This window comes from Lactuca saligna, chromosome 1, assembly GCF_052625555.1.
Source record: "Lactuca saligna cultivar CGN05327 chromosome 1, ASM5262555v1, whole genome shotgun sequence".
Lineage (NCBI taxonomy): Eukaryota > Viridiplantae > Streptophyta > Magnoliopsida > Asterales > Asteraceae > Lactuca > Lactuca saligna.
The window spans coordinates 36,477,482-36,549,570 of NC_136417.1; the positions used below are offsets into that span (position 1 = coordinate 36,477,482).

Below are 72,089 nucleotides of genomic sequence, written 5' to 3' on the forward strand. Positions count from 1 at the left end.
CTAAGGATCTATAATTTTTTTTAAGAACTTAACAAAGAAATGAAGGCTTTTACAGGAGAAAAACCCAGAGAAGCAGTATGTACAATCAACCAGCGCTCGAGTGGTAGTTTCCCAAAATACGTCAATTTATATTATGAGTAATGCAAAACATATATATCTATATAAAGTTGCATCCTGGTTAGTGATAGGCTAAGGAATGTTGCAGGAATAATGTGGTAATGTTGCCTGATTTGTGATGCCTTAGCCTAGGAGTTCATTCTTATGAGATTGAATATGCCTTCACCATTTGCTTAGTGTATTCTACACAGTAGTATATAGTTAGGATTTTATAGCCTTAGAATGTCTGATTTAGTCTTTCCTCCTGTTCCTTATTTGGTTGTGGATTTAAAGTATGATCATTTATCCGGATGTCTATTGAGTCTCGTATCATGTATAATTGGCATACGCGAAGCAAATAGCGAGGATAGTAGTGTGGGTAGGTGGGGTTTTTATATATATATATATATATATATATATATATATATATATATATATATATATATATATATATATATATATATATATATATATATATATATATATATATAATGTTGTTTTATTTTAACTAAATAAATTGTAAAGTAATTAAAAAGAAAAGGTAAAAAGAAATTGAATGGGCAAAAATGTCATTTCACACATTTAATTATGAAATAGACCAAAAAATGAAACAAAAATGAAATTGAAAGGGCAAAAATGTCATTTCACAAAGAAAAAGAAAAAAAATTTGAAAGGGCAATATTGTCATATTACACACATTTAAATATAAAATAGACCAAAAAACGCAACAAAAAACTTATTTTGAACCCCACACACACGTTAGCACAATATGCTCTTCTCTCTCTCTCTCTCTCTCTCTCTCTCTCTCTATATATATATATATATATATATATATATATATATATATATATATATTGTCATTTTACACACATTTAAATATAAAATAGACCAAAAAACGCAACAAAAAACTTATTTTGGACCCCACACACACGGTAGCACAATATGCTCTTCTCTCTCTCTCTCTCTCTCTCTCTCTCTATATATATATATATATTGTCATTTTACACACATTTAAATATAAAATAGACCAAAAAACGCAACAAAAAACTTATTTTGGACCCCACACACACGGTAGCACAATATGCTCTTCTCTCTCTCTCTCTCTCTATATATATATATATATATATATATATATATATATATATATATATATATATATATATATATATATATATATATATATATATATATATATATATATAGAGAGAGAGAGAGAGAGAGAAATGAAAACAGTAGCATCTTTTACTGGCGTTCTCCCACAAATAGCCAAGAAAATAAAAAATGACCAAAATATCAATAATTTTAGTAAGCTGTCTTTACGAAAATCTATGTGGATTTTTGCTGTAAAAATCTATGACCTTCATAACTTTTTTCATATGAAATCCATTTTGGTTGAATTTGTTTTTCATTATGTTCTTTGTAACAAGGTCCATCAATTGACATATTACACTTATTTAAAGATGAGGAAGTCATACATTTTTTGGTCTAAAGTAGAGTTTGTTGAAAAATATTTTTAAGAAAAAAACTAAAATTTGAACATTCATAACTCTTTAATATGCAATCCATTTGATGTAAAAAAAAGTCATTGTGTTCTATGTAACAAGATGTTATTTATGGACATATCACACTATAAATTTGGAGGTCGGACGGTCATGCTTGTTTTGCTACAAAGTAGAGTACTTTTTTAAAATTTTAAATTTCTAAATATAACTATTATCATGGATTGATATTTTTACTATGAATTCATACACTTTGATTATGATATCCTTGAATTTATTATAAATTGTCATTTTTAAGAAGAAAGAGATAAATAAATAAATTTTTTATCTGAGTTTTCAGATTTTTCAATGATAGATCTAATACCCCACCTCCGACTATCACTAAACCTTTGTATATACAAACATAAAACCATCACAATTTCATATTTTGGTGTCAGGTTTCATTTGTAAGTAAATTTTATATGTATCTTTACAAAATGTTTTATGTTTAATTATATTTTATTGAACATTATCATTTCTAATATTGTAGCGGCCTTCAAGGTAAGTGGTGTGGTACGTTTGACAACGGAAAATAACTTGGATCGCCTTGTTGTTAGACAATAGACTCTTGTTGATTGCACTGCGTTGCAGTTTATACGTAAGTATCGCTACATGTTCCAATTTTCAGTCTATAAACAAAAAAACGTAGATATGGATAAATAACTAATCGATTGAGTTAATACTCTCGTCGTTTCCTGTCATTGTTTTAAGAGATAATTTGTTTACCTTTTGCGAACATGTTGGGTTAAAATGACGATAAAATTCTTTTAGGTTTATATGTGCTTAGAAACAGAATTGGGCCTTAGGCCCGTGATAGTTTCGCATGCCACAAGATTTCTTTAGTCAACGCTAGTCAAGGATGTTGTTTTGCAAAATAAAAATCGCAAACAACATTGATTTTCGCAGATATGGCCTGCAGAAATTATGACTATTTTACGTATTTTCCATTTTTTTTTTTTTTTTTTTTTGGCTCTTGATGAAAAATCTTAGAAAAAAAAAATTATTATGGTTATTAGGTTATTACGTTCTTTTTTATTTTACGTACTTTCGAGTAATTTTCTTACCTATATGCATTAGTAACATTACTATTTATTCAACCGTAGTTTTCGTAAAACTGATTGCTTGACTAATAAAAACGAATCACCAAATGATATTTAATTGGACAAAACTTTAAAAATCTTTTTTTTTTTTTTTTTTTTGAACAGCAGAAAAACTTTAAAAATCATTAATTTAAATCAAAATCACAAATAGTTATAATACTTATTTTATTAATATAACTATAACTTTAGTGGTTAAAAAGAATTTTGAGAAAACTGTAAATTTGATGTGTATGGTTTTTGATTTTTTTGGATTATGTATAAAACGTTTTCAACTTTTATCATTGGTGCAAAACAATTTCTTTTTGTTGCATTTGGTTATGACCAATTTGAAATGACTATTAAATATTTTTAATTAGTATTTTATATTTTCTATATTTTTTATATTTATTTAAATACTTTTTATAATTAAGTAACAAAAAGGGCCATATACCTTAAAGAAAATAATAAAAATAATAATATGAAAGGTAAATTTATCATTTCAAATTTATCAAAAATTAAGTTTGGCAAACCAAATCCACAAAAACAAAAAGTACCACTCGTTCAATTTAAACTTGGACCAAATCTAAAAAAACACAAACCAAAGGGACAATTTTTTTAGTTTTCTCCAAAACTATTATTATAAAATTATAAACACTTCAAAATTTTGATAAGAAGCTTTTATTTATAAGGGATAATTGTAGCACCTGGTTCCTGGTATGTAAAATTTATCTAAGTCTTTGTCATTTTAACCTTGGACTCGGCGAGTTGTAGGTCCGACTCGCCGAGTAGGGACGCGGTCCGAGGGTACGTTTAAGTTGACGACTCGGCGAGTCCACATTCTGGACTCGGCGAGTCACCGCTGTTTGTTGAAACCCTAAATTTCAAGGGTTTGCACCCTATTTAAACCCTCATTTCCGCCCCAACCTCGCCCCCATTCACCCTCAGAGCCCCCAACATCGTTTTTGCCCTTATTCCTTGTGAGATTGTAGTGTTTTGGGAGTGTTCTTAAAGTTTTTGAGGAGAAAGAAGAGTAGATCAAGAAGAGGAGAAGGAGGCCAAGCATTTTTGTGTCATCCCAACATTTTCCTTGAGGTAAAGCTCGTTTCCCCTCTGTATTCAAGCTTGTAGTCCCTAATAGCTTCATGAAAGTCCTTTTTGAGCCATTCTTCAAGCTTGTTTGTGCTTTGTGGGTTGAAATAAGTTGTTAGCCTTTAGATCTAGGCATGATTTAGTCCCTGAAGCTTGGATCTACTGCCTTTATGGAGTCATATTGGATGAAAGTCCAAGATCTACCCCTTTTGGTGCACTTTGAGCCCTAAAACCTTCATTGGTGATTATCTACACGTAAAGTTGGAAACTTTACGTGTAAATCAGGCCCTAGGAACCCAAATCTATGAATGGCATGGACTGGATTCAAGCAAAATCGCATGTATAGTTTTTGCATGAGGCAGACTCGGCGAGTCATTCATCTGACTCGGCGAGTCGGGTCGCGAGTCCCCGGGTTGTTCCCCTTTTGTGTTTGCGAGTTGGAGTGGTGAGTCATAGGGTATGACTCAGTGGGTTGGAAGCCAGACTCACTCATGAAGCCACTCGGCGAGTCAATGCCATGGCTCGGCGAGTGCATGGCAATCTTCTTGTCTCAAGAACAACTCGGCGAGTTGTTCATACAACTCGGCGAGTCACAGCTTAGAGTGTTCTTCGGATGAAGGCGAACTTGGCGAGTTGTTCATATAACTCGGCGAGTAGGATGAAGGACTATTGGACTTAGGTATAGAGAAAGGCTCGGCAAGTTGGCAAGCCAACTTGGCGAGTCTGGTCAACTGGCAGTTGACTGTGACTTGACTCATGACTTGACTCATGACTTGTTAAGGGTAAATGGACAATTTACCCTGAGTGCGGTTATCCGTATTTGACTAAGTGTTTGGTGGGAATTACAGTCGGAGGATTTCCGAAGCAGCAGCAGCAGACAGACCATTCCCACACAGATCAGCAACTACTACGAGGTGAGTTACCTTCCAGTAGCGGTGGGTCTAAGGCCACAATGCCGGCCCACCAGTAGCAGATGTATGATAGATGATTGTCTTTGTGATATCATCTAAGTTTGCTACTACGTGATATGTTATATGCTAGCATGATATGTTATGTATGATAGTAGTAGAGTTCGGTTGTTAGAACCGAAGGGTAGTCAGACACCCCATATACGTCTGATAGTATATGATGATATGTTTGCATGCTAGCTTTTTACGTTATATGTGATAGAGGTAGGAGGAGGGGACTAGTCCCCGAGTTCGGTTGCTAGGACCGAAGGATAGTTCAGGCACCCCAGATATGTATGATAATATGTTATGTTATGATATATGTGATAGTAGAAGTAGGGGGTGAAATAGTCCCCGAGGTTCGGTCGTCAGGACCGAAGGGTAGTCAGCACCCCAGAACGGCTTGACATGGGTAGTCAGCACCCCAGAATGGCTTGACACGGGTAGGTCGGCACCCCAGAATGGTCGTACCGGGTAAGCCGGGCACCCCAGAAATGCCTGGCAATATGTATGATATGTGATTGTATGTTATGCGGTACGATGGGGGAACTCACTAAACTTCGTGCTTACCGTTTTCAGTTTTGGTTTCAGGTACCTCTTCTTCGAAGGGGAAAGAGCTGACGCGGTAGCGGTCTATCACACACATGCTTCGTATTCCGCATCATGAGATCTTCCTGGGGATTTGTACTCTGACATTATTATGTTTTATGAGATGTTTTCCAGACATGTGATATCTTTATAAAATGTTATGATCAGTAAACGTTTTAATTCGAATGTTTTGTTAAATATATGTTTTCAAAAATGAAAATTTTGGCTCGTATTTTTGGGGTGTTACAATAATGAATTGAAAGGGTAACGAACTTTCGATTTTGTTCACATTTACTCACTAAACTTTTTTTATTTGTCTATTGCCACTAAACCATTGAAATTGTTCACATTTTACCTTTATGACCAGTTGTTACCGGTCATAAAGGGTAAAATGTGAACATTTTCAATAGTTCATTGACAAATAAATACTGAAAAAAAGTTTAGTAACTAAATGTGAACAAAGTCGAAAGTTTGTTTCCATCTAAAAAAATTCAATGACTAAATGTGAACAAACTTCTGCTTGTATTATGTATTAGCAAATTATTTATTTTTGTTAAATTCTAGCAACATTTGATGATGAATAAATCTATGAAATTAAAAAAAAAAATACCCGAAAAATATATTAAAAAATGAAAAACCGATACCGAAATAAAAAACCAATGGTTTGGTATTTTCCAAAATAAAAAATCAAAATTTCCAATCTGATTTTGGTTTTACAATAAAATGAATCATTTTCACTGATGTGAATGATCACCATTGGTTTGACATACAGAATTAAATAACACACAAAGAACACGATGATTTGGGTGTTTAAAATATGCATTTGATTATGAAAAGGTGTTTATAAAAAAAGATCTAGATCTAAATCTACATACTCTCATTCTCCAAAAATTACCCAAAATTTAAGCATTTATGCACACTCAAAAAATCTTCAATAACTCTAAACCCATCATGAACCGAAATCACTTACGAATCTCCAATCAAATCATTTCATAAACTTCAAATACTCAAGGTCACTTGGGTCTTCAAGTCTGCATAATATGAAAAATTCAACTTTTGAATTTCTATATCTAAATCTCTTTCTTTTTTTTATAATCCAAAAATGATTATAAAACCAAAAAGGAAATGAAAAAGTGCTCAATTCGGAATTTTTCTATCCAAAACTCACCTTAACACATGGCATAAACATTTTGCTTTAATCCGTTAAATCCAAAAATCTTCAATTTTTAGTTTCGTTCACAGGCTGCTTTTGACAGAATTTTGAAATCGACAATTTCTACCCAAATTTTTATCAAAGGCGGTCCGTGAACGAAACTAAAAATTGAAGATTTTTTGGATTTTCCGGATTAAAGCAAAATATTTATGACATGTGTTATGGGGGAGTTTTGGATAGAAAAATTCAGAATTAAACGTTTTCTTATTCCCTTTTTGGTTTATAATTATTTTTCTATTATAAAAAGATGGAAAGATTTAGATATGAAAATTCGAAAGTTAAATTTTGTAAAACCAAAATCATATTGAAAACTTCGATTTTTTATTTTGGAAAATATCAAACCATTGATTTTTTATTTCGGTTTTGGTTTTTCGTTTTTTAATATATTTTTAGGGATTTTTTTTATTTCATAGATTTATTCATCAACAAATTCTGCTAGAATTTAACAAAAATAAATAATTTGCTAAAACATAATAAAAGAGGAAGTTTGTTCATATTTAATCATTAAACCTTTTTAAAAGGAAATGAATTTTCGATTTATAGAAGGGTAAAATATAAACAGTTTCAATAGTTCAGTGAAAAATATATAATAAAAAAAATTAATAACTAAATATAAATAAAATTAAAAATTCCTTATCATTTCGGTCATTATCACTATTTATAAAATAAACAAAAGAGTACAACGTTATTCTTGCCATAACTCTTTTCTTTTAAAAACTAAAAATTACAAAACTCCACAAATCGCTACAGCCATTTGCAAGAACAAAATTCCACAATTCGCCAATCAAAACCCCATTCCAGTAATAATTTAATCAAAGTAAAACTGAACAAGTAGATCCATGCCATCTCTCTCTCCTCTCGAATTGGCAGAGAGGGGAGCAGACGCAACTGAACCACTGCAATAGAGCAAGAATTTGCACAACATATAAAGAAAAGCAACTACCTTTTGCTCTTTAATGCTCTCTTTAAAATCATTTCAGGTGATTCTCTTTCACCTTTTCTGACAATCGTGCTCTCATACTCTTCACTTTTTCTTTTTTGGGTCTCGATGGTTATGACGATGAGAAGAGGGTTTAGATGAGATTATGGCTGCTGTGCTGTTGTCAAACACTATGGCTCAAAACCACAACAGCAATGTAAATAATGATGTGAAACCCACAATTTTTCATGACTTTCTCGGCCGCGATTGTCCTCCGGTGCCCAACTGTGCCGCCGCCGGCGATGCTCCCGCTGCCGGTTCCCCTTCTGCTTCCGCATCCCGTGCTGGTGGCCCAATTTCCACTACTTCTGATCTTGGCTCTGGTATGTAACACCGCGGTGCCCTGTGCCCACCAACCGTTTGATAAAATTCCTGCTATTGTTCGTCTTTCCTTTTCAGTTTTTCTTAGTTTTATAATAACGAGTCTTGAATCTAATCCTTATTAGATGTTCCAATTTCATCATATTCCAACTCTTAGATGCATGTTTGTGATCGATTAGTTTAAAAGCTGAATTCATATATACATCACATATTCACATGATGCTTTAATGGTGATCATGGTGTGACAAATTGTCACATAAGTACATAATTTGATAATTTTCTCATTTTAACCATGGTAGACAGACAGGTTGGATCTCATCTTGAAGGGGTGCCATTCTATGGACAAAAAAGTGATTTTTCAGGCTCAGATATTGGGAATAGATATGCTGGGAATAAACGCAGTAACTCAGATTCTGTATTCTTGAGTTCATCAAAAGATAGCTCACATTTAATGAAGGTTTTTATTTTTATTTTTTTTAGTATCATGATTATTATATACAATTTTGTTTGAATATATTCTAATGGAAGACCAATTTTATGGTTTAGATGCTGAGAAATGTAGGGCAAGAGCAACAACCAATGAGACCAATAGTGCAACAAACCACAGTTGCAAATGGAAAGCCTGATTCCAATCCTTCCAATTCCAAATGGGAAAGAGCAATTCCGGTCAACGTGGGACCAGTACTGCAGTACCCTTCACGTACTGGTCAACCTGTACCTTACCCATATCAACAAACACTTTCAAACAGATTCAAAGATCCCACCATGGGCACATCTGTCATTTCCCAATCAGCTGCTGATGAAGGATCAAGGACTGGAATCAAAGGGTCTGGAATCTTGAATTCTGTTAGTGGTGTTGGTGAACCAAAACACAAGTCTGGAATCAGTGTTCCTGAGCCAGGCTCTTCTACTCCTCTTCGGTAAACGCTATATGATTAAACACTGGATTTTTATTTTATTTTTAAATAAATTTTAGTTAAATATTGTGATGGGATATGAGTTTTAGTTCTTATTTTGCAGGCGATTAGGTTCAACGTCTGTAAGTCGTCAGATGACTATATTTTATGGTGGTCAAGCTCATGTTTTTGATGATGTTCATCCAAACAAGGTGAGCTCTAAGGTTGTGTTTCGTATGATGGAATCAGGGAAAGAATGGAATGGAATGGTTCATTCCGTAGGAATAAAAAAAAAAAAAAAAACCTGCTTGTTTTGCTCTGTGGAATGGAATGTATTATGTATCATTCCTCTTTGCATATTTTTAATTTTCATTCCTTATTCACGGAGTGTTTTTTTTTTTCTGACATGGGGGAGGCTGTGTGTGTGTGTGTGTGTTTTTAAATTTTTTTTATTCTTCTTTCAGGGAAAGGAATGTTATATTACACTTATAAATTACTTTTATTTTTTTAATCTTAATAATACTATTCTTTATTCTCCAAAAAATAAGAAATTTTTTTAATCATATATTAAGATTTCGTAATATTTATTATTTAGTTATATATTTTGGCAAACATTTTTTTAAAGCGATATTTTTTTATGACTATTTGAAATACATATAATATATATTTCAAACGGCATGAAATATGTGAATATGCATGCAATTTATGTAGCAATATATCTTTATTTGATTAAAGTTTATTTTCTCAAAATATCATTTTTTTTTTCTTCTTTATATACCAATTCAATTTCATGTACTTTTCTACCTTTTCTAATTATACATAACAAAACAACATGTTTGAATAACTCATTCCATTCATTCAAGTCAACCAAACAAAGGCAATAATAGAATGTCATTAATGACCCACTCCATTACCTTCCTCATTCCATTCCATTCCTTTATGATTCCATTCCATCATACAAAACAGACTCATGAGTCCAATGGTTTGGTTTCTTTGTAGGCGTGACAATTTATTATTATTTTATTATTTTTTGGTTTGTTGCAGGCGGATGCGATAATGGCTATGGCCGGATCTAGTGGTGGATCATGGTCAACAAATTACTCACAAAATCCATCCATTAAACCATTTATTGGTATTGGTGATAACAACACATTGTCACGTGAGAGATTGAATTCAACTCATGGGACTGGTTTAAGTGATAGAATTCCATCGATTCATGGTAAGTCTTTCATAATGTCAAATGTCATAGTTTTTGATCTTGAATTTGACATTTGTTGTTAAACCTTTTTTTCGATTTTTCTATAACTATTTTATGTTTTCACTATCAACGGTATTCATATATAAAGTTGAAGCTAAATCCAAGTCAAATATTGAATTAAAAATTTAGTTTGTTTGACCTTAGAAGTTAAAATAAAACATTTTATCTTCTATGTTACGTTATATATAGGGAATACTTAAGCTGTTTGATAGTTGCTGATTGAGTCAGATAACATTGCAGGAGGACATAGTGGTGTTTTAATGACAGATGCGAGACGACCATCAAGAGCTACCGAAGAGAAACCATGAGGCATATATATTTTTGTGTCATGAATTCATGCCTTTTTTTAAAATTGTATTGTTTAGGAAGTTGTTTAGTTTAATCTATTTGTTTCATTTGGATTAAAAAACAAGTTTTAACTTGTGAAGCATGTGGTTAAATTGCTAGAAACTCTTTGGAGTTGGTATATCATATACGGTGCTCAACTTAAACAAGATTTCTTTTGTATTTTGTGATTTGATAAATGAGAGTGGTAGAGCAATTGCTTCACATAAATGACCTCAAGTATAGGAAACACGAACATGTGAAGGAGGGCTTACAAATGGACGAATAAGTAGATGCAAGTTAAAGAACATATGCCAAAAAAAAAAAAAAAAAAAAAAAAAAAAAAAAAAAAATTAGACACCACAATTTCATGTATTTTTCAAATTCGGCTTGAGTTAAAGCTATTAAGCTAAGAAAACAAACACATGCAAGTGACTAAGCAAACATGACACAAAATGCATAAGCTAGTGATGAAGGGGCCTAGGCTATCTACATTTGATTATATATTTACTAAATTTAATCTATATTTGTTCTATACTTATAATATTTTTATATTACTCAATTGATTTTGTTGTTAAGTTACATTCACTAATCAGTATATTATATGTGAGTAAATGTCTATTTATATAATTTTATTATAAATTTTAGAAAACTTGAGGATGATTTAAATTTGGTGTTTTTTCACAATGGTAAAATTTAAATTTTCAGTTGTGATTGCAATTGTAAACAACACAAATGAATAAGGTTGTCATTAGAAAATGAATTATGAAGCAAACGATAATGAAAGAAAGTTTGAAATTTACTGTCAACTATTTAAGATATGTTTTGAATTTATATAAAGATAGTTAATTATATAAAGCACAAAAAAAAAAAAAAAAAAAAAAAAAAAAACACCTCACCTCTAACATTATATCAGAAAAACATCTCCAACGTTTGAAGCCCTAATTCTCCATCGCTCACTCACTTCACTCCCGCGCTACAAATTGAAGCTTCGATCAGGTAATCTATTCCCTCACTCGTTATACCACCTGCTTATGACGATAATTTCTCCAAATTCCGCGTTTCTTATGGTTGCATTTGTCTATAATTTTTCGCCAAATTCTTGTATCATTTGGGAATCATCTGAACAACTGATCAAAATTGGCCCTCACATCATTTCTAATCTACATTAGATCATTACTCCGTCTCCCGTAAAACCTATAATTTGAATTTGCGTTTCATTCGGGAGAGATTTGAATTTCAAAATTGATGTAGCTATAAAGTTTTTTCCTTTTTTTTTTGGTTTCTTTATGGTCCGATTCGCATGTATCTATACTGTATCTGACCCGTTGGCAGTTTGTTTTAATGATAATTGTGAACTGTGAAGTCTCAATTTGATCAATCTCCATTATACATTTATACTTCCCGTTTGTTTTTGTCTTTTTGAACATTATACTTCCAGAGTTCCTCTTTTTTGGAGTATGAACTTGAATTAAGATTTTATCTTTGCCACTTTTATCATTTTATGTTTAAAGTCTGTACCATTATCCGATTATAATTGCTATAAACACGTCTTCAAAACTACAAGTGATTAACTTATTTAGCTACTAGTATCATGGTTTGTTTGCTTGTTTGTGGGTTATAATTGCTATAATACTAATAGTTGAACTTAATAGATATCAGCACATGTAATTGTTTTGATATTCTTTTCCTTCAAAGTTGGTTGGTATTAAGGTTTGCAGTTATTTCCATAAGTTTCAGGTTGATCCATGGATCCAGAAGCTGCCCGAACTGCCCGGGAATCCCTGGAGTTAGTTTTTCAGATGTCAAATATTGTTGACACAGGATTAGATCGCCACACACTTTCTGTGTTGATTGCCCTGTGTGACCTTGGTTTAAACCCTGAAGCACTTGCTGCTGTTGTCAAGGAGTTCCGCTGGGACCCACCATTAACCACCACAACACCACCATCTCCACCGCTTCCTTGATCATATAATTCTTCTTTTCTTTCAACTTTTTCTGCTTCATCTTTCCGTTTTTAAATGACTTTTACCCCATGAAAATATCTGCAATTTCTATGTTATGAAGAGCTTATGCTTAACACAAAAGGGTAAATTTGTAATTTTGGCCTTTTGTTTCTTGTTTGAACATTGAGGAAAAAAGGATCTTTTCTCACTTTGGTCAAACACTTGCAATGATGAGTAATCTTGAATGGTTCACTTTAAACTAAATCAATTTAAGTTTCAAGTCAAAGATGTGGATAAATGCTTCCCTTGAATTTATAGAGATGAGTAGTAAGAATTTAAAACTTTTATTGGGTTTTAAAAATGATTACTTGGTTATAAGAGTTTAAAACGATGATTACTTGGTTATAAGAATTTAAAACTTTTATTCGGTTTTAAAAATAAAAAATAAGAAAAAGTATCCAAGGTTTGTAGACATTATTCCCTTCAAGCTAGGGATCGATATGAAAATAAAAATAGGATAACAAATGAAAACAAGAATGATTTGATTTAGAGCTTATCTTCATGGAGTCATGGTTATGATCAACTTGACAAATCCTTTGATGTGAAATTTGTAAATCTAAAAAGCTTCATAACACTTGTGCATGTGATATTCTACTTCGACATCAATTCCAAAGAACAAACCAACTTCATATGAATGATACATCTCATCTATTTTGTTTCAAAAGTTGTAGCCAAGATCTCAACAATACAACTAAGGGTTAAAGAATAGATTTTGGATTGTTTCATAGCTATAAAAGAATAGATTTTGGATGAAGATGAATTAGATAAAATGATGTCGAGCATATTGAAGACCTAATAGAAGCCTACATGGAGAAATGTGTGAAGGACAAACGAGGAATGGAAATACACATCTTTGAAAATACAAAAAATATACAATGTGGTTAGGAAAAATGGTGTGGCTAGAAAATAAGTAATAAAGTTCAAATAATGTAGCTCGAAAATATGTAAAAAGAGTAAATGTTTGTCTATTATATACACATGCTAATATGCTATTGATTCATTAATGTTTTCTAAGCCACACTCCATTTGTACATACAATATTGGGAATATTTGTCTATTATATACATATTACTCAATTATATGATAAGTGTAGTATGGTACGACACTTTGCAAAGACTTTAAAAAACTCAGGGATGATTTCTTGAATTGTGTAACATTAATTTTAAACCCTAATCCATTTTTAGTTATGATCTTTGCTAATGTAGGCTTATTTAAAAGAATGTCATCAGAAATGACTAAACCGATAGTAAGACATTTCGTGAGGCATTCCAGGATTGCATGAGATGTGTATCAAAGCTTCATTCGATGTTAAGTGAGATTACAAATTACTTACTTGCAACACTTCTATTTATTCATTTGGAACGATGTAACAAAATAGTGGCAAATGATTTTATAAAGTATGGGCTCCGTTCGTCTTTCTTCTCACGAATCTCTAGGTGGAACTCGTGGGCCATATGATCATTTTCTATATATGTGATGGAATGCTTCATAAAATATGCATTATTTTAAGGGGGGGGGGGGGGGTGTCAATTTAAAACTACAATTCTATTTTTCGAACGGCAACTACCAATCTATATATTCATTACATGTATTTAAATTGTACCAAACTTTGTACAATAAAAATAATTATAATAACTTTTTTAAGGAACGTTACATGAAACTATAAATATTTTTAAATAAAACTCAAAAAACAATCTATATATTTTTTCTGAGATTTAATCAAGATTTTGATTTTTTTTTTTGGTTTTCATGATCATTTTAAGATAATTTTTTTTTTTTTTTGTGGAATTGGTCCTCGTTATATTTGAAAAGACAAATCTACCATTTCAATTTGTTTTTCTATTTACTTAAACATTTTTCGTTGTTATTTAAAATTTAAAAGTAAAAGCAAATAAACACACACACACACTCTCTCTCTCTCTCTTTCTCTCTCTCTCTCTCTCTCTATATATATATATATATATATATATATATATATATATATATATATATATATATATATATATATATATACACACACATGAAGTAATCTCCACCAGGACTACTCCCAAGCTTCAAGTTCTTTTTCTACTTGAACACGATCTGAGTTTTGAACAACACCTAATGACTTGCAACGTTCTAGTTTTTCATCTTCCCTATATGTAGATTTCAGTTCCTATTCAACCTCTTCATATTAGAGCCAGTCTAATTTTAATTTGATTTCAATAGCACGGAGGTGGTATATGGCTCTCGAAAAGAAAAATAAAGGCTCCTAAATCGGAGACAACATATTTGATTTCCGACCACTACCACCATTAATTGCTCTTAAATTAATCATAAAATTCCAACATTTGCTCAAGCTTAATGTGAATTCACCCAATATGATACCAACGACGAAAAAGCCAGGGATGAGTTTGAATCTATATCCAAGTCCATCTTGTTTCTTGAACAAGGATCAAAAACCCATAAATCATTTTAAAAACCTAGAAATTATGTTAACCAAATACCCATAAATGATGTGCGTGTTCGACCTTGAACAGTAAGATATAAACACTGGAGAAATAAATAAACGAAACTTGTTTTGGGATTTGGGTATATGGAAGGGATGAAGAAAGGAACAATGTAACATTCATAAAATTCTTGAAAATTTTAAACTTTTTAAACAAACACAAAACCATCATTGATTATAAATTGTTTTCGAAATAAGTTTCACATCAGAGAAATCTCAAAATTGTAAGACAAAACATAAGGAGGTACACGATTACGCATTATCCTTCCCGCGATCCTCTGAGGTACCTAAAACACAATCCAAAACTGTAAGCCCAAAGTTTAGTGAGTTTCCTCCAAAATATCGATACAATACGACTAGCACAAACATAATAACAACATATTATAGGTCCAATCAACCATCGAGTTGGTATACCCCGGACCCTTTAACCATCGGGTTGGTATACCCCATGCCCCTCAACCATCGGGTTGGAATGCCAACATACTATGAGTTCAATCATCATCGGGATGGAATACTCTGGTCCCTCAACCATCAAGTTGGAATGCCCCGGCCTGTTAGCTTACGTACAAAGTAGTGAAGCCTTAGCTACCAACCAAACATGTGCACATATAACAGATAATCATATAACAGACTACATCCAGTCAAACAGATCTACATATCATCATCCTATATACCAGGACACCGTTCTAACAGATCCTAACAACATAGTAACATCCTATCTACCAGGATACCGATCTAACAGATCATAACATCATACAAGCATGCATAACAATATATTAATCTAATGAGCCGACATTGGTGCCTTCGACCCACAAGTTCAGTGAGGAAAACTCACCTCACAATGTCGAACTGCACTGAACCTTCGACTGCAAGCCCACAGACTGAGTACGTAGGCCGTACCCAGCTGTACGCTTAGCGTACATGCAATGAGGCTTATACGATGCGTGTACCGGCTGGTACGCCTAACATACTCCCTTGTTAAGCCCATTCTCCCATTAAGTCCATAATACCTTAAGATAATACACCAAAACGGAGATCTGACCCTATTGAGCTGAGAAAACACGTAGAGTTGCTAACTTTACATTCATACAACGCTAAACAAGGCTCTTTAGCTTTAAAAGGTCTTAATACATGACTTAATGCTCACATAAGACTCTTAGGCCCCGTTTGATACGCATCTTTCCAGGTCCAAACAAATCTTTTTGGCTGAATGGACCGGAAAGATTGTTTGATTTGCACAAAAGAAGGGGTCTTTCCCGGTAAGATATGTCTTTCCCAGAAAGCCCCATAATCATATCTTTCTAGCTGGATGGGCTGGAAAGACAATTATACAACAAACCTCGCCTCTTTCTTTCTTTATTAGATTATTAATTATTTTAAATAACCTTTTTTAAATTTATTTTTTATTGAATTATTACTTTTTTCATCATTCAGCACAGTCAATCAGATGTACAATCAAACAACATGGTTTCTTTCCAAGTCAGAAAACTTTCCCAGATAGCACTTTAGCACTTTCCCAGAAAGAAACCATCAAACGGGACCTTAACTTCATAAAGATGGCACATTTATGCATGAAGGGACCATCGAAAGCCTAGATCTGAAAGGATAAGTCTTTTGGGACGTCCTAGTCCAATCATCCACCCAACAATGGCTTAAAACATAACAAATTGGCCCCAAAAGAGATATAAGAAACTAGTAGTCAAGATAAGAACTTGAAACCTGAAAATCCTTGCAAAATGGGCAGAGGTTCTGGATCTCCAATATTCCACCAAGTTATAAACATCACTTCCTTCTAGGGTTCTTTAAAGATGGATCAAAACACACCAACTTTACTTCAAAAACTCAAGATGCAAGATGGGAGGCTAAAATGGACGTTTATGGTTTTCTGGAGGGTGAGGGACATGGAATGAGGCCAAGTCTAAAAGTTAAGGATGAATTTATATGGTGCAACAACCCACATTAGGGTTTTCTAAATCCACGCGTACGCCCAATGTACCATAGCGTACGTCCATTGTACGCTCCTGAAGTCCCGATCCGCTCTCTAGCCATTACGCTAAGCGTACCATATGGGTACGCCCCGCGTACTAGCTGTAAGGGTCAAAATGCACAAATCAAAGGTTTGAGGGGAAAAAGGGAAACTTGCCAAAAATCGAGGTGTTACAAACAAAGGCAGGAACGAAGCTTGTTATGTTATCTTTCTTTGATATATATCATATTTTCTTTCAATTAATTGGGAAGAAAGGAACGAAGGCATCCAACGGGAAACTTTGGTGGTGGCTGAGAAATCGTGACGAAGGGAGGGGAAGTTGATCTTTGGCAAGCCCTCCTTCATTCATTTGCTTCGTTACCGGTAGCAACACACGAAAGGGAGGTGGAGAATAGAAGCCATTAATCAAAGGGGTGTTTTTGGATTTGTTATGGACGACGGAAAGGAGCGAAGAAGAAAGAGAGGTGGTTGATGGTGGTTGTTGTCGCCAACAGTGGTGGCGAAAGGGGTTGTTATGGCAGCTCTTTATCGTTTCTTATTTCCTGATTCGTCATAAAACGCGACGAACAAGGGGTCAGGAAGGAACGACGATCTTTAGGAGTGTTTGGGTGGCGTTGCTCGGCAGGAAGAGGAAGAAAATGTAGCTCTGGTGGTCAGTAACCTCTTCCTTGACTGGTGGTTAAGAAAATGGGAAGGAATAGGGGGGGGGGGGAGAGAGAGAGAGAGAGAGAGAGAGAGAGAGAGAGAGAGAGAGAGAGAGAGAGAGAGAGAGAGAGAGAGAGAGAGAAAGAGAGAGAGAGAGAGAGAGAGAGGGAGGAAGGTGGGCCCCCTTTTTATTTGTTTTTATTTTTACAACTTTAAATAAAAGGAAAACATATTTAAGAAAATAGAAAAACAAATTAAAAGGGTAGATTAGTCTTTTTCAAGTTTAATAGAGACTAATTCCACAAATAAACTACTTCAAAATGACCATGAAGCCAAAAAAAAGTTGAGGTTTAGACTAAACTTCAGAAAAAGACATATCACAAGAACCATTTTTATAGTTTTGTCATATTATTATAATAGAAGAGTTTAAACAGATAGTCCTCCTTTGTTTTCCCTTCACTATCATATATAAAATAAATTATTCATATAAGTTTTCAAAGACAAATAGCCCTTGTTTTTGTTACCAATTAATGGGAAAATGAATGAATCCATACTTAGAAATAAAAATCTTTTTGCCACATGTCATATTTTCATATATTTTGACACTTTTAATTTTGTGGTTAATTCTTAGAAATAATTTCCACTTGTCATTTTGTGGTAATTTTTGATTTTTTAACTAACTATTCTAATTTTTAGGTTATAGAAAGTAATTAATGTGTCATTAATTTGTTTCCTTGTATTTTCAAATTTTAATATGTTTCTTTCAATATATATAATTTGAAATTGGTATGTTTCTTTCATAGTTCATTGTTATTTTAGGAAAAATGATTTATATAGAAAAAATAATCAAACTTTGTTGTTTTTTATTGACAAACTAAAAAAAGGTTATATGATCAAAATATAATTATTTTTTTGTAGTTTGTTTTATTAGTATAAATTGAATTATTTATTTAGTCATCATTTTGTTTGTATATATTTTGAAATTTTATTGTAAAAAATATTTAATGTCTACATTTTGATATTTAATGTTTTTTTTTTAAATACTTAATTTTTATATCGTCATATATAATTTTTTTAATCAACCCATATACTACATAGATTTCACACATAATGTGTTAATGTTTAAAAATGCTAATATTATTTCAATCTTAATAAATAACTTTTTTTTGTATAATAATATATTTGCCTACTTTGTCTTACAGTCACATGAGAAAAAAATATTGAAAGCCACACACATCCATTATATGTCATAGAATATATAGGCGTTCATTTATATCTTATATATTTCATCATTGATTCATATATATGATATATCAATACAATGTATAACACATTAACACCTAGCTAGCTACTTAGTATATTACTATATTATAAATTAAAAAAATCACATACGCAACACCGGTTGTGCATCATATTCCATATTTTATGATCTGTTGTTGACTTGTATTTCATATATTAATTAATGCTTACATCACTAATGAATTTGTTTACTTGATGGATATTGTAGTGACACAATAGATGATTACCATGTTTGTTATCTTAAAATGGTTTGTAAAACACCAATATCAGGGTTCATGTTTGTTATCTTAAAATGGTGGAATTGGATGGAAAAAACATCAAAGATGTGAATAAATACTTCCCTTTAATTTATAGAGATGAGTTGTAAAAGATGGATTACTTTTGGTTCACACCCTATATAGGTTAGGAGTTGGAGAAATTACATAGTATAAAGGTTTTTAAAAGAGACGTACGAACAAATCTTTAACACGATACTACCTTACCTACTTTTATCAAAGTTGATATTTGGTGCAAAGTCTATGTTATTAAAAAAAATGTAGATATCCAACGAATTTTCACCGAGCTGATCCAAATGGTTTCTATAATATTTGAAACCAGTCTTGGAATCGACTATAATGACTCTTTAGATCGTACAACCAATAGAATAAGATGTAATCAATTTCAACAATGATTACTTGGTTATAAGAACTTAAAACTAACTTTTTATTCGGTTTTAAAAATAAAACTAAGAAAAAGAATCCAAGGTTTGTAGACACTATTTCTTCAAGCTAAGAATCGATATGAAAATAAAAATAGGATAACAAATGAAAACAAGCATGATTTGATTTACAGCACAACCTATCTTCACGGAGTCACTGTTGGAATCAACTTAACAAAATCCTCCTAATTTGAAATTTGTAGATCTAAAGAGCATCATAAAGAGTCAGTTGTAGGATAAACAGATTGGATTAAAAGATAATGATTATGTATGAGTGGTCTGTTAGGGAATCAAACTATCTCAAGGCAATAGATTTCAGACGAAGTGGATGTGTTCTTGTGGTGAGGAATTAGTTCACCTGCGGATTCTAGGGCTTTACGAGGATGGGTCATGGCTACCCTGGGAAGGCTAGGGCGTGCCCAGGTTGGTGACCATGCTACTAGAGGGGTTGCGCGAGTAATAAATGGTAAAGAATAATTTCGAGGACGAAATCTAATTTAAGTAGGGGAGAGTTGTAACACCCGTTTATTATTAAATAAATAAATAAATTAATGAAGGACTCAGTAAAATAAATAGTTATGTATAAAAGGATCGTCTCGAAGAGCTAATTGTTATCATTTTAGAAGTCGGGGGTTAAAAGTGTAAGTTTCGAATCGGATTCATAAATATTTATGAAGGCATGGACTAAATGATAACTTCTGAGACTTCATTTGAAGAGAATTTGGGGACTAAGGGGCTGTTAGTAAATATTGAACCTAAATTGTAAAAAATTATAATGCTGAGGGCTAAAAGGGTAAAATTAGGACTCATTTTGTAAGAAATGGGAGGAGGAGGGGCCGGTTATGTCAATATGGGAATATGTTTCATATGAGCCAAGTATATATGCATTACGAGGAATCATTTGTGACCTAACCCTAACATGAAGGCAGTCGCCATCATCGGAAGACCTCCAGCAGCCACCTTCACCTTGTGCCCTCCTCCAGCCGCCACCCACTTCCCTCTCATTTTCGACCGATGATGTGCCAAACAACCAGCGTCTGCGGTGTTGTTATCGCACCACCGTGTTATCTTCCTATCGGACGTCGTGGATCGTCGGGAGAGCCACCGAGACCCGTAGCAGTATCCGTTCCGTCATCCTCCTCCTCCCGTCTCTTCTTATTTTGCCTTCTGATGTCGTTCGTTGTTATCGTTGTTACACCGCTGCCGGTGATGGCGGATTCTCATCGTCACCTGCCGCCTGCAGTTCCCAACGAAGTGCCGCCATTCCCGTGGCTGTTGGCTGTTGGTGTTGTCGTGAACGAAGATCGAAAATAGGCTATCTTCAGTTGTTGCTGCTGTTGCCATTAGCGAAGTCTCAACCCTTCCTCCCTATTTCTCCGGTGTAGCACCATAGTCACGAATGCCACCGCCCGTAGGGCTTGTTCTTGTTGCTCCGGCCAACAGCCACCGCCGTGAGGAAGGTTGCAGTGGGCTTTTCAGTTTGTGGGTTGCATGTATGTGTGTAATATGATGTTGTTGTTCGTTTTGTTGGTGTTTGTGTGGCTAGAAAACCTAGAAGGCCACCACCACCACCGTAAGGTGGTGGTTGCCACCATACACCGCCATGTATGTCTGTGTTTAGTGGGCGTGTGCATTTTTAGTTGAGATTTAGCATTGTAAAGTGTACTACAAATTGGAATAATGAAAAGAGAACTGAAAACCACCACCGTATGGTGGTGGCTGCTGCCACCGGCCGCCGTGTCGGGTGGCGGTGTGCCTTGCCGAATTGTGTTGACTCATTTGGGGTGCTTGAAACCCTAATGGGCCCAAAGAAGCCCTAATGGGGTCAATGAATCCTAATGGGCTTAGTGAAAACCCTAATGGGCTCAATGATATTCCAATGGGCCTGATAGGCCCAATAAAGCCCTAATTGACATAAAAGGCCAACAAATTGATAAATGGGCTAATATTGGATTGGAAAAACCCTAATTCCAATGAAACCCTAACTTTAAGAATTAATCGGGTCACACACTCGAGAATTATTTAATAACTTGAGATATTAAATATTAATCATTGGCAAAGATTAATCTAAGCGATATTGGACTTAATGGATTAAGTCCTTAGAGGATTAGGTCCTTAATGGGTTAAGTAGGAAACTTAACCCTAATCGGCATTTTATGTGAAACCCTAACTTCACTTGGGTTTGCTGTTGGGCCTTTATATTGGGCCTTGATGATTGGATTATTAATGGGCCATCTAAGAATAATTATATGGACTAAAATAAACTAATGGGCCTAGGGTAACTCCCATGTAAGGGGTTTGGGCCCAATTTGGAAAATTGGGCCATAGTTTCGGCCTTAATGATTATATGATGTTGGGCCTTATAGTAAGACCATGCATAGTCCTGGGCCCAATTTGGAAAATTGGGCTATATGTTGGGCTTTTATTCCTAATTGGATTTGGGCCTATGGATTGGGCCTTGGGCTTATATAAGCCAAGCCTGGGGTAATGAAGTAATTATCCAAGTATGTATTATGGTTATGTGTTGGGACCTAATTATTATTTGGGTGTTATTTTGGTATTGACAGTTTAGGAATCTATCATCTAACAGGTGAGGTTGAGTCTACGGGACTTCATCACCGTGGGATTGAGTCTTCGGGACTTCAGTACCCCAGAAATGCCTGACTGTATGATTATATCATGATATTATATGATAGTGATAGGGGTGAAATAGTCCCCGATTATAGGTTGAAAGATACCGATGGCGGATACCAGTTGAAAGATACCGATGACAGATACCGGTCGAAAGATACTGATGGCAATTACCGGTTGGAAGATACCGAAGGGGTATACAGAACCCATGCAATGTTTATCTGTCTATTTATGATATGATGTTAGTATGTGATCAGTATGATACAATGTTAGTATGTGATCAGTATGTTATGATGTTAGTATGTTGTCAGTATGTTATGATGTTAGTATGTGATCAATATGTTATGATGTTAGTATGTTATCAGTATGTTATGATGTTAGTATGTGATCACTATGTTTATAATGTTAGTATGCGATCAGTATGATCAGGATACATATTATGTCGTAGTGGTATGGGTGAAATAGTCCCCGACTACGGGTTGAAAGATGCCGATGGTAGATACCGGTTGAAAGATACTGATGACAGTTACCGGTTGAAAGATACTGATGGTATTATGTGGTATGTGGTATGATTGGGTAACTCACTAAGCTTCGTGCTTACGGTTTATAGTTTTGATTTTAGGTACTTTGTTTCAAAGGAAAGGAGCTGACTTGGTCGTAGCGCATCACACTATGTTTTCCGCACACGAGATCCTTGGGATGATACTCTGATATGGTTTCATAATGTTATATTTTGGATTATTAACACTTGGGTTTTATGTAATAACCTACTTAAAAATGAAATTTTTGGCCTTGAATTTTGGGATGTTACACCATCCTACTTAGCAATTTTTTATTTTCACCTCATATTCAAATAGATTAATTTAGTCCATGTCATTGCCACGTGTGCATAGGAGTTAATGAGAGATACTATACGTTTAAACCCCTCAACTGTCCCTTTCTAAAACTTTCTTCTTTAACTTCCCCGCGTCGAAATTTGTTGTTGATATGTTCTTCGATCCTATCCTTTTCTTCAAGTGTTAGTCACTCAAATCAGGGAACTTTGTTGTTGCTATGGCCGTTTTCATGAAGATTGATCTACATTTTGCTGGAATTTTTACTAGGTACCCCTCTATTACTTACGCAGATGGAGCAGAGCAAAGGTTTGATGATGTTGCTTTTTCTGGAATAGACAAGAAGGAATTTGTTGAGTTCCTTGAAAGATTCACATGTGAGATATGTATGAATGTGTACTTTTGCATGCCAGATATTGTTTTTCCTGATGGATTAAGGTTAATCGTGAATGATATGGATTACATGGAACTAATCAAATTAGGGTATGCTTCTGATTGTGTAATCGATGTATGTATGGACCATCTTGGTGTTAATGTACATCAATGGATTCTTGAAGAGCAAGCAGAAGTTGGCAGTTTTTTAGACCAATTATCTGGTGCAAATGAAGATCATGAAGAAGTTCACAATCGTATGGATATAGATGATGGAATTGACATGTAAGATTTACATGGTGGTATGGATGATATCCTAGTTCCAAACGAGGATTTGCAAGGTGAGCAAGATGATGGCATTCACATGGAAGTGGACAGTGAACTTGATGAGTTCATTCCTATGAACAAGACAAATGATGAGGAGTTTTTAAGTAAGTTGTGCCCAAAGGAGCAAGTCACCCCCCACAGTCCACCTCGTGAAGATACATATGATCCACCACAAGAAGATGAAGTAATTTCTACTGACCAGACTATTTACAATGAGAATGTTCATTGGAAAAAGCAAAAACCTATATTAGGTATGAGATTTGTGAGTCCTAAACAACTGAAACATATGATGTGTAACTATGTTGTAGCAAATGGTTATTAGTTATGTTACAAAAAAAATGATAGTATGAGACTATTAGTGAAATGTTGTTCTGGGCAGTGCAAATTTAGGACGTAGGCTTCTTGGATGAGTAAGGAAAAGTCTTTTTAGATAAAGAGTCTCATAAATGAGCATAATTGTGCAAGAAACTTCAAGTTAGGTTTAATTTTGAATTATTCATGGGTAGGTATCCATTACACAACACAATTCTTACAGAAACAAAAGGTTAGTGTGAGGCTACTTAGGGATGAGGTTAAAGAGAAATTTGGTATAGATGTGAGTATGAGACAGTGTAGAAGAGAAAAGACGTATGCAATTGAATTGACTGAAGGAACACTAGTGGAGCACTATGCAAAGTTGTGGTCATATGGTGAGGAGATTAGAAGATCAAATCCAGGATCAACAGTCAAAATTGATGTCAAATCTATGCCAGATGGTAAGAATTATTTTAGCAAACTTTACTTGTGTTTTGATGGGCTTAAGCAAGGGTGAAAAAGGAGTTGCAAAATGGTTATAAATTTAGATGGATGTTTCTTAAAGGGCTTATGTAGTGGAGAGATAATATGTGCTATAGGAAGTGATGCCAATAATCACATATTTCCAATTATATGGGCAGTTGTCTGTGTAGAGAACAAAGAAAATTGGAAATGGTTTTTGGAAAACCTTAGAGATGACCTTCAACTGGATAATGGTTTTGGTATAATATTAATGTCAGATCAGCATAAGGTAAGTTGTTTTACTTCCTAATTTAATTATTTATAATCTCATTTTATATAACATGTTATCATTGTTGCAAGGGGCTGTTAGAGGCTGTGAAGGAAATACTGCCTACTGTTGAACATAGGCAGTCTGCAGGGCATATTTTTGCCAACTTTAGGAAAAGATTCAGTGGTGTGCATTATGAAACCATGTTTTGGAAGGTAATCAAGGCATCCACCGAGCCTTTATTCAATGCTGCCATGAAGGAGATTGAAGTGCTTAACCCTACAACCTTTGCTTATCTTATGGAAACAAACCCCAAATCTTGGAGTAGAGCATTTTTTCAAGAGGGAAAGATATGTGATGCCGTGGAGAATGGCCTATCTGAGAGCTTCAACAGTATGATAAGGGATGCTAGGAAAAATCCAATCATCACCATGTTAGAGGAGATTAGATTGTATGTTATGGAGAGAATATACAATTTAAAGATTAAAGGTAGTTCATGGCCTGATTACATGCCTTGCCTAGCAATTACACTCCTACTGAATTAATTAAAAAAAAGCTCAAAGGTACTTTCTAATCTTTAAACTCATAATTGTATGTAATTACTTATGTTATGTCTACATTAGGTATTAGCATGATTTACCAAGTGGTCTAAACCAATTTGAAACAAGAAACATGGCTGAGTCCTATGCTATTGACCTGGACAAGAAGACTTGCACTTGTAGAGTGTGGCAACTTAATGAGTATGGATGCGTGCATTCAGTTGAAAATATATCATTTCTCAATAGAGATGTTGGTGGTTATGTTGATACAATGTTCTATGGAGCAATCTACAAGAACACCTATAAGTATCTAATTCAGGGGATGGTAGCAATATGTGGCCACCTACTGACTTCTGCCACCTCTTACACCAATGAAGAGAAGAATGCCAGGTAGACCAAAGGTTAACAGAAGAAGAGATGCATCAGAGAAGCTACCAAGGCATATTGTGTCTAAGTCAGGGAAAAAAATATCATGCAGTGTTTGTAAAAATGTAGGGCATAACAAGGTCACATGTCCTCAAGTTGAAAGACCTCAAGTGCAAAAACCTGAAGTTGGTAGGAGGCCTAAACTAAATGTTAAAAAAAGGATAACATGTGTCAATGAAAAAGGTGAAAGAGCAGGAGGTGTCAATGAAAAAGGTGAAGGAGTAGGAGGTGTCAACGAAGGGCAAAAGGGTCAAGGAGCAAAATCAGTGCATGAAGGGAAAAAGGGTCAAGGAGCAGAAGGTGTTGCTTCTGGAAGGAGATGTAAAAGAAAGAAATCAGAGAGAATCATAAAGATGAAACTTGCTAAGAGGGTGAAGGGCAAAGATAGGAAAGGAGATATCAGTGTAAACCCATTGGAGCTTAATGATTAAGATCTTATTTCGTTTAAGTTGTTATCTTTTAACTTGGTTGTGTTTGGTTGGATTTAAGTGTTAAGTTTGGAATTGGGTTGTAGTAGGTTATCAAGTTTGGATTTGGACAAGTTGTTATGTTTTAACTTGGTTGTGTTGTAACTGAATTTGTTTAATTTGCTTGTTCATATTTCATGCATACAAAACACATCAAAGCTAAAAGATAACAACTTAAACAAAATAAAGGACATTACAAGTTACATAACAACTTAAACGAAATAAAGTACATTACAAGTTTCACAACACATCAAAGTGCATTACAAGTTACATAACAAGTGGTCCAATTGACCTTCATTACAACTTGTACATGATTAAACAGAAAAAAATACCCAACTACATATTAGGTAAACCTTCAACTTAAAGACCTCAACTTGAAGCTTTTTGTTCGACTTAAACAACCCATTTATGATCACACCTTCATTGTTGCACTACATTTCATCAACCCAAGCTATAAAACCTAAACGAGCATCTTGATTCAAACTATTTGCTTGAATTAATACATCTTAGAAAAAAATAGGGTTAACATCAGAATTTGAATAAATGGTAAATTACCTTTTTCGGGCATGCATAAAAGGGCCTTCATGGGTTATTAGTAGTACGAGATGTTCTTATTATAGCCTCAACTCCACATCCACATTCCATGTTCTTCATTATGTACCTTCAAAGTGGAGATTATTTGAAGAAGAAAACAATGTGCTAAAATGAAACAACTTGGTATATATGAAAGGGTAGTACATGTAAAAGACTATATACCCCCACTATGCAAGGCAATTGGGGTCCATAACATCCCCACTTTTTCCTTCTTTGTAATTCTATTACACTTTCAACAGATTATTCAATGAAAATTAACAACTAATTAAGATAAAAAAAAAAAAACAATCAGCAAAGAACATCACCCAACTTTACAAAATGCCTACTATTTAGATAGGTCTTTCATTAATTATTTGATTTCACTTACAAAATGCTTGTCATTTAAAGAGGTCTTTTACATATTTCAGCAAAAAAAACATAAATACCAAAAAAAAAAAAAAACACGAACACTACATACTAATAGCCTTCTTAACCATGAATTGCCTTAGCTGCAAATCAACCCATCACCAAGCTTAACAAGGAAATGGAGCACAACCACCAGCAACAAAAGGATCCCCACCATCATGCCACCCATAGCAACACCAACGACTTTAAACTTCTGATCATGGTCATCCAGCTTGTGCTAGAAACTGATGTGGTCGATCCTACAAACGATATACTCCTATCCATGCTGCTCCTTCAACCTTTTCATTTTAGTTTGGTTTTCTGTAATCTTCGGACCACAATCACAGAAGATTGAGTGGAGCACATTGTAGTTGATGTCTTCACCAGAATTTAAAGAGTCGGGTGAAGGTGGTGGAGCCGACATTGTTGCTTTTTAAGGGTTCTTCCAGAGGATTGTTTGCCCGAATATGGTAAACAAGTTTCAGATTTGTTTTACTTCAAACCCCACATGCATATGTCCCCTTATAATTCGAGACTTGTGCCTGAGACTCAATTGAATCGACAGTGTAAGGTTGTTGAGGTGTTGGTGGAAATTAAAGACGGTAATTAGTCTTTGCATGTGTCAGCTTCTGTGTCATCGAGTCAACTCGGTATTGACTCAGTGGGTTACCTCATATGTATATATGGCAAGTAACGAGGTAGGTTAACCTGCTAAAATGGGTAAGATGACTTTCCCAATCGGTAAAAAATAAGTTTATGCCCTTAAAATGCAAAAAATAGTCACAACGGACCATTTAAACGATTATACGTAACTTTGTTGGGCTATAGTGACAATAACCCTTTTGAAAATACATAAAATGTAACATGTGGATAGAAAAAATGACGTGGCTAGAAAATAAGTTACTAAATTTAAAACATGTGCCTTGAAAATATGTAAAAAGAGTTAATAAAGACACCTTGTGAAATTTTTTAAAAACATCCTTATATGCTATTGATTCATTAATGTTTCCTATTTATCTATTATATACATATTACTCGTGATAAGTGTAGTATGGTAGACAATACTTGAACACGACACTTCGCAAAGACTTTAAACAACCCATAAATAATTTCTTGAATCGTGTAACATTAATTTTAAACCCTAATATGTTTTTATTTATGATCTAGCTAATGTAGGCTTATTTAAAAGAAGCCACAATGTCATTAGAAATGACTAAACTGATAGTATGACATTTCGCGAGGCATTTTTAGGATCGCGTGAGATGTGTATCCAAGCTTTATATGATGTTAAGTGAGATTACAAATTACTTACTTGCAACGCTTCCATTTACTCACTTGAATCATTCATAATAAAAGTTTCACAGATGTTGTAGAGATAGAGATGTTTCGATCGATGGTAGAACAGTGTACCAAAACAGTGAAAAATGATTTTATAAGTATGAACTCAGTTCGTCTTCTTCTCACGAGCCTCTATGTGGAACTTTTGGGCCATATACTCAACTTGTATACAAAATATTCAGTAAAATCCAAATATTTCAACTTAATTTATGAAAAATCTCAAATTAAATTTTATGTATAGTAAAACACAAAATACCGGATAAAACATAGAAAAAACCATTTTGGCCAATTTTGTTAATTTAGGCGGTGTCTCTAATTTTTTTGCGTTAATTTGGTAAAAAAAATTGGGATTTTTTTTATGATTACCCTGTTTTTTAACCAATAACCAAAATATTGAGACTTTTCTAAGATTATCCTTGAATTAGTATATATTACTAGGATAAATGTCACTGTAACGCAATCAACTATCGGGTTTTGTTTTAAAAGGTCCTTAATGTTATTATTATTATTATTTTTTTTTTGTAGTTTAGAGGCATAAAATCAATTTTTACCTGCTAAAAAAGGAACTTGACATGCAATTGCCGGTCTACTTAATGATTTAGCATTTTTCAATAAAAAGAAAATTAAACTATAATACACGTCACTCGCATCCTCACCCACCACATAAGACTTTATGTTCATGTTCAAGCAAGACACCCACCTTCCTGATTTGCTCTCATCGACCTTCTCCTTAGAGATTAGCCTTATTCTTATTAGTTTTCTCTCTTTACTTGGTATCCTCGGTTTAAATCTATTCTTCATTCTAATTTACATGGATGTACAACTCAGTGAAGCATCACAACAACCCAACAAGGATGTTACGCAAAGGCTGAAGAAACTGATGGTCGGTCTGCAATCGGAGTTCATAGGGCATGAGTCCGCAATAGGTTCGACTATCTTGTTCATTCCGTTTTCACGTGTTTTTGTTTTTGTTCATTGATAATCTTGCTTGGAAGCCATATGGAATCGTTTTTCTCAAACCTAGAATTGTTTTTCAGGTATGTGGACGATTGTGGTGGAAGACGATGGTGATTGGTGGCGGTGTTAGAGGTTGAAGATGGCAGACGGTTTCCAAATCGCTTGGAGGTTGGAAGCCATCTTGCTTGGAAGCCAGCGATTGAAGGGGCGAAGTGAGAGACACGCACAACAACAACAAATAGCTCTGTTCATGACTCAAAGGGGAATAGACCATCGAAACCCCTATATCTCGATTTCCAATTTCTTTTGGGCCATACACACAGGATACATATTGCATCTATTTTCAGCCAATTTAGCACAACACATAACTATTCGAAGAAAACTTTGATCTTCTATAGAGGCAAAGCCCCAAAACGGGTCTAAAACCAATTGGATCATGCATAAGTACAAGCTTGCTAATTCTATTAAGGTAAGATCGAAAAGAAAATCCACATTATTTACAGCTTGTTTTCTGAAAATTATGACGATTAACCTCATTTTGAATTCATTTTTGTCCGAAGCATGGAGGATTTCGTGATTTTAGGATGTTTTTGAAGAAAAATGGAAGAAAATGGTGAGAACAATGTTAGATGAATGTGATCTCTCATCGCAGATGAAGGTGAAGAGAGCAATAAATATATGCACAACAAGGAATTTAAGAATTTGTTGCTGAGTTTACTTACATAGTTTAAGTAGTAATGTAAAGTTTGTTTGTTTTTGTTTTTTTTTTAACTCAAAAAACTAGTTGAAGTGTTTAATCGGAAGTTTTTTTTACGTTGTGTTCTTGAACTTGAATCTAAACATGAAGACAGATAGAGAAGAATGAGATAAAGATTTAAGAGATGACAAGTTTCATTAAATGACGTGGCACTTTGCATTATTAAATTGGAAGGGGTTCATCGGGTGATCTCTTCATTTTCTTAAAAGGGACCTTGTAAAACCGTAAAAATCAAGATTATACCCCTAGAGAACCAAAAAAAAAAAGACGAGGGAGCTTTTAAAACAAAACTTGATAGTTGATTGAGTTACAATGATATTTACCCATATTACTATTATCAAAACATATGCAAACATATCCTTTTTTTTTTATTATGAACAAATGAAAATATAGTTGTTGATTTCTAGTAATGGAAAGGTAAACTAAGTACTCCGTTTTTGCTTCATATGCATCGTTGTTAGTTTCATGGTTGCACACTATATGCATCGTTGTTAGTTTCATGGTTGCACACTATATGTGTTTATCTGATGTTGGTGTTTCTCGTATGTTCTTTTAATATAACTACTCCTAATCGTTCATACATGCTAACAATCATTGACTGACACATATCCATTGAGAGTGAAAAGTGACTATTCATAAAAGTCTTAGTATTTTGATCATTGGTTAAAATAAGATAATCTTCAGAAAAGTCATAAAATTTTGATAAATTTAATGAAACAAGACGAAATAACAGTTAAATATGCAAAACCGACCAAAAGATTTTTTCAAAGTTTAACCGATATACCATGTTTTTCTATAAATAAAATTTAGTTTAAGATTTTTCATAAACTATATTAAAATATATATTAAAATATAAGATTTTTTTTTATAGAAATTTTCATTCCAAAACGTAGTCATGTGGTAAACACACTAGCGTACCGATATGGTATTTTATTGAATAGTTCTATTTTTAATATATCATTGATGATTGTGTCCGTCTGACAAAAAGTCACAGATGTCACTGCAAAAAGGAATATATGTAATTAATATTCATAACAAAATTACAATGCATATTTAAATCAACGGATAACATATATAATAATAAAATTGTTTTTGATATTCACAATCAACAAGTGTAGATGTAGTGATGAGTATACAGTCATTCTTTTTAAACGAGATTTTGTACTTCTAGATTGCATACAACAAATAATAATATTTTAAAATTCCCAATTACAAATAATTATATTATATTTTGCATCTGTTGACGAATCTTTTACTATTTTGTTAATGTCCAAAGAGAACTCCCCAAAATTGTAGCATAATAAAAGTCCCCCAATTCAGTTTTAGTTTGTCATATTTTGTTCTTAGTTTCGTTATCTCCTCCATTGTTTACAAGTGGCTTCAAAACCATCCAAATTCACATCAAGACATCACTCGATCCAAAAATTGCCAACTACAAATCCACATGCATTATTAACTTAATTTATGTTTATTTTTGTTTATAATATGACCATCAGGGTTTTAAAGTATTTTAGGTGACAGAAAAAAACAATTATAACACCGTCAACAAAAATGTCTTTTTCATATTATTTATTAAGGTGGTATTTTACTTATTACTTTTATTTAATATATAACACAGTTATATTTATTTATGTGTTTTAAATTCTATTTTCATTGCTTTGAATTGCAATATCATATTTCTAAATCTTTTACCCATTTATATTAGTAAAAAATATTTTGTAGTTAGACGATATTATTGTAACTTCAGTCCCTTCAAAGTATCTTGTAAATGAGCCATGCAATATTTAGTATAAAATTGTATATTAAATAAACTTCATCTTAAAAATCATAGTAAAACTCGTCATCAATCGGTACATTTTGGACTCCATTGGTAGTATAGTGATCGGAAATATTGAAGACACTCAATTAAGGCTCTATCTTAACTAAATAAGTGTGCTTCTGATCTTAACACATAATTTAAGTGCTTTTAACTATGAATTAAATTTTCAAGAAAAAAAAACCTTATTAATAAGAAAAAGGAAGATGTTCAAACATAAATAAGAAAAGGGAAGTTTATGCATCAAAATCAACGTGTTACACGATTTGTAAAAATTCTTATGAACCAAAAGACAAACTTAATTTGGAAACTCGTACAAAGAAGAGTTTTTGTATATATATAGTAAAATTTTCTAAAAAGTAATTGTTTGCCGGATAATATATATATATATATATATATATATATATATATATATATATATATATATATATATATATATATATATATATATATATATATATATATATATATATATATAGGAAAAGTGAATATATCATTAAGGATATGTAAGCTTAGGTACCCAAACTCATAATAATACGTCGCTTTATTTAATATATTTAGTATAACATTGTTAAACTTCAATCCTTAACTTGATTTATATTCAATATTTTTAAATTTTCACTATTATCTTCCTCTTACATCACATCTTTTTGTCGAACACTTACTAAGCTATATATATTATTGTTGAAAATGACAATTATGTAAGAGTAAGATAAACATGAAATTTATAAAAATCTTTAAAGTAATTTAAGTTAGAAGTTGAATTATAAGAACACTGAACAATTACAATGACTATATATGATACGAAACGATATAGTATGGTGTGTTTGGGTACCTAAGCTTATATACTCTTAAGGGTATATTCATTTTTCCCTATATATATATATATATATATATATATATATATATATATATATATATATATATATATATATATATATATATATATATTCGTATATATTTTTTGAACAGTAGCCCCAACCCAAGGTTAAAACCTATGACATTGAAATTTGGGTCAATTCTATTTTGAAATGTATAATACCAAATGATCACCGTTATGTCTCCTTGGCAACTCATATGTATAGTACACCTATATATAAGAATGTTCACTTCTTATCTACCTTTGATCATAAAAGTGATTCAAAAACTCTTGTGATTATGAACACTCTCTCCCAAGTTTATGATGATGACATTACCATCTCTCACAATATCATCCCTCTTGACTTTGAATCAATCGATGGGGTCCCGGATTCCCATCTATGGTCTCAGTCCGATGAATCACCTCAAAGGATTCAAACCAACAACCCTCGTGATTCATTGATTCCAGTTATTGACCTCTCCAATCCTTGTGCAATAGATCTCATTGGTCAAGCATGTAAAACTTGGGGCATGTTTCAAGTCATTAACCATGGAGTACCCTTAGAGTTGGTCAAAAAGGTCGAGTTTGAAGCACGGAGGCTTTTTGCTCTCACGACTCACGAAAAGCGCAAAGTGTTGAGATCACCGACAGGAGCAACGGGCTATGGTTTGCCTAGGATATCGCCCTTCTTCGCGAAGTGTATGTGGCATGAAGGATTCACCATCATGGGTTCTTGTGTTGATGATGCTAAGGTTCTTTGGCCACATGATTACCAAAGATTTTGGTAAGTTTGACTATTGACCAAAAGTTTTCAACTTTTCATGCAAATTCATGCACGTATATGTGATGTAATGCTTCATAAAATATGCATTTTTTCAGGGGGTGTAAAATTAGAATTACATGTTTTTTTTTGAACGGCAACTACTAATCTATATATTAATTTCATGCATTTAAATCGTACCAAACTTTGTACTACTAAAATAATAAAAAGTTTTTTTTACTGAATGTTACATCACAACTATAAATATTTTCATTATAAATTAAACAGATGATCGATCATCTCTTTGTTTTCTTCATTTTCATATATAAAATCATTGATCTCGATTTTCAAACACAAGTGGCACTTGTTTTGTCACTAGTTAAAGGGAAAAATGAATGTGTTACCATTTTAAAACAAAATACTAAATTACTAATATTATTCCGATCTTAATAAATATACTTTTTTATGTATAATAATATATTTGTAACAAATATTGAAAGCTACACACATACAATATATGTTATAGACTATATATGTGATCATTTACAATATATATTCATATCAATATAATATATAACACCTATCTAGCTATCTACTTAACTTATTATATTACTACTACAAATTAAAACAATCAACGTATGCAACACCGATTAATAGTGCATCATATTCAATATTTTATGATTTGTTATTGCCTTGTATTTTGTACATTAATTAATGCTTACATCACTAATGAATTTGTTTACTTGATGAATATTGTAGTGACACCATGGATGATTACCAAAACCAAATGAAACTACTTGCCCACAAACTCTTACTTCTAAGCCTTCAAACATTAGATGTAACACAAGAAGAAATAAATTGGGCAACTTCAACTCATGGCTCTAATGGTGCACTTCAACTTAATTCATACCCATCGTGCCCTAATCCTAGTGGCACCCTTGGTCTTGCACCTCACACAGATTCCCTCCTCTTAACCATTTTGAACCAATATGGCATAACAGGTTTAGAGATCTTTGTTGAAGGGTTAGGGTGGAGTCCTGTGTCTCCCATTGAAGGTGCATTTGTGGTGAATGTAGGTGACCTTTTGCATATATTCTCTAATGCAAAATTTCCAGTTGTTTATCATCGAGCTATGGTGAATCAATCAAAGCACAGAATATCGGTTGCTTACTTTTATGGACCTCCGATTGAGTCTACATTGGCTCCTTTGTCTAATTATCAAGACCCGTGTTTCAGATCTTTGCTTGTGAAAGAGTATATAAGATTGAAAGCCACACATAACGATAAGGCTCTATCCTTGATTCGAATATAAGTTTCTTGTTTAATTTGTCATAGTTTTACATGTAATTGGCCAATAAAGTGAAATAAGAATGTTTCCAGGGAAATAAATGTTGGTATATTTCCGAATATTATCTTCTGCAGCATGTTTTTCTATAATTGATCGTATCTGATTTTATTTATTTAGTATTCGCAGAAAACACTCTTTTGTATATGTAGTAGAAACAGTCATATAATATCCAACCTTTAGATTTAAGTTAACTCACTGTTAATCTTTTTATTAAAAGGTTTTTCTTTTTTCTTTTGAAAGTAATTGAACATGTGTAAAAACAATAACATTTTCTGTGTAATATTATTCATTTATAGCTGTGATTAATATTATAATTAAGCTGTGTTTGGTGCACCACAGCTAGCTGATAAACTAGCTTATTTTTCAAGCTTTTTTATGTTGTCGTGTATGGTAAACCAAAAAGTGGCTTATAAGCTAACTTATAAGTTATCTTTTTGAAAAACAACTTAGACTAGTTTTTTAGGAGTTTTTTTTAAAATTTTCCAAACAAACCCCTTAATTAATTATAAAAAACACATATTCCTACATGTTATTTTATGTAATTTTATATATTTTAACTAGTTTTACTAAACGTTATTTTTTATCAGCTAGCTTTGCAGGTATCAGGTAGTTTTTTATTGAACAGCTAGCTTTTCAGCTACCAGCTAGCTTTTCAGCTTGTACGTCAAACATAGCCTTATATACCACTCTTCTTACATATTTGCTACATTTTCTTTCAAATGGAAAGTTTGAATAAAATCTTATAATTAGTTTCAGTGTTGGATTAGTATCATTAAAGACCTTATATATTGTTTTTTCGATTAAATCTCAACTTTTTTTTTTTTTTTTTTTCCTGAAAAAGATTGCATTTTTTCGATTTGACAATTTTAACAGTTTTTCCCGAAAAAGTTGTCAAATGCAAGGGTGTTTCCGAAATAAAAAATGCAAAAAGTTTTTGATGTTTTTTCGGAGAAAATAAATGCAAGGGTTTTTTCCCGAAAAAGTTTCTTACATATTTGACGGGTTTTTCTGAGAAAATAAAAAAATGCAAAAAGTTCAATGAAAAACCCATTTTTATGTTATTAACATTTAGTTTTCTTAAGCATTGAATAAAATCACGTGCAAACCATCAAAAAGCTATTGGGTACGCATAACGCATATGCCTTCTTTTGTTTCAGTGAGTAATTTTATAACCTCTTAAAATTCCTGTACGAGACACTTGATACTTATAATTTTATAATCGATCTTATAAAATTCCCGTTTCGAACACTTAATTAAAATCTTGATATCACATGACTTAACCCTAAAATCCATTTCAGTACCATATACAAATAGCCACAATACATAAATCCCTCTAAAACTCAAACCCAAAATATTGTTCAAATTATAAAAAAGTATAATTATTATTTATACTTTATCATCTGTACGCGATCCTTCCACTAGTCTTTTTTCGTATATTTATGTTGAAACAAAATTGCATTATTCGAGCTGCATACAACACAAAACAAACATCAGTTGATTTAGGAAGGGTTAAATGCAATAAATAATAATGTGGTTTCATTTTCTTTTCTTCTTATTGTAATATTGTACTTAAAAAACTCTACACAATTATAAATAACAATGTCAACAAAATATAAAGCAAATTCCACTGCTATAAGTTAGATTTTTTAAGGTATAACATCCTTTGTAAAAAATAATAATAATAATAATAATGAAAATGCAATGTTATACTTGTGTTGATTTTTCAAAGTACAATGCCTTAATAAGAAAAATAAATTGAAAGTAAAATGTTGTTATAGAAAGAAATGAAAATAGGATGCTAAAAATAAAATTATGTTTTACACCAAATTATTTGGTGTTTAATCTTATCCAACTCAAATTTGGTGTTTTATTATTTATTTGCACCAGATTTAAACATTTTTTTGTTTTACAAATTGATCTTTCGTGAATGCATGCATTTTTAGTTTATTTAATTGTAAAATGATTTATGAACTAATATATCATTGCTACTTGTAATCTTATTACAGGTTAAAAATCTATATTATTTAATGGCATACATTAAGTTAAATTTTTATGTTTCAAACTTATTTTAAAGATTTACTACTTTTCAATCATTTAAAACATAAAAACAAATTTAAATAAATCAGTCCATTGACATATATGTCATCTAATAATACAAATTACCAAATTATAGTAGTTTAAATATATATAAATTAGAAACGAAAAACAAAAAAAAAAAAGTTTGGTTTTAAAAATAATGTAATGGGTAATGAGTTGGAAATGGTTTAACACAAATAACTGAAATATAGGTAGCTAAGAACCATAAACTTAATAAAAAATTTACCTCATTTATTAGAGCTAAGATCCATTAAAAGCCTTCATCTCCTCTGAAAGTTGAACGATTTCATTGTAAACGCAAACACAAGTGCAAAAAGCAAACAGAAACCCACCACAGCAGTTGCAGCAACACCTAAAAATTCATGTCTGTAACCAAATTGATCTTCAAGAAACTGTTTCAATGGAACCGAATGGGACCCATCAGCAAGTTTCAAAAGATCATCCACATCTCCATATTGTGATGTCAGCAGCCCATATAAACTCCAAGCCACTGGATTAGCCCAATAATACCATCTCCACCATATCGGAATCCTCTGTAGTTTTAAAACCCAAAACATATCATTCATTTACTTAATAATTTTCCATTTGAGAAAAATTATAAATAACGAGAGGAGTTGAGTTACCATCCGGACAACCATGAATCCACTAAAAAGATTCCAAAGCATGTAAAAAGGGGCGGCAACTATGGCGGCGATGTTGTGATTGGGGGTGACAGCGATTGTCATCATTCCAAAGAAAGTGAAGTACAGCAACGTGAAGAACATGAAGTATACGTACCAAAAAAGCTTCATCATATTCCATTCGAACGAAGCTAGATAGTAGAAGATAACACTGTAGACGAGCGACTGTACGTACACATACGGAAACTCTATCGCAACCTGACAACATAAAACATTGTCATCCACGACAGTAAAAAAGAACCAAACACTTCAAGTGTATTTTATTGAAACCAAAGCCTTGGACTCCTTTTATAAGCTTGGGACCACACAGAAGACAATATACCTGTGCAAATGCAAAGGGTAAGGCGGAATACATTCCGGCCGCCCTTTCACGATAGGAAACGGAGCGTTCGACGTAAATAACTGGTTGGACGGAAGAGGCGTTGGTGATACCGATGAATAAGACTGCAGCGTACATGGATCCCATTGCATTAAAAATGTCTTGTTGTGTTTCCCTGTTCAACAAGAATAATGGAAGGAACGTTGGGTTTTGGATATTTGAATAATACACTTGAAGTGTTTGGTTCTTGTTACTAAAAATTTAAAATAAGATACCTTTTAGTACCGAATTTCCAGCACATGGTCCCGAACATTAATGAGATGATGACGGTGTAGAAAAAGCGTACAGCTGTGTATTGTGGGTTCCGCCAATAAGATAGATTTTGCTTCCAAAGGCATGCGAAAAACTGGCCTAAGAATGTTTGAGAATATTTGGTTGGGAAGGTCAACAACCTTGAATTTCTATCTGGTTTGCTTAAGTTATCAACTAATTCTTGGTTTTGCCTGAAAAAAAAGGAAAAGGGCGAAACAGTAATTTCTTTTATTTGTATATTATATTAACAGCATCCGATTTTCAAAGTTTGAAATATTTACGAATTAGAGAGTTGTATTATTAAAGAAAAGATTGACATACAGATATAGATCTGATTGACGATAAACTTGAGCAAAGTCTACACCAAGTCGATTTTCTTCTGTTGTTGAAGTGGCCTCAAGAATCCATGCAGCAGGATTATATCCGGATCGGATCTTGGAAACTCCTTTTACTCCCTATAAATAAAATAATTTAAAAAATTGCCATTTTGCAAATAAATAATATAAAATACCAACCTGAAAAAACTGAATAACTTTGTGGGACCCGGTCCCCAAAGGTCCAGCATAAATCAGCTTCCCCCCATGTTTCATGAGTAACAACTACAACACAAATTGATAATTGGAAGTGAAGGTGAAAACTAAAGTAAGAATGAAGATTAAGATTAAGATTAAGATTAAGGGTACCTCATCGAATGATTCAAAAATATCAATGCTGGGTTGATGAATGGTGCAAACAATGGTGCGACCAGTATTGACAATATTTCTGACAGTTCTCATAACAATGGCAGCAGCTCTAGCATCGAGTCCAGAAGTAGGCTCATCCATGAAGACAATAGAAGGATTAGCAACTAATTCAACAGCAATTGTTAGTCTTTTTCTTTGTTCTGTTGATAATCCATCAACACCAGGTAATCCAACTAAAGCACCTTTTAGTGGATTCAGTTCAACAAGCTCCATAACCTCTTCTACAAACTCCTGATCAAATTCAAATAAAAAAAAATCGGAATCTCATCTCGATAAATCACTACAAGTTTCGTGTCGTATTTTGCGATATTCTTATTTTATTCAAGAAAGCAACATGAGGAAAAAAAAAAAAAAAAAAAATTGGTGCTTTTCGAGATGAAAAAAAGTTCAAGAAATTGGGTAACACAAGTATTTCTTTGAAGTTTAAGAAATTTGGGTGTAGTAGAATTGGTTAATGTGTTTGGATTCTTAGGAAAGGTTGTGGATTCGAGTCTTAGAAAAGTGATGTTTACAATTTTCCAAAGTTTCCTACATTTCTAAAATGAAAAATAAAAAACTTCACTGGTTTCAACCAAACGCATTTTTTACAATTTTCATTGAAAACCAAAAATGAAAATTCAACTCTATTTTCTGAAAACGTTTCCTAGAAAAAAGAAAACAATTTTCCACAACCAAACACACCCTATGTTAGCCAAGTCCGATATTTTTATTATTTCATTAACTTTCTGTGAAAAAACAAAAAACAATTTCACAAATTAGCAAAGTATTTTTCGCGAAATAGGTTGTCTTGTTTTTTTGTGATAAATGTTGAAAGGGCGGTTATTGTGTGATATGACTTTCCAACTTTTAGTCATATTTGTGATTAACTCAACTAAAACTCTCAAATTAAACAAAAAAAAAGGGCACAGAAATTTCATCAAATGATGATAATTGTTAAAGATATGTAGCAAGTTGAAGTAGTTACCCTTCTTGTTTCCATGTTAATATCAGAAGGCAATCGAAGCCAAGCTGAAAATATTAGTGCTTCATGAACAGTCAAACATGGGGAATGAACATCATTCTGTTCACAATAACCAGAAACCCTAGCAAATGTTTCTTGATTTTTTGGGTACCCTGAAACAAATACTTGACCCGAGATATGCCCACCCGTTTTTCTACCCGCTAAAACATCCATAAGGGTAGTTTTACCAGCACCACTAACACCGACCAATGCTGTGAGGACACCTGGCCTAAATGCTCCCGTTACATTCACTAACAATTGTAGTTTGTCATTTGATAGACCTTGTTGCTTCAACTCCTATAAATGTCAAAACAATGGAGGATTTAAAATTTTGTTGTTACTATGAAAATTGGAAAGTAAAGATTACTGAATTACTGATATACCCCTGGGATGTCCACGTAATAACTAATGTTTCGGAAGGTCATTGTGAGTGCTTGAAATGGAAGAACCATTCCTCTTTGGTTTTTGACTTCAGTATCTAATACAGTAAAATGACAGAAAGGTTAAATTTTGATCTAATAAAATATAGGTTAATCTCAAAAAAGACATTATATTTTATGTTTTTTTTTCCTGATTAAACCTCAAAAAAAAATGTCTGAAAAAGACCTTGTACTTTTCATTTTTTTCCAATCTGGCCCTTTTAGTCATTTTTTTCCAAAAAAATTGTTAAATGTGAGGGTTTTTTCAATAAAAACTAAAAAGTTTGAGGGTTTATTTGGAAGCATTAAGAAGGTTGAGTTTTTTTTTTTGAATTGGAAAATAATACAAAGTTGAGGGCTTTTTCGGATAAAAGGTTAATCTTAAAAAAGACCTTCCGTTTTGTGTTTTTTCCAGATTAAACCTCAATTTTTTTGCCTGAAAAAGACCTTGTATTTTTTCATTTTTACCGAAAAATCCCTCAACTTTGTTTTTTTTTTTTTGTCCGGAAAAAAACCCTCAACCTTCTAAATGCTTCCAAATAAACCCTCAACTTTTTATATTTTTTCTCGAAAAAAACCCTCACATTTTACAAATTTTTTCGCAAAAAATGACTAAAAGAGCTAGATTGGGAAAAATGAAAAAAAAAAACAAGATCTTTTTCAGGCAAAAAATAAATTTGAGGTTTAATCTGAAAAAAAAAAAAACATAAAATATAAGGTCTTTATTGAAATTAACTCTTCGTAAAAAATGAAAAAATACAAAGTTTTTTTCCGGAAAAATAAATTTGAGGTTTAATCTGGAAAAAACACACAACATAAGGGTTTTTTTATTTATTTTTTAATATTAACCCTAAAATATATATATTTATTATTAAAATTTTCCCTCACAAACCTGGATATGATGGTGAACATTGTAGGTAACCTTTTAACTCAATAATAGCGGACACAAGCCCATTTCTTTTCTTCTGTGACTTTGTATTTTCCCGAGGGATAACCACTTGTTGATTTCCAATAGCTTTATTTAAAAAAATAAAATAATAATATTGTTAGAGCCTAATACAAGATAATTAAATCACACATAAAGAATAAAAACTTACGATTGAGATACGTAAGGAATAAAGTGAAGAGAATATTGAATAGAATAGTGTAACCAAGTAAAGCCCCAATTCCAATCCAATACCAATAATCTTCTCGGAACAAGCTTCTCACTTTTAATAACAATGCCCCCAAAGGGATGTTTGTGTTGTTTCCACTTGCCTACATTTCATGAATCTTTAAATCTTTTTTTGTAAAAAAATATAAAATCTTAAGTGCAAAACACAAATAGTTTAAGGGATATAACTACCTTATCCCAAGTATCTCCTAAAAATTCATTCACAGAAACCGCATTTTGAGCATACATCAAAGGGGAAACCCAATAACCCCAAATCCACCAAGCAGGAATGCTATCTACATTCATAATTGTTAAAATTTGATTTAGTAATAATAATATTGAGAGATGTAAATAATTATATTTATATTTTATACCTCTAGAAAGTATGAATCCTCCAAGTGCCATAACAACCAACATAGCAAAAGATCCAAAAGTATTAGCAACTATCATATTTCTTCCTAAAGATCCCATCATACGAAAAAGCCCTATTGACATTTGATGCAAAGAGAAATACAATCCAAACTGCTTCAAACATCTACATATAGAAAATATGTTATTTTAATAAGATGTCAACATAACAAAAGTAAGAAAAATGGAATCTTGAAAATATACCTAGAAAATTGAGGATCAAACCCAACAAGATAGTATGTGACAATTACCCAAACACCGGATTCTATAATTGATGATGGAATACTTAAAATCCATGAAGGAAGTGTGTAAACCCAACAGGGGTAGAAATGTAAATCTCTATGCTTGTAGATAACAGGAAGCTTAGCTATCAACATTGGAACCTCCATGAATCCATTAAACAAAATCATAACTATTGCAAAGTAAAGAGCTCCAAGATAAACACCTCCATCTTCAAGTGAATTGTGATGCATTGTTGTACGAAAAAACACACTTGTCATGATTATAACAACTAACATAAGCTGAAAAAACAAAAGATTAATAATCCACAATAAACAGTTTGTTTATCTTTGTTAAAAAATCACAAAGATTAACAACTTACTTGAAAGTATTTGAAGATATAAACAAATGAATCACGTTTTAGTAGCAACATCTGCCATGAAAAGCTAATTTTGAGTAGCTTCATTCTGTTAACACCATAGGTGGAGGTAGAAAGAGCTGATGGATGATTATGATGTGTGTTAAATGGAAGAGATAAATCACGTGATAAAGATCGACCAAGGAAATTTGATTGAAATGCTTCTACAAACTTCTCAACAGAAACATAACTGTAATGCTCATCGAGTGCCCAATATTGTTCTTGATCTTTTACTGATGTAACCTGAATGTGTACAAAGTTCAAGTTTGAAAAACTGGAATTGTCATAAGATAATGTTGTGAGGAAAGTATTATACCTCTTGAAGAAAATCTGCAACGTTTTTTCTCTTTGGGCAATGAAAGCCCATAGAAGCAAAGAAACCAAGAGCAGCATTACGAGGTCCTTGGTAGACAATTTGACCTTCACATAATAAAATCAAGTCATCAAAAAGCTCAAATGTCTCAGGGTCTGGTTGCAATAAGGAGATGACAGCTGTCCCATCAAGGGCACGAGTTGAATGCTTAAGATATTTGATGATTTGATATGTGGTTGAACTATCTAGCCCTGTTGATATCTCATCCATGAAAAGAACCCTTGAGGGCCCTACTAGTAGTTCTCCTGTGTAAATTAATGGTGAATTATTAATCAATTTACAAAAATAGTAAAAGTTAAATGAAATGGAATATTTACTATTTTACTTACCTGAAGTCAACCGTTTCATTTGACCTCCAGATATGCCTTTACGCATCTCATCTCCTACTAGTGTATCTGTGCATATATCCAATCCTAAAATCTTTGTATACATGTCAGGATTTTATCTTTAAATTGAAGTACAATATGATAATTAAAAAATAAAAACCATAGATTGACGAGTTAATCACAAAAATGATCAAAAGAAGTAAAGGGTATTACACCAAATGACTAGCTTTTTAACATTTATCACAAAATGACCACCTTGGAAAAAGAAAATTAAGAATATAAATAAATAGCTTCGTGAATTAATTTTCCTGAAATGACATTATTGATGTCATTTTCGTGGAAAAGATTAATATTTTGTGAACTATGATGCGGGGACCACTGAAAAAGCAAAATGATGAAGAAAGGTATTTTGCAAAAAAATCATGAAACAAGTGGTCAATTTGTAATAAATTTCCAAAAGGTCATTGTTTATATGAACTTACCAATATTGATCATTTTTGTGATTAATTCTAAATTGAAACCATTAAAAAGTGTACCTTTATAAGGTATTCCACAACAAGACTCGTCTTATCTTCTCCAAGTGCCACTGTCTATAGGAAAAAATAAATATAAACTTTATTAAAGATAAAGTTACACAGTCTTGAAGGAAATTAAGGAATTATTAGCACAAAAAAAAAATGCACCTTTATAAATATATCAAGATCTTCATCTGGTCTAATTCCAGCATTCTTTTCTCTTCTTAGAAGCTCCATAATCATATCTGTATCAAGTTATCATATTACCATATTTATGCATTAGGGAAGTTGAAATAGAATATATTGGAACAAAATCTACTAAAAGACATAAAAAAAATGGTATGATCACCTTGAGTTTACCTTGCTTATAACCAAAACCTTGACAAGATTCTGCAAATTGAAGAGTCTCTCTAACTGTCATCTCAGCCATATGACAATCTTTCTGACTAACATATGAAGAGGTTCTTTGAGGCACAAATTCCTTTAATTCATGTCCATTATATGTGATCTTGCCAGATAACTTCACAAAATGCAACAATTTTTTAAATTTCATCATAAATATGAACATTAATTCTTCACAAAACTAAACAAATTTTAGACACCTTTAATCCATTCCCAAGGCGTCCTGCAAGAGCCAAAAGCAGTGTTGTTTTCCCAGAGCTTGGGGGACCCAAGAGGAGAGTCAATCTGCAAGTTAACATCATGTTAACATTGACTAGTTTTGACTTTTGAGGGTATTTAAGTAAATTGTTGAGAAAAGTTTACCTTGAAGGTCTAATGATGCCACTAACATCATTTAAAATGCTTAATTTCTTTCTTCTGCCAGGAAAAATCCTCAGCTTTTTCAAGAAAGCCTTGCAAAGGAATTACAGGGTAATATATCAGATATTAACATCAAATATGCAACAGAATAAATCTAAAGATAAATAAACAGAAACACGAGTTTATTTGTAAAAAATCTACCTCACTCATGTTATATACAGAATTGGGCAAGGTGGGTAAAGCTCTGCTCCCAACATGAATGAATGCATCTATCTCCAGGTTTTCAAATCGCACCTCCACTTTTGGAAATTTTAGATCAACACTGGAGATGAACATGAATAGCATGTCTTATTTCTCCCAAAAAAAAATGTCTTGAATATAACATATTCATGTTGTCAATGCTAAACATAAAAGTAACAGAGAAGAAGTATTTGGTAAACTAAACTTACTTATCGAATCGCTGTCGAATCCTATCAAAGAACAGCCCAGGGTTCGAGTTCACTGTATGCACCAACTTATCCAACACCACCTTCTTCTCTTCAGCATCAAGCTTACTAACATCAACAAGAGTAAACTCACCTCCGAAATTCCTAAACACAGAAGTTCTAGCCCTAACAAAAGTCGGAGACCTCTGCAATGCAGCCAATTTGAGCGCTTCATCGTCGTTATCCTGCGTCCTCACGAAGAGGTTTCCAAGAGAATCCCACATTGTCGTAATGAATTGATTGAACAAACCATACTAAGACGGTTGAGAATTGTGGGGGATTTAAGGTAAAGGCGTTCGGAAAATTTCCCATTTTCTCAACAACTTTGAAGGCTTGAAAAGAGAGGGTAGTTTGTTGAAGTAAGAAACTTCTGTGTATTAATTGTATAACTTTTTCTCCATCGAAAAGTGAAATTCGGTGCAGAATTGAAGGGGACACTCAATCTAGAAAGAGAGAGTGTATGGAATTTAGGGTTTTAGGTTGAATTGGTGAGAATTGGGAAAGAATGAATGAGGGTTGACTGGTTGTCTCCGGAGTTGTTAAAAGCAGTTGGGAAAACTAAATTTCCCACTTGATTTTTGGGTTCAACATATACGTTTTTTTTCCTTATTAGTTGCACTACAATTTATTTTTCTAAAACTACGAAATTGGGGAAATGAACCTCTGAAAGTAATTAACTTTTTCGTTTCTTTACATCTGAGTAATTATATTTTTTTTATACTAGGTAACGAATTTTTTGAAAATATTCACAAATGATCATTATGACCTGCAGGTTACATCCGGCTATAGCAGGTTACATCCGGTTATAGGCGGTCATAATGGTCATATGTGAACACTTTCAAAAAATCTATTACCTAGATGTGTACAAAAAAGTAATTACCTATATTTGAACAAACAGAAAATGTGAAAGTAAATTATACGAATGGTCATTGTGGTTTGGATAATTTTTGTGTTTGGTACTTAACTTATTTTTTTTTAACTCGGATTATTCCTACTATTTATTTTTATTGTGCATTTGATCTCTATGTTACCTCAAAAGACTATTGTGCCATTTTTAATTAATTTTCTTATTTATGTATTTATTTTTTATATAATTACCCAGATGTGAACAAACCGAAAAGTTAATTACCTTAATAAATCTATTATAATAAATTAATAAGTTTATTCTTCTATTGACAAATATTTTAATATTGGAAATTCTTATTAATATCATATGTCACATATCATGTTACATGTCAATTTATTAATTTTTCATTTTAAATTTTAATTTTTAAAATTTTCACTCTAATTAGATTAAATTAATAGTTAATTCTTTATTTCAAATTTTAAATTTCAAATTTCACACTTTAATTACATTCAATTAATAATATTAGAATAAAAATAAAATAAAATAAATATATATATTATATGGTGATATAATTTCATATATGTATTTAAATCAACGATTATAATTTTATATAACTAAAAAAATATCTCTTAATTAATAAGTTATTTAAGATATTTTATTTGAAATAAGTGATTAATAATTTTAAGTTTTAATATGAAAATATAATTAATTTTATAACTGTGATTCTCACAGGTTATAAACTAATATATCAATATTCAAGAGCGAAATAGTATGGTAACTCATATTATCATATTTTTTTGGTATGTTATTTTCCTTTTATAATTTTTCACCCAACAAAACTAATAAGAAATGGTTTTATCACAATTTCATTTTATATAAAATATGTTAAAATATAAATAATATATCAATATTATATTTTATTTGTAAGAAATTAAAAACTATAAATTTTGATATATGTTTTTTTATAACTTTTGAATATATATATATATATATATATATATATATATATATATATATATATATATATATATGATTTAATAATGAATTAAAAGAACAAAAAATAGGAAAAATATACGACAAGATGGTCTTGTGCAGGATGGACATCGCACCACCCTGCATCTAGTCAGTGTGGTGTTCATTGTTGTACCGAACTACTGTCGTGGTGTACGGTTTGCTCCACTCTGAATGGTTTTAATAAATAATCTAGTTGAATATGAGTAAGTGATTATTATTATTATTATTATATAAAAATTAATACCGAATAAGTTGCAAGTGTTTATTTAAAACTTGCTATAAACCAAATAATAAGTTTTTATTTATTTGAGTTGACATAACTACATTTGATCACAACACATTGCAAGTTTGTAACTCAAAAATAATTTAAAGTAAACATAACTTAAATAAAATCATGTATAAATATTAAATTAAATTCCCATTTATTTTTTGTTCCAAATTCTTGAATAAGCAAATAATCAACTAGAAGGAACAAATGTTGTGAGCATTTAAAAAAGAAAACTAAAGTAGGAGGATGGTGCCTTTGTGTTGAGGTCACGAAAAGTTGGATACAATCTCCTATCCTAACAAATAAGTAGAATAGTATCACGTGTCAATCTCTCAAATCCTCAAAATAGAGTTTTCCCGTTTCTTTTCTTTAGGGCAATTTACGTAAATGTCCGTCACTTCAAATAGAGGCAATAAATCCGGAAAAAGTTAGCACTCAAAAAATGCAATCAAAATTTTTTAATGAATAAAAGATTTTCAAATAATATGAAAAAATTGGTTATTCAAATTTATAATTCAAAATACCCGATTTGATATTTCCAGTGATTAAATCCCAAAAAATTTGCACCGAATTATCAAATACCGAAATATATACAAGTATATCATCTATACACTTCTTTTGTGTTGACGATTCTGCTTCAAAGAATTCTTGGCAAACTGTATTCTTCTTCAGTTCTTCCTCACTGTTTTTAATATAATTTATTCAATCATTGAAGTTGCTAACATAAGTTCTTCAATCCTTCCTGGCGGTACCAGGTTTACTGCATAATCATCCTCCGCCTCTTAATCCTGCAACGCTTCCATAAACACATATCAGGTTAGTGTGAATATATTCTAATTTATCGTCATGTAATATGCTATAAATGATAGTTTTTCATATTTGGGTATATTTGTACGTTGTAACTTTACTTCAATCTTGACAGTTCTGTTAAACACTTTCTTCTTCACATATTTGGGTATATTTGGGTACGTGTGTAAAAGATTTAATTGTTTTTTTAACATTTAATATGTTTATTTCTTACTGTTTTTTCATCTTATCGATTGTATGAGTTAATTTATTGGTGGGTCTACAATTGTTTAGGCATTTGCTTTGTTAAATATGTAAGTTTTCATGTAAATTTTCTGTTACAACAATCTGATTGGTGCATTAAGCTTATAAATTTGGTTATTTTATATATTATTGCTCTATAAAATTCCCAAAACAAATAAATTTTTCATTTTATTCACATCGCATGGCAACTATTTGAATACATGTCCCAGTGAGTATTGTTCTTGAATTGATATACAAATTCTTAGTTTATTTCATGAGTTGTTGTCCATTACTATTTGTAGATTTCATATACGTAAGGGAAGTTATAAGAAACAAAATGAAGGTGATACTGAAAAGAAAATTATGCACATACCCAGAAAAGAAAAGCAAAGAAACATGTTACCTTGTATTAACGTTTCTATATGTCTCAAAATACAGATTTCATGCTTGTGAAATTGGGTATTGAGTTATTAAGAATGGTACAGGAACTTATAGCTTTATCCATTTCACCAAATTACTATTTAAAAAAAAATACTTAATTACAGTGGTTAGAGTGCTCCTAATTATTTTTGAGAAAATGACATAAAAGCCCTTAAGTTTTAGTAAAATATCGGTTTTACTCTTGAACGTAGGGCTGTAAACGAACCAAACGAACACGAACAAGGTCTTGTTCATGTTCGTTCGTTTAAGTTAGCCAAACAGCAAACGAACACGAATAGATAAACGAACAAGATTTTCTTGTTTATGTTCGTTCGTTTAACAAATTATTTTGTTCATGTTTGTTCATTTATGTTCGTGAACATGCTAAACGAACATAAACGAACAAACATAAATGAACAAAGATAAAAAAAAACACAATTAAATATATATGAACATAAACGAACATATAATATAACAATATAATAAAAAAATAATTGAATATAGATGAATATAAATAAACTTAAACGAACAAACATAAACGAACGTAAATAAACATCGTAAACGAACATCGTAAACGAACGTTCACGAACATAAATGAACGAACAAGACCATTGTTCATGTTCGTTCATTTAACTAAACGAACGATAATTTTTGTTAATGTTCGTTCATTTATTAAATAAACGAACTTCCCGCCGAACAGTTCACGAACGGTTCGCCGAACGTTCAGTTCGTTTACAGCCCTACTTGAACGTATTTTATGTCAAGTAAAGCCCGAAGTTTTGTTTAATTTGTTCATTTTTACTATTGTAGCCGGTTTCCAGGTAATCTATTGGTTACCTAGTACCATTAAAGCCTTTGAAATTTTAAAAATGTTTGGATTTACCCTTAAGTTTTTCAAAAATGTTCGGATTTACCCTTACATTGATTGTTGTCGTTATTATTATTATTATTATTATTATTATTATTATTATTATTATTATTATTATTATTATTACATTTTTAATTGTATAAAAATATTTTATACATTTTAATACATTTTTAAATGTATAATAATCTTTTATACACACATTTTTAAATATATAAAAATATTTTTAATAATATAAATATATTTTTAAAAATATATGTACTTGTATTTAGTATTTATATACATTTGAAAACCGTAAATCTTCATCCATAATTGTTGAATCGAACAGAAAAAGCTTGATAAAGTAAAAAATATCGTCAATGACTAATTTTGCAAAAACAAATGCTTCAGATCAATATAAAATTTGATGCATTTCGTGATCTTTTATGTGAACTTACAACAATCATAAATGAAGTTTACACTTGTATTTGACATTTCGTTATCAATTTTTGAAATAAAAACAATTAATGAATGATTTTAAGTTGATAATACTTTATTTTTACCGTGATCAAGTGTTTTTGTCGAGGTTTTTTTTTTGAATTATATTCTGTGTATTTTCCATTTACGAGTGTTGTTTGTTGATCATTTATTGTTATCTACTCACTATTAACCTAATATAGTTGAATAATAGAGGTTTTTTCAAATTTTATACTAAATCTTATCTGTAATCGAGTGTTTTTATTGAGGTTTTCTATTTACGACAGTTTTATAATTGTTACGTTATGTTTTTAATTAATGAATATTTATTTTACTTATCTATTTAGTATGATGTTTGATAATAAATACATATTTATACTTGGTAATATGTACAAATACATATAATTATATCTTTTATATAATATAAACCATATAAATACACATTTTTATATTTATATGTATATAATATATTTTTATATGAAATGAATATATATTTATACTTATACCTACTAAATACAAATAAATACATTTTTAATATATAAATACATTTCTATAGGAATACATTGGCTTTCTAACGTATATATAAATATTAAATACAAGTATATATATTTTTAAAAATATATTTATATTAATAAAAATATTTTTATACATTTAAAAATGTGTGTATAAAATACTTTTATACATTTAAAAATGTAATAATAATATTATTAGTAATAATAATAATAATAATAATAGTAATAATAATAATAATAATAATAATAATAATAATAATAATAATAATAATAATAATAATAATATGTATACAAATGTATTAAAAACATATGAAATATTTTTATACATTTAAAAATGTATGTATAAAATACTTTTATATAATTAAAAATGTAATAGTAGTAGTAGTAGTAATAATAATAATAATAATAATAATAATAATAATAATAATAATAATAATAATAATAATAATAATAATAATAATAGTAATAATAATAATAATAATAATAATAATAATAATAATAATAATAATAATAATAATAATAATAATAATAATAATAATCAAAATAACAATCAAGGTAAGGGTAAATTCGAACATTTTTGAAAAACTTAAGGGTAAATCCTAACATTTTTGAAAATGCAAAGGCTTTACTGATATTAGGTAACCTAGGTAACCGGTAGGTTACCTGAAAACCGACTACAAGGGTAAAAATGAACAAATTAAACAAAGCTTCGGGTTTTACTGGACATAAAACACGTCCAAGGGTAAAACCGATATTTTTGTGAAAACTTAAGGGCTTTTATATCACTTTCCCTTATTTTTTTTCTCTTATGGCATTGTATTTTAAAAAGTTTCTCAATTATAACATTGTACTTTCATTTTTTTCTTATCAAGGCAATTTAACTTTGAAATATCTACCCACTTAGCATTATAAATTAAATGATCTTTATGTGGACATTTTACCTTGAAAATGTTACCTAACTATACCCATGTACGTTTTTTTAGACGGTGTAACTTCATAAATCTCTACCCATTTATAGCATTGCGTAATCAGTTTTTTTTTTTCATTAGGACATTATACTTTATGTTATTATTTATGTTTTGTATATTATAGTATCACACTTTCATTTTAACAATAATGATATTTGTCGATGTATTTTTTGTTCATTTGGATTATTACATGCTTCTCAAGTTAACAAATTATTAAAATAAATTACATCTTTTAGATGATTTCAAACATTGAGTGGAAAATTAAAAAAGGATTACTTTTTTATAACATTCTACTTTAAGAAAAACTATCATTTATAGCATATTACATTGTAGAAGACCTACAAAATATTTCATACAATTCAAAAATTCTTGACGTTTCTCAACTTTATGTAAAGCTAATCCAGGGACCATTTCTGTAACTTCTCGAAAAATCTGCTATGTCTAAAGAAATTTTCAAACACTGTTTTTTTGGTGCAGATAACTTATTTGCTAAATTTGTACCAAATAGGAACTATTTTATTATTGGTGCAGATATCTTATTTGCTATATTTGTACTAAATAGGAACTATTTTAGTATGTATTTTTATAGTTTCTTTAACTGCATATATTATTTTACAAAAATGTTATTTGCTTACGATTATATATTCATTCAACTTCGTGAACCACCGCTCATCATTACACACGTGATGTGTAGAACAGGTATCAAGCCACCATGAATCTATATCAACCCCCTCTACAAAAGAAACTTCTAAAGTTAGTAGCATAACATTGAATACTGAACTTACAAGATCAATAAAAATTTGACCTTTGGTTACAGATTGATCATGAGATCTACTACCACCACCAGCACCATCTTTTCCACTACCACTTGCACCTTTATTTCCAAGTTTCACCCGACAGTCACGTTTCATATGCCCTTTCAGATGGCATCTCCAACACACAAATTCCTTGGAATCCTTGTATTTTTTGTTGGACTTCTTGTTGTAACCCTCATATTTACATTTTTTACCCTTGCCCCTTGTGATTAGAAGTATCTTCTTTATCACATTCAGCCATAGAACTTGGGGTTGTCCAAAATCAGATTTTCCCTTTCCAATTCCTTTGTCATTCTCTTGATCACGAAGTCCTTCTTCGATTTTCAAATGACTCCCAAGTTGAATCAAACCTATTTCTTCCTTTCTCTGTTTCAGATGGTGTTTGAATCCTTCCATGAGGGTGGAAGTTTATCAATCACACTTGAAACAACAAAGGATTCATCCATGGACATGTTGTGTTGTTTGAATTAACCATAAATTCGTAGGATTTCATTATATTGTTCCATTACAGATCGAGAATCAACCATTTTATAATTGTTGAAATCAGAAACAATGAACTTTTTACTTGAAGCATCTTCTGCAATATATTTTGCTTCAAGTGTGTTCCATAATTCACTTGCAGTTTCAATGTTTTGATGAGTATCAAGGAGGGAATCACACATACCATTAAGAATGTGACCAAGGCAAATGCAGTTGTTATTATCCCATTTGCTTCTCCTTCTGATTTGTTTCAGACTTGCATCTTCAACCTCTTCTGGTTTTGGAGTAGAGAGAACATAAACAACTTTCAAAGTGGTCAACCAGAAGTGCATCTTCTTTTGCTAACGTCTGAAATCTTGGCCCTGAAATTTCTCCAATTTGCCAAACGAAGTATTCATGTCTTTCAATGAATTGCTAGCCATCTTTTTTAGAAAACGAAATATCAAACAAGATTGTTGGGGAATTTCGAATTGAGTTATAGGAAATCTGGATCACAAACAGGAATCGTGTGATACACTTTCCTTGTTTGATATTTTGACCCTAATTTCCTTGGGTATCAGGAAATCCAAACTAGGATAATTCCTTAAGAAACGATTTTGATTTTAGGCATAAAACACATAATCAATTTTGAGAGAGAATGAAGAAAAAAGCGTTTTTCAGTTTTCTGTGTTTCAACGAAGTCGTTGTATACAAGTGTGCACTCTTACACCTCCTAACTTGTATTATAACTAAAACACTATTCTTGAAACACTTGTTAAATCCATTACACTAAAATATATTTGGTGATTAAATCACCAACAGTTGATTTTGCCAAAAGGAAGTGTGAGTCCATTGTTGAGATTGTTGGTACTGTCCACGGTTACCCCTATGTAGTTACAACCTGACCACAACCTCTAATGCTTCGTCCACGTCCAAGATGAGACGAGAGCGTGCTTCATAGAAATCTGGAAGAGGCTTGGTTTCTTGGGTTATCATAGCGATCCCTTAGTATGCATCCATAAGACCAGCAATGAGCTATAATACGAGTTGCTGATTAGTAACAAGGGCACCGGCATTGGAAAGTTGATCAAAGATCATCTTTAACGTCTGACAGTAAGCAGAGCAATTTGCGTAATTTGCAAGCTTTGTGGTGACTGGTTTGTGTTCCAAGTAAAGAACACAGTTATTCTGGTCGTGTTGAAAAATGCTCATGCCTGTGCTGCACTAGATTTCGATTTCAGAATAGTTTGGAGGAGATTGTTTGTGATAGTACTGCAGATCCATTGGATGCCAATGACATCTAATCGATTCCATAGTTTAGGATCCATTGGTTTGGGATCTGCTGGTTTATCAACCCCGACTTTATCAGTAGTGGAGGAGGAGATGATTGCAACTATAGGTTCGATATGATCAATGAACTGGAACGCACGATAATGGATTCTGAACAGCTCAGCCCATGAAGTATACCGAGCTCTTTCCATCTGAGAGTAATCAGAATAAAATTCCGGATATTAGTGATCATGAGAGTCGGGTGTAATTTTTCTGCCATAAGGAGAGAGAACGAAAGAAAAGAGAACAAGATAGAGATTGTGAAGGAACGACGGCTGGTAGGGTTAGGTTTTCATAGGGAGAGCTTTGATACCATAATATAATGAAGAATATTTTTCCTTAACTTTATTGATCCAGCCGTGAGGTATAAATAGTGTACATGAGGTTGACCTAAACACAATATTTAAACTTAGGTACCTATAATCTATACATATATAATAATTAGGAGAAATTAAATATCTCTCTACCCTATAAAATATTGACATGTGACATATTTAATGAAATCTCCCTACCTAATAAAAGAGTAGCAAATTTATCATGTATCAATCAACTAGAAATTAATTATTTGCCACTTGTCAGTCTTTGGTTTTTTCTCATTAATTACATTTCCACTAATTCAATCCTCCCTTTTACACAGATGAAACACGTCAGCAAAAAATTGATTTGTAATATTTGTTGCCTAATTTATTACAATAACTCTTAATCAATAAATGTAATTTCAAACAATCACGCCACATTTATGCAATCCTTTCAAATATATTAAATCTCTGCATAACACTTATTCATTTTTACAATGTAATTTTCAAAATTTCAAATAAAACAATGTAAACAACTGTACAATATACTCAATATATATACAAATATTTACCTCATCTGCAGTGAATATTCACGAATTTAAAAAAGTCAAAAATAAATTGTACTAATCTACTAAATTGAGTGACTGAAAATCAGCTTGATCTAAATTAAGCATAATATTATCCTTTCGATTTCATATTTTCATTTAAAACAACGGTTATAATTTTATATAAATACAAAAATATATATCTTAATTAATAATTTATTTACAATAATTGATTAGTAACTATAAGTTTTTTTTTTTATAAATATTTAATTTATTTTATAACCATGGGTCCTACGGGTTATAACCTAGTTGATAATATTTTAGTCCACTTGTTACCATTTAATGTGGGTAGGAGAATAGTAGGAATAAAATGTAGGAGGATATTTAATTTCTCAATAATTAGAATATACACGGTTAATAGAAACACATCTACATATACAATATGAACCCTTTGACATGGACATCAAAACAGTAACCACAACATATGCAAACAACCATCAATAATCAACACACTTGTTACACAACAGTTATCTCGATTGATTCACTAGAACTTGAAGAAGCTAGTTGACTCCTGGCAGAAGAAAAACAACAATTGGGTATCTGACTTTTTGGTAATGCATGCCACTTATCAATGTACCCTATCGAGTCCATGTCTAAGTTGGGAAGCTGGCGTGCTTTGAGAATTTTCAGGATCTTTTTGGATCTACCAAGAAGCTGCGCTGCTGTTCGGATGCTATTTTCCCTTTCCTCTATTGCATGTTCATGGCACTTCATAGTTATGACACGTGGTAAGTTGGTAAAGCAAGCACATAGCAGATCTGCAATTATGGTTGATATAAATTCAAAAAGTTCCTCATCTGTTGGCCAATTTTCTTGCTTCTTGCAGTGGAGCAGTATGGTTTGGCTGATCCTGTACGTGGAACTCGCAGAAATTGCATTAAGAACTGAATGATCCATACCTCCGTATTTGCTTCTCTTGAACTGTATCACAATCTGTACTGCTTCATCACCAAGCCATTCAAGAATTTCTTCTGATGTTTCTCCATTACGAGCTTGAAGATCAATTTGTAGCCACCTGTAATATACTTCAACATCGGTCCACACATGACTAGCTGCTTTTCTTGCCTTTACCAACTCACCATTTGTGTTGAGGCTTTCTTCTATATGTCTTACAAATTGGAGGCCTTCACTCACACTGGAAAGTAACTCATTGACTTGGTCGTTTGCAATGTTGGGAAGGGAAAGGGCAATGGCTGTTAATGTTACTGCTACAAGGCTCCAGCAGTTCTGGATTTCTTCTGGATGTACAGGTGGGACTTCGTCATTGTCGAACTCTAATACTCCATTGAATCCTGTAGATTTCTTGAGAAGCTTCATAAGATACCTTGGCTCTTTCTCTTCAGACTCGTGAAGAATTCGAGTGATAGAGTTGAAGGAATTTCTTAACATGTTCTTTGAAAGCTTGGCCTCCGCTTCAGTTTGTAGGACATAACCAATATACTCTTCCATATCTGGTATCACAATGCTATCAGATGCATTTGGTTCTTGTTTAAACCTTTTCATCAATGACTTGCAGAAATAGCAACAACAAAAGAATAGGATCAGAAAAGATCTGGGAATGAGACATATTGTTTTACATATCACCACAACCAATATCTGAAGCGCTATACAAAAGTTCAAAATCATGTTTTTGATTTGATGGAGAAGCTTCTTGCAATGGCGGCTTGGGATACCTGAACCCACATGGTTGTGTTTCCAAAGCTGGAGTGTTTGGGTCCAATATTTCTCGACTTTGAACAAGTTTAGATGGTTCTTGGTCCATTTTTTGGATAAGTCGAAATGACTGATGGAAGTCAAACATCTTAAAATAGGTGCGATACTACCTACTATTGTCCCAACTGTTTGCATGATAACAATTAATTTCATCGACCACTTATATTCTGATTTCTCATAAGAATCCAACCGGGAATTGAAAACATAGTTAGAGCGATACGATCCACTATCCAAGAAAAAATAAACCGAACTGAAAGCAAGGGATAAGCATATAACCCCAAAAGCAGAAGAAATTGGTGAACAAGCAACTGCGAATTGAGGGTCACCGGTCTCTGCCATCATCCAATACTTTTTAACCTTATGTTTAAGTTCCTTGTAGGAGAAGTTAATCTCTTGATGATTTGAAGTCAATCTGTGCAACTCCTTGTAGCGGTGTTGTAAGATTTTTCTAGATACTGGAATTGTCAAAGCTACTGAAAATGGCCATGGAAGGGAACATATCAGCATAAACATTTGTAGCCTGATTATGTGCTCCTGCATGAAACGTAAAATACCATACTGGCGCAAATCATCTATGGTACTATACTGGAGCCAAACATTTACAGTGATGGTGATCATTAGGATGCCAAACGCTATCATATTCAGTAGAAGATCCTTTCCATCCATAAGCCCTAAAGAAGGGAGAAAGTTCCCTACCATGGCGACCAAGAAAGCAATGCTAATAGCCTTACTCGGAGACATGTCGGTGTTTAGGTCGACTGGTAGCTTCATTGCGATTGCTATCAGTGTGAGGGAAGCCGCATTGATTGTGAAAAATCTGCACGGAAACCAGAGTTTCCGTTTTCGAAAGCCTTGGAAAGCATCGGCTGCCATTGCAAGAGTGGAAATTAGAGAAGCTAAGCAAACATACAATCCAACCCAAGGAATGGCATCCTCCGGATATATCGGCTCTGTCATCTTGCTAGACTGGAGAAATAAAAATATAGTTCGATTTTTAATTTTTTCTAGCAAAATGATTAGCCTATCTATTAACAAATAACAGATTTTAGTTAACGACGCAGTTAACAATCTCAGTTACTATATAACAAAATTCCAATTAACAAAACCTGGCAAATTAAAACCCAATTTAGTGAAAACTAAAACTAACAAAAATCCAATTCACAATCCTTCATTACATAAAAATTATAACTAGCAAACTGTGACGAAAACAAACCTTATGATTTAACAAGCCCTTAAAACTAAGTAACGAATAATAGTTATAACTAACAACTAAAAATTAATACCGAAAAGATACAAACAACAATTAATAGTATCATTTATTTATTTACTTTAACAAATCTCAATACCCTTGTAGTGCAGGGAATCGGAGCAAGCTGGGAGGGTGGCCGGTGGTGGCTCCAGTGACGATGGCAAACCGATAGATAACCGAAGTCGACTGGAAAGGGCGAAAAAAAGGGCTGAGCGGGAATCGATTACTAAAGTTAGAAGAAAAGAGACGAGAATTCTAAGATTTCAAAAGTGGGTTCCATCATGGCATATTCTATGGGGACAGGCTTTAAGTTTAAAAGGAAAAAGAAAAAACTTTGAAAGTTCCAGGAATTAGTAATCAAAGACTTTTTCTGTTTACCAAACATATTCTATGATAATTTAATAGTTGACAAAATGTTGATCACATGCTACAGGCAATTTTAAGGGCAATTAAGCTATTTCCTATTACGGTTTGCCATCGCGGCAGCAAGAAAAAAAACGATGATTACGCCCGCTGTTCACGCTCCTCTCCAATACCTAGAAGATTAGATAGCAATGGTTTTTTTTTTTTTTTTTTTTTTTTTTTTTTTTTTTTTTAAAGGACCTATTTTAGCTGCATTTTTGTCAATATAAATCAATATCACATCTCTATTGTTGAGTCTCCTATACTGAAAGAAGGATGAACTCGCCCTACAGCTGCGTTTCTGTGGTCTGCCGGTGGACTTGGAAAGTCCTAATTGACAAAATCGCCCCTGGCCCTGCTTGTCATCTGCGTTTTTGACTTTGTTTTCCCACACTAAAATCATGATTTCTTGAGATAATTTCTGATTTCTGATTATTTATTAATTATTTCATATTTGATTGTTTATTTAACTATGTCATACTAGTTTATATTAGTTTATAACCCGTGAGAATCACGGTTATAAGATTAATTAAATTACATATTAGAACATCAAAATTATTAAACAATTATTGTGATTCAAACGGGTATGCATGTAAGGATGAGAAGCTCCACGAATGAACTTCCGAGACTTATCAAGTCCTAAATAACATTTATTGGCATAAATATAGGGTTTAGAGGTAACTAAAGGCAAGGAAACACCTCTCGAGACTAGGAAACACTTGGAATGAAGTATTGAATCACATGTGATTGGACTAAGGTGTGTGGAATGGCACTATCATGAGTTTACGACCATGGGTTTACAGCCGTAAACTCATGGTCAAACATGCATAAGAGGGTGTTTGAAGGTTAGGGAAGCTTGAGGGACCATTGCTCTACACAAGGATGATAAAGACCATCATAAGGAAGGCTTTTGAGGAGTTTACGGCCAAACAAGGAGCTTACGGCCGTAAACTCATGGACATTATGAAATGGGTGTGGTTTAAGGTCATATACTCATCAATGAATGGTTCTAGGTCATAAGCCTTGCATCTAGTAGGGGTTTAGGGCCAAAATGGCACCCTTATAGGGGTTTACGGCCATGGGAGATGGCTTGGCCGTAAACTCCTTTTGTCTTTGTATTCATGATGATTCCAAGGCTCTAATCAGATGTTGTAGCAATATAATAAGTTAAGAGTAGAGTACTTACGATATAGAGGCTTGAAATGGTTGATTTTGGCCAAGAACACTAGTGTGTGTTCTTGGTGTTCTTGGTGAAACTTGAAGATCTAGCAAATGGAATGATTTCATGGATGAAATCATGGATTGATACTAGATAATGAGATGTATCAACAAATCAAGGGAAGAACACTTACATTTTTGATGAATCTAGGATGAAAAGTCGATGATACTTGAGAGCAAACTCAATTGTTCTTGAGGTGGAAGTGAGAAATGAAAGAATGATGAAGGGTTGGAGTCTTATAGGGGGAGTTTTCGGCCAAGGTTGAGTTTACGGCCGTAAACTCCATGTTTACGACCATAAACTCCACATGTTGGAGTTTAGGGCTTGAATCTTGTACTGTGGCTTTAGCAGATAAATCCCAACACTTATTCTTTAAGTGTACTAGGCTCATAACAGTCAAACTGACTCCAAATTGTGCTAAATGATAGCAGGAGTGAGTCTGACACTGAGTTGAGCTGACTGACTGAGGTTTTAAAGATATTTTTTTTCAGGTTGTCACATCACACCCCCCCCCCCCCCGTTAGATGGAATTTCATCCCAAAATTACCTTTCTTACAGTACTACTTGGGTTGCGCTACTCTGATTTGCAGGATACCCACTCATAGACCTGGCAATTTTTTTGCCCTACTGTTAATGATATGATTCATACTTGGTCCATCTATCATTACCTCGTGTATACAAGTCGTATATAATTAGGATTAGTAAGACGGTCGGATGTGCGACTCTGTCCCAGGTCCACAACCAAACAAGGAACAGGAGATACGGCGGAAACACACATACTAGATCTGCGTAATCTTACTCATATACCACCCTCGCGTATACACTGAATAGTAATAGGTGGGATATATTCGTCCATAGCCTCTGTGATCGAACTTGGTCTGCTCGACGAGTGGACATCTGGGGTTTAGGGTTTAGGAAGACAAAGTACCCTTCGCACGAGTACTTTGGGGTTTAGAATACAAAAGATAAAACTGAGGTTTAGGTCAGACTGTCGATACGAATGACGAAGGTTTCGAGAACTTAACGGTCGAGGCAATAGAAACATATGAACTTAATATGGCGAGGACCACGCTAATTCATGACGAGTGATAGTAACAGACTCTTTACTGAACAAAGTTTTGGCTGATTTAAAAGAAACGTATGTTATACTGTGATATATCCCTAGTGTGTTCGACAATGTGCTCTTTGTAAATGGTCCAGTGCTTTCTATTTTCCCTTTAATGTTAGCACTTCTACGTATCGTACCTCGATGAGTGAGTACATACAGTGAAAGTGCTTTGATAATCGGTGATGATAATTTATATCATGATCCTCCTGGGTACCACTACGATCGCCCGCAATTTACCAGTTATGAGTAATTAAGATGAATAAAACAGTCGACTGAGTAACTTTGCCTCATATCTACAACCACATAAGGAACAAGAACTAAGGTGGAATCACTCACTCTAAGTCTGCGACATCTTAGTCATGCACAACTCTGATGTATATGCTAAGCCATCATAGCTTCTCTAAACGGATCTTTTAGTTCTCTTGAGAACCGTGATCTATTTCAATATGTGAGTTATTATAATTACTTTTAAGTGTTTTCCCCAAGTTTTAATCTTATATATAAATATAAGTTAATTTTATTTTAAAGTAATTACTATTTCGAAAACGTACCGCTGCTCGCTGGCGACTCCGGGGTTGATTCTCCTGCAGTGATCATCAGAATGCGTCCATTTGCGCTTTAGTTCTTCACTATAGGGCAGTCCTCTCTAGTAGTGTCCAGGTTCGCCATAGCCATAGCAGGCTTGGTTTTCTACAACTCCGGGGATTTGTGAGATCGGTTGAGCCGGTGCCATGCAGAAACGGACTATATGTCCCTTTCTGTTGCAGTTCATACACTGCATTTCCCGGCATACTCCGGTGTGGTGATAGTTGCACTTTCCACACTTTGGAAGAGTTCCAACATATCAATTGGCAGGTGCTGGTGCAGTAGGCGTTGTAGAGGCGTACATAGTACTCGTTCGTTGCTCTTGCAGGGGCTCCTGTGTTGTTCGCTTCTTCTTCCTTGGTTTCCCCGACTTCTGATTATAGTCCTTTGCTTTTGATGGCTCGGGAACGAGGACTTCTATGCTATGGCGGACTCCATGGTCGATGATTCGTAGTGCTAGGCGTTTGGTGCTATCAAATGTGGCTGGGTTAGAAGACAATACATCTCCTTGGGTTGGGGCAGTTAGACCCCAGATGTACCTTTCTATATGTTGGGTTTTAGTATACTACAACATCCTATGGTGCACATACAACCCTAAATACCTTGGATCTATGTTTTCACTAATTACACATGCAACTGGTTTCCAAGGTATTAAACCTACTACTAGCGTGCATTTGATATAAACCATATAAAATACTAGTTAGGATAACATACCTTTTGATGGAGCTTGAAGTCTTGATGTATTTGGCCTGAAAGAGCTTAGCCCCAATAGTGTGGAAGCCTCAAGTGGAATCACAACACACCATGGACAAAGGATGGACTTGAGAGAGAATTCCATGCACCCAAAAACACCATGAACTCCAAGAATACACTTGTGGAGATTTTGGGCAATGAAGTTTGTATTTATATGTGGGATTTATAGAGTCATGGATATAACCCAAATCCATACCCATGTGTTTTATGATCCATGGTTCATGTGGCCCAACTCTTTATGTATCCATACATAAACTTGGTCCAACATGGATCATAATCCCAACACATATAAATATAACTAATTAACATAATTAGTCCCCATAGATTTAATTAGCCTCTTTTGATCACTAACTTAATTCCAAATTAATTTTTGATCAATACTAATTAACTCATATGATTTCATATTAATATATTATAACTTATAAATATTAATAAATCATATATAACCTCTTCTCTCAAAAGTCTATCCTAACAAATTGTCCTGGTGATATGCAACCCAAATGGACCATGCTACTTTCGGGTCAAGTACATACCAATAATAGTTATTGGCTTAGACATCTAATCCAACACTATCTTCTTACTCTCTGTAGTAACCATCTCAGGGCATAGTGCTACCAGGTCACACAACCTGTCAGTGTAGGTCACTATGTCTAAGCCAATCATGGTATGCTCCGATAGTTCTTGTTCCACCTTTTGAACTTCGCCCCTCGGGTAGTATTCTTCCAACATCAACTCTTTTAGGTTTTCCCAACCTATCGAGTTAGCCACTAATAGGGTGATTGACTTAACATGGCTATTCCATCATGTTAGAGCTCTGTTGGAGAAGGTGCAGGCAACAAACTTTACTTTGCTCCCTTCTAGGCATGAACAGATTGCGAAGACCGAATATGTTTTCTCGAACCATCGCATCAGAGCGACGACTCCACCATTTCCATTAAAGAAGATGGGTTTGCAGTTCATGAAGTCTTTATACAAACATTCCCTTGGGTGTTCGTGGGTATCTTCGTGGTTGGTTAGGTGAGCACCGCTACCAGATCCACTGACACCACTTGCGCGAATTTGGGTAAGGGCAGCTACCGTTGTTGCGGTTAACGTTACCTGGAAAGCAGCTAGGTTAAACTGTGGTGGCAGATTCTCTGTCGTGCTGTTGACTACTAATCCTATATGGCCCTAACACTTTGAGAGTAAATAAAAACACTTTTTATCTAAGCACCATATTGATTACTCATTATTCAATGTTTCGATTTTATTAACTTAATACTTGAATAAAACAATAGTCATGTCATGTACCAAGCATGCACACTATGTTTACCTAAGGTCCTTCTCTTGTGAAATAGATCAATTAAACACGACTACAATGATGCTCATTTGACAATCTAAAACAATTTTGTAAATGTAAGAATACCAAAATCTTGCCATTTACTGTAATCTGTTACATTCTAAACTTATATGCAATGATTCTCTTGTAATGAATATGAACAAAAGTCACAAAGACTTGACAACGAACATTACAAATAATTCCAATGGAGAGCAATTCCATGGAACCGAAGTCTCAAATTCAAAGTTCATTCCTTTGAACATCCTTCTTGCATTAAGCTTTCTAATCTTACATAGATTCAAAGAATAACTTCCGCTTTTGGAAACAATTCCATATTACCATTTTGACTATGACTTCTGAACAAGAGTTGCCTCCTTTTTAGAATATGTCAATATGGTCCTTTCCAAAGTTTACATTATACTTTCAATTGTCCAGGAGCAACCAATCTTTGGTAAACCTCAGATTGTCCTCGCCAATTGGTTAATCATTTTAGTCATATCCAGTTCTATTCCTTTTTCCCTCTTAATACCCTAAGCATTTGGAAAATTTAGAATGGATGTAATCGATCCTATACCCGAAGCATATGAGACACGATTCATGCTATCAAAAATTTTATTTGCCATGTTCTCAAAATTCGAACTATGAAGAGGGATGTCGTAGTTATAAATGAATTTTGAGAATGAAACATATATAGAATTTCCTTATGTTGAACCATTCCAACATAACATTCATATATATCCTTGACTAAAGTTGATTAAAATCTCAATCTAAGCTTTTAGAATTGAAATGAAGTATATCCTCTCCCTTAATTATAGCAGAACTAGTTTTCAAAACGAATTGAAACTTTTGTTAATAATAATTAACATTGCTAACTTGCAACACTTAGCATAATAATCATGCTCTCACTAGCACAATGATTATTATCTTACTAGCATAACACTTATGCTCCCACTAGCTTTGACATGTATCCAAAAATCTACTGGACTTCAAGAAATCATTATTTTATTGACTTCCTTACTAAAGTTCAGATTCCTGATATGAGATTGCATTGACAAGACTTTATCAAAATCATACACCTTATCTTAGATAGCTCACAGGTGTGTCTAAACAATTTCAGAACTATGAAAAGGGATGTCGTAATCATAGTCTCAATTGTTTAGACCTTTGTCATTTCTCACAAGTCCATGTCAGTGTGCCGGTTAACCACGCACACTCTACTAATGACTTTGAGAATGTAAAGATCATTATTGCTATCTTCTTAAAATCTACTTAGTGAAAGTGTTTCCTCACCATAATTTTCATGAATCGGAGAGAAACCTTATGAAACTTAGATTTTTAATGGTGTATGTGTTCCTATCAATGTGAATTTGTCATAACCATAATCACAAGACAAGGTTAGTGACAAATCCACACTCATATGGACTGAAAATTTTCAATCTTAATTTCTTGCCACTTGGTAGCACAAGGCCAACCATTGCTTCCAAGTAGCTATGCAAACAACTAAGAACATGTAGAACTCAAATGCATAGCCAACTTTAACTGGAATGGGCACAGAAATAAGAATATGTCAGCACGATAGGTTATAAACCTCTAGTCGTGTGCTAGTGATGAAATACAGGTTTTATTCTTGATTAGTTCTTGAAACTATTTCAGGATCTTTTAGACTCCCACTGTCCACTTGCCAAATATTCAAGAAATAGTGTGGATTCTTATCAAGACAAACACTTCACATAATTAGCCTTATTTGGTCTTTGTTTTATCCAAAACATCACAACTTACTAATTACAAATGTACAAGAGTAAGAAACATGATACTCTACATTTGAAAAGTGTTATAAACCTTTCCTAAAATCATATCACTCAAGCTAAAATCTTAGAGTATGACTCTAAGACTTGTTTTGGAACGAAATATGATTTATCTTTTGATTTAACCATTTCAACAATTCACGATTCCTCTTCTTAGCCAAACAAATATACTAAGGTGTCCTTAGAGGATCAATTGTGATATGGTTTTATAGTCATTAAGATAATCATAAAACAAGATACTTAAAGTACTCTCCCATCCTTTTAGATTTGTGAAACTTTTATCTTTCTACCTAGTTTGATTTTTCTTATCTATTCTGTTAATCATTGAAACCTTTCCAATGTTTCAGAGTTACAGTTAAACTTGTAAGCATAATCATATTTACTAAGCTTTAGTAAATCACAATGAATAACCTTATTAGCCTTTGTGGTGGACCTGACTAGCGCACAACCTAATGTACCCGATCCTTTAGTCATTCACTCGACTCACATGTATATGTGAAAAAGGAATTAGTCTTAATTTACAAAAGATGAAAATTCTCATTCATCATACAATACAAGTTGCATGATTCCAAGTTTCTATCCAACTGAGACTTGGGTGATGAGAATCTTTCCATATTTGGTAAATTATGACACTACCACAAATGAAATAACCAAATCCATATTCCAATATTGCTATCAATGGAAACATATAAACAACAATTTTTCACATTTGCCATTGTAAGGATACTTAAAATAAATAAATTAACAATATTTTATTTTAAAACTTGCAGAAAATTGATCCTTACAATGCAAACACATATGAAAACATGTTGTTATGTATTCCTAAGCAATATATCATAATTCTTAAGCAGCAGCTCAAAATTCTGATCATCGAACCATGCGATTGAAATCCATCTATTCGCGATCAGAATCAGTTTACTCTTTCTTTAAGCTTCCTTAATTTTCTTTGATTCTACCAAACATCAAAATGTAATTAAATTACATCATGTATTAAGAATCTCCAAATAAGAACATAATAGAGTTAGATAGTGGACTTTACCTGAAGTAGAGTCAAACTTTTTGACTTCACCATCCTTATGATCTTTCAGGTAAATTGGGCAGATTCGCAACCAATGTCCCTTATCTTGGCAATAGGAACATATGGACTCTTTGGAAATGGTGCACGAGACTATCTCATAGTTAGCCTCTCTCTCTCTTTACCATTAGGTCAAATGACTTGGACATGGCCAACCCTTTTCCATTGGGAAGAGAAAGTTTTTCTGGACTTTCAATGTTACCATTACCAATGTCCATGGAAGCATGGGAAGTAGATCTTCCAATCAAATTTGATTTACCATTGCTCCAAATCATTGCTGATTCAGTAATATCGAGAAAATATGTCATGATCTGTCATCAGGGAGTGACTGAAGAACCAGGTCAATAGTCAGTTGCCTTGAGACTTTGACACCGACTCTCCCGGCTTGCCAATAGGGATTGAGTGACTTAGAAATTTTCAAGTATTTGAACTTGTGGGATAGGGAGAATAATTGGAGGAGGTGGAGGAAGTGAAGTATGATTCCAGTTCAATCATTTCACAACAACGGAATTAATCTTTCACCTTGATTGTCATGTGGGATATCATCTTCATCAGGAAAGCTTGTTCCTAAAAATTTGGGAAGACCATAGCTATGTTAACTAGACATCTATAATGGGAGAAATTAAAGTTTAGTTGATATAATGTCCTTAATATAACACCCAATATGAAATATTAAGGGTAGGATCCAACAACCTATTTATAACCGGAAGAGGGATGCCGTAATCCAAGCTATAAAATAGTTGAAGGTAGGTAAATGACGATTTACCAATTTCCACTATCAAAACGAAATATAATTAAGTTTTAATTGGATTTGAAACTCCTAGATCTTTTGAGATACATTGAACTTTCAATGGCATGTTTGAATCTCGATTGTGCCCTCTCAAGTTTGTGACTGGGATGCTGAGGATCACAAACAAGGTGTGAATAACCATGCAAATTAACTTGGTACCCTTAACTTTATCACCTAATTGATGTGACGGTTAACCAAACACGCTCCATCGATCTATGATAAACTTAAGTTGCCCTTTTCCACACTTTCTCAGTCGCATGTTAGTGTGTCGGTTAACTACATACGCTCCACTAACGACTTAACAAAGGTGCAAAGTGTAATTTCATGGGTTAGCACCATTTCACATTTTCCTAAGTAACTAAGATTGAGAATTTATAAGTGTTTAGTTACTTAGTATTTATCATTATACTTTTAATGAAGGGAGAATTATAGTACTCTCCTACCCGTTCGGCTAACAACCCTCCACCAGTCAAGTAAGCGGTTGGTGAGAGTGGACACCCATTAAACTGCCATTTTATAGGCAGTAACCTTATACCCCCTTATAGACCGGCTTCGTGAATGAGGTCTACTAATGGTAAGACCGACTTTTTACTTATACATATATTATACTAAACTTTTAATATTATAATAGCATAAGGGTGTATTTTAGACATTTAAAATACTTGGTGGTTTAATCTATTAATTAAACTAGACTTTTAATTTAATTAAACTCAAACCATATATTTATGAATTTAATAATACTCTTTTAATTAAACGCTTTAATTAAATATTAATGAAGTCCATAAGAGTTAGTTGAACTATTCAACAAAACATCATAATTTCAATTATTAAATTCAAAATTAAAATCATTTAATTAATTGTTTAAGTTATGAACCCAAGAGTTTTAGAATTCATTTCTTTTTTTTTTTCATAATTTTTTTTTCAAATTCCAAAACTTGAGGGCAAGTTTTGTAACTCTTGAAAACTTTTGGATTCCATAAGTTATGAAGTTAAATGCTTGTTTTATGATGAAACTTTTCATGTTCCATAACTTAAGAACAAGTTATGGAATTCTTTAAGACATTAACACCAAGTTTTGTAACTCCATAAAAACTTTGAATCAATTTTTTTATAAAAAACTTTCATATCCATAACTTATGGAGGTTTTAAAAAAAAAAAAAAAAAACTCCTTAGATCAAACTTTTAAAAAAAACTTTAATTTTATGACAAAATTTGTAACTCCTTAAAAACATTAGGATCGAACTTTTAAAACTAATAAAATAATCATATCATTTTATCATTTACTAAATTTGACCTGATTTAACTTATACAGAAATGATTCAAAATTTTACAAATAATTAGTTTCTCACAAAACAAGTAATTTTCTTAAATTTTGACAAACTTCATGTTTTTTTTTTCCTTTTTTTTTTTTCAACTTTGAAAATCAAACATTTGCATGAATATAATAGAAAACAACCAATGGCTCTGATACCACTATTGGGTTTTAGTATACTACAACTTCCTATGGTGCAGATACAACCCTAAATACCTTGGATGTATGTTTTCACTAATTACACATGCAAATGGTTTCCAAGGTATTAAACCTACAACCAGCATGTATTTGATTTAAACCATATAAAATACTAGTTAGGATAACATACCTTTTGATGGAGCTTGAATTCTTGATGTATTTGGCCTTAAAGAGATTAGTCCCAATAGTGTGGAAGCCTCAAGTGGAATCACAACACACCATGGACAAAGGATGAAGTTGAGAGAGAATTCCATGCACCCAAAAACACCATGAACTCCAAGAATACATTTGTGGCGATTTTGGGGCAATCAAGTATGTATTTATATGTAGGATTTCTAGAGTCATGGATATAACCCAAATCCATACCCATGGGTTTATTTGATCCATGGTTCATGTGACCCAAATCTTTATGTACCCATACAAAAACTTGGTCCAACATGGATCATAAGCCCAACGCATATAAATATAACTAATTAACATAATTAGTCCCCATAGATTTAATTGGCCTCTTTTGATCACTAAATTAATTCCAAATTAATTCTTGATCAATACTAATTAACTCATATGATTTCATATTAATATATTATAACTTATAATATATTTATAAATCACATATAACCTCTTCTCTCAAAAGTCTATCCTAACAAATTGTCCTGGTGATAGGCAACCCAAATGGACTATGCTACTTTCAGGTCAAGTACATACCAATAATAGTTATGGGCTTAGACATCTAATCCAATACTATCTTCTTACTCTCTGCAGTAACCATCTCAGGGCATAGTGCTACCAGGTCGCAAAACCTGTCAGTATAGGTCACTATGTCTGAGCCAATCATGGTATGCTCCGATAGTTCTTGTTCCACCTTTTGAACTTCGCCCCTTGGGTAGTATTCTTGCAGCATCAACTCTTTTAGGTTTTCCCAACCTATCTAGTTAGCCACTAATAGCGTCATTGAATTAACATGGCTATTCCACCATGTTAGAGCTCTATTGGAGAAGGTGCAGGCAACAAACTTTACTTTGCTCCCTTTTGGGCATGAACAGATTGCGAAGACCGAATCTGTTTTCTCGAACCATCGCATCAGAGCGACGATTCCACTATTTCCATTAAAGGAGATGGGTTTGCAGTTCATGAGTTCTTTATACAAACATTCCCTTGGGTGTTCGTGGGTATCTTCGTGGTTAGTTAGGTGAGCACCGCTACCAGATCCACTAACACCACTTGCGCAAATTTGGGTAAGGGCAGCTACTGTTGCTGCAGTTACCGTTGCCTGGAAAGCAGCTAGGTCAAATTATGGTGGCAGATTCTCTATCGTGTTGTTGACTATGTGTTTTACCGGTCTAACACGAGGCATCTTTTTCTACGAATACAAAGATGAGATGAAATAAGTCTATAGCAGTGGAGATAAGCTGAAAGCTGAAAGACAAGGTTATCCTAGTTCTGAATGTATCGAGTCTTGACTTCCACAGGGTTCTGGAAACGATTCATGAAGGAGTTTATACCGAATAAACTTTATGAATGAGAAAGGCTATCCTCGAATGAATATCTGTTACCTGAATAACTATTACCAGTTACATGTAAAGCAAATAATCCTAACACATAGGGTGAGCAATGTTTCCACTAACTAATTAAGTTAACGAAGATTATTAGTTATTAGTGTGACGCATATGACGTTCTGGTTACTTCGGCTGATCCCTCCTTGAGAACTTCTTTTGAACTTACTCTTGTTCCTCCTTGACTCTTTTTTCAACTACTATGAGGAAGTGGTTAAATCTATCTGGGTTTGTCGTGCGAAAATGGAAGGGTCTAAAGAATCTATGAGATTAAAGGTAACTTTATAGGGCGATCCTTACGTGAATCATGCTATAATTGTACAATGTATACAAGTTGTATATCATTTAAGATTAAATAGACCTTCAAATAAATGATCCTCCTCCAAAACGACAACCAAATAAGGAATGGGTAGTGAAGCGTAGATCATAAATTCTAATTCTATAAGATCGAAATTATATAAAACCTTGGGAGTATACATTGTAAGATTATAGACCTATCCATGAGGGTCATTTAAGTTATCATGTAAGTTGTTTATATAACCTAAATACTCCTATAGTACTTTAAATCTTTTACTTGATTTAGGATTCTCTTGACTGGTGTTTAGGCAAGTTTTAAGACTGTTGTAACACCACATCACTCCCAAACACATGTTAGTCACATCTCAATGAATATAGTTGATCAGCCTATGTTGATCCTAGCTAAGATTACATAACTGTTCAAGTTTGACGATAGTATTTAACCTTTAAATACTATAGTTCTGTTCTTCTAGTGATACTTGGTCTACATGTATAAGCAAGTAGGTATATTTTTATAACTTATCGTTATACTCTTAAAATATATCGTTATCCAGAGCACTTAAGCCCCATTGTATTTATAGTTGTATATCTTTTATCGGTTGATATAATTAGTTCACTATAAACAATGCTCTGATACTAATCTGTCACACCCCAAAACCGGAATGGTGGAAACGTTCAGGGGTGGAGGACGTCATGTTTAGTATCACAAGACATGGATCATAGTAAGCAAAGTAATGAACAACCATTTCATTAGAAAGAAAGTGTTTACAATATGTGTATTCACAAAACATGGAATACATAATCAAATAACAAAACAAGACTTGGAGTTATTAAGCTCCATCTTTTGAATTCCTAGCGCGAGTACCTGTCTACTAGTTTTCTGAGATTACAATTTATTTGAAAGAGTTTATCAGCAATTAAGCTGGTGAGTTCATAAGATTTTAGTGATGTAAGTAAGTTGTAGAAAGTTGCTGTATAATGTAGTTAAAAAATGTAGTAAGTTGTAAGTTATGTTTAGAAAAGTTCGTCTGTTCCTCCAAAAAATCCTATATTTCCTACTTTAATAAAATATAAGTAAAAATGGCTCTATAATCCTTTCTATGAGTACTAAATGAGTACAAGTTATACAAGACTCAGAGTAAACAACCAATTTATTATGCGCATCTGCTCTAAATCGGATAGCACACATCCCAATGTTTGTTTGATCATCGTGGTATATAACCCTGGTGTATTCACTTGTTACTCATGGAGTTAATTGTAACAGTTCCTTTATATTTATTGGAAAGATTCCTTAAGAAAACCATTATTTCTTATAATAAAATAGTGACCACTGTGATTACTTCTATAATTACTTAGTTTATACTGGCTATATATGATCTAATATCGAATAGATATTTAATTGGGTGAATCTGCCTTAAGCCCACAACCAAATAAGGAACAAGAAGTAAGGAGGAGAGCACACATCCAACTACTTATTGGGTATTAATGATATATAACCGTGATATATAAACTAAGGTATTATAGAGTTAATCATCTAAGGTCTTTTAAGTTTATACTAGTTTAATAAAATTGATTAAACCCTTTACTGGTAAGTTTCTAGTTTTGTATACCAAAAGTTCTGTTTGGAAAAGTATGATTTGTACTAGAAAACTGTGCATTGACTTTGTGTCCTATGACCTAACCCATACTTGGTACACTTATGATGACTTAATGTGTAC

At 32.8% G+C, this 72,089-nt stretch overlaps 5 protein-coding genes and 1 long non-coding RNA gene across 8 annotated transcripts; 4 read left to right on the top strand and 2 right to left on the bottom strand.

Annotated features, from left to right (window-relative positions):
• The first annotated feature begins 7,280 nt into the window (after positions 1–7,280).
• Positions 7,281–10,498, top strand: LOC145032829 (protein TIFY 8-like). Of its 2 annotated transcripts, none has more exons than XM_078981786.1 (6): positions 7,281–7,852; positions 8,158–8,307; positions 8,397–8,770; positions 8,871–8,958; positions 9,791–9,965; positions 10,245–10,498. In XM_078981786.1, exons 1-6 carry the CDS (start codon positions 7,718–7,720, stop codon positions 10,310–10,312), a joined length of 990 nt encoding a protein of 329 aa, XP_078837912.1. In that variant the 5' UTR covers positions 7,281–7,717; the 3' UTR covers positions 10,313–10,498. The 2 variants fall into 2 exon arrangements, with proteins under 2 accessions (XP_078837912.1, XP_078837905.1); XM_078981779.1 differs by having other exon boundaries at positions 7,282–7,852; positions 8,150–8,307.
• A 723-nt stretch (positions 10,499–11,221) lies between these two features.
• LOC144997285 (mitotic-spindle organizing protein 1A-like) lies at positions 11,222–12,493 on the top strand. Of its 2 annotated transcripts, none has more exons than XM_078957159.1 (2): positions 11,222–11,327; positions 12,063–12,493. In XM_078957159.1, the coding sequence occupies exon 2, from the start codon at positions 12,077–12,079 to the stop codon at positions 12,293–12,295; it is 219 nt and encodes a 72-aa protein (XP_078813285.1). In that variant the 5' UTR covers positions 11,222–11,327; positions 12,063–12,076; the 3' UTR covers positions 12,296–12,493. The 2 variants fall into 2 exon arrangements, with proteins under 2 accessions (XP_078813285.1, XP_078813277.1); XM_078957151.1 differs by having other exon boundaries at positions 12,069–12,493.
• Positions 12,494–29,074: 16,581 nt separating this feature from the next.
• LOC144997299 (uncharacterized) lies at positions 29,075–30,137 on the top strand. The gene is made up of 3 exons (XR_013659764.1): positions 29,075–29,311; positions 29,423–29,811; positions 29,903–30,137. It is a non-coding gene; the product is annotated as an uncharacterized LOC144997299 (long non-coding RNA).
• Positions 30,138–32,952: 2,815 nt separating this feature from the next.
• On the top strand, positions 32,953–34,943 carry LOC145032842 (gibberellin 3-beta-dioxygenase 1-like). The gene is made up of 2 exons (XM_078981799.1): positions 32,953–33,558; positions 34,294–34,943. The coding sequence occupies exons 1-2, from the start codon at positions 32,993–32,995 to the stop codon at positions 34,844–34,846; spliced, it is 1,119 nt and encodes a 372-aa protein (XP_078837925.1). The 5' UTR covers positions 32,953–32,992; the 3' UTR covers positions 34,847–34,943.
• Positions 34,944–36,121: 1,178 nt separating this feature from the next.
• LOC145032851 (ABC transporter G family member 32-like) lies at positions 36,122–45,646 on the bottom strand. Its single transcript, XM_078981807.1, has 25 exons — positions 45,076–45,646; positions 44,828–44,948; positions 44,630–44,718; positions 44,467–44,551; positions 44,225–44,384; positions 44,033–44,109; positions 43,886–43,939; positions 43,353–43,443; positions 42,967–43,268; positions 42,615–42,893; positions 42,218–42,534; positions 41,980–42,140; positions 41,798–41,901; positions 41,550–41,709; positions 41,345–41,467; positions 40,417–40,511; positions 39,998–40,330; positions 38,974–39,264; positions 38,806–38,889; positions 38,612–38,745; positions 38,254–38,481; positions 37,982–38,153; positions 37,603–37,857; positions 37,206–37,512; positions 36,122–36,349 (listed from the first exon to the last, which is right to left on the bottom strand). The coding sequence occupies exons 1-24, from the start codon at positions 45,333–45,335 to the stop codon at positions 37,240–37,242; spliced, it is 4,248 nt and encodes a 1,415-aa protein (XP_078837933.1). The 5' UTR covers positions 45,336–45,646; the 3' UTR covers positions 36,122–36,349; positions 37,206–37,239.
• Positions 45,647–55,330: 9,684 nt separating this feature from the next.
• LOC144997306 (uncharacterized) lies at positions 55,331–58,222 on the bottom strand. Its single transcript, XM_078957177.1, has 2 exons — positions 58,054–58,222; positions 55,331–57,673 (listed from the first exon to the last, which is right to left on the bottom strand). The coding sequence occupies exon 2, from the start codon at positions 57,662–57,664 to the stop codon at positions 55,451–55,453; it is 2,214 nt and encodes a 737-aa protein (XP_078813303.1). The 5' UTR covers positions 57,665–57,673; positions 58,054–58,222; the 3' UTR covers positions 55,331–55,450.
• Between the last annotated feature and the right edge of the window lie 13,867 nt (positions 58,223–72,089).

What these genes read in the sequence shown, in the direction of transcription:
- LOC145032829 (XM_078981779.1), top strand. Translation starts at nt 7,636, where the DNA reads ATGGCTGCTGTGCTGTTGTCAAACACTATGGCTCAAAACCACAACAGC. An exon ending in ATAGCTCACATTTAATGAAG is followed by an intron (nt 8,308 to 8,396) that starts GTTTTTATTTTT and finishes TTTATGGTTTAG; the next exon opens with ATGCTGAGAAATGTAGGGCA. An exon ending in ATGATGTTCATCCAAACAAG is followed by an intron (nt 8,959 to 9,790) that starts GTGAGCTCTAAG and finishes GGTTTGTTGCAG; the next exon opens with GCGGATGCGATAATGGCTAT.
- LOC144997285 (XM_078957159.1), top strand. Translation starts at nt 12,077, where the DNA reads ATGGATCCAGAAGCTGCCCGAACTGCCCGGGAATCCCTGGAGTTAGTT.
- LOC145032842 (XM_078981799.1), top strand. Translation starts at nt 32,993, where the DNA reads ATGTATAGTACACCTATATATAAGAATGTTCACTTCTTATCTACCTTT. An exon ending in CATGATTACCAAAGATTTTG is followed by an intron (nt 33,559 to 34,293) that starts GTAAGTTTGACT and finishes TGAATATTGTAG; the next exon opens with TGACACCATGGATGATTACC.
- LOC145032851 (XM_078981807.1), bottom strand. Translation starts at nt 45,335, where the DNA reads ATGTGGGATTCTCTTGGAAACCTCTTCGTGAGGACGCAGGATAACGAC. An exon ending in TTGTGGAATACCTTATAAAG is followed by an intron (nt 43,444 to 43,885) that starts GTACACTTTTTA and finishes ATGTATACAAAG; the next exon opens with ATTTTAGGATTGGATATATG. An exon ending in TTTTTGAATCATTCGATGAG is followed by an intron (nt 38,890 to 38,973) that starts GTACCCTTAATC and finishes TTTGTGTTGTAG; the next exon opens with TTGTTACTCATGAAACATGG.
- LOC144997306 (XM_078957177.1), bottom strand. Translation starts at nt 57,664, where the DNA reads ATGACAGAGCCGATATATCCGGAGGATGCCATTCCTTGGGTTGGATTG.